Source organism: Thunnus albacares, chromosome 11, assembly GCF_914725855.1.
Source record: "Thunnus albacares chromosome 11, fThuAlb1.1, whole genome shotgun sequence".
NCBI lineage: Eukaryota > Metazoa > Chordata > Actinopteri > Scombriformes > Scombridae > Thunnus > Thunnus albacares.
In genome coordinates, this window is record NC_058116.1 from 29034696 (window position 1) to 29106784 (window position 72089).

Here is a 72089-nt window from a genome sequence, read left to right on the forward strand (position 1 = left end):
TACACTCAGGTTTCCAGACTTCCGTTTAATGGATTTGTGACCTTTTATTTCAAAAGTCGCGGGTGTCAGTGGGATGAGTGAATACCTCCCTATCCTCTTTTACTACCTTCTTAATTAGGTCCTTTCACTCATCTGACCACATATACTGCATGACTCCCCCCTCGTCCAATTTAGTCACAGCATGCCAGATCGTAGGTTAGAGATCCCCTACCCCTTCCGTAGGACCTTTAGTAGTCAATGTGCCCTCATTTTAGCCAGAGAGCCCTTTGGAGACACCTTTCACTGGGTAAAGCCCCCTCCTGGCAAGATGTGAAGCAGCGAGGGAGCTAAACTAATTACAGCTGGTCCTGTCTCCCTCTCTGTCTAAGCCAGGGGCTTATCCAGCACAATGGGGCCTTTAGCAGAGAGCCTATCCTCTTTTAGCTCCACGGTATGGAAGCACTGAGGCCTACAAAGGGACTTCCATTAGTGTAATTAGAGGCAAAATGAAGTGCAGTTTCGCTGTGTATCTGTACTAAGTTGTTTGGCATGTTTTTGCCTGCCTCTTTTTGTCTGATAGAGGGACCTCTGGATTCTTTTAGCTTTTGTCGAGCACTTTGGGTGATAATGAAACATACCCAAGGCTGTGGAGCCATATCTGATGAAGGCTCTTTTACTTGTTTGTTTATTTTCCTTTTGTATTGAGTCTGAAAGAAAATAAGGTAATCTTATTCCCATGGCAACCAGCCTCAGGGATAATTTGTGAGGGAAGATTATATCTTAAAAATGTCCTGTATCTTAACACCAGATTTTTTTTATTCTACAATCATAAAATTTAAACTGCTGGCTATTTCACATGAAGCCTCTTTACACACAGGGCTTAGCTTGGATATAATTGTGTGTATTTTACTAGAACCGTCTGAGCTCAGACAAAACACTTGTATCAGAGTAAATATTTGCTGACTGATTGAGCCATAAATCCATCATTTTTTTTTCCTAAAACAAAGAATTAATCAGCACAGCAACTGGTTTTCCCTTTTGGAGCTGTGCAAAGTGGTATGAAAACCACCAAGCATTTAAAATGTAAAATATATTTTTTTAATTTCTAGATTCAAGAATGGTAAATCCCATATTCAGATACAATACAAGACAGAGTCTACTTTCACTTTTCTTTTGTTTCAGAAAATAAAAAGCTTCTTTTTTAAAAAAAAAATGAAAAAAAAAATAAAAAGAGATGTCATAGCATATCATTGTAGATTTGCAGAGGGTCAAACAGTATTGGCAAATAAGGATCCCTAATGGTTATAGTGTGTGGCACATGTAGCACAGTAGACCTGTATCAACATGATCAACACTATGACAACAATCACAAGTGCCTCCAAGTGACTCAGATGTGAATTTTTCCCAGAAGTGTGAACAAACCAAATCTGTTTTTTTTTCATATCAGATCTGGGCCACTTGCATATGTGGTCCTAGATCAGATTCTGTCGTCATCATTTGGTGTTGGCACCTCACAGCCCACTAAAAATAAACATGGAGGAGAGCAACAACAATGACGAGGGTCGATGGAGAGACGAGGACGTTTCAGATTTGTTGGACATTTATGGAGAAGCTTCTATTTAAGCCAAACTGGAAGGAACTTATCTTAACTGAATGCGAGCACAGACATGTCGTCCATGTTTATGACTTGACTGTCGCACAAATTACGTCATTGTTGTTGTTCTTGTACTCATGCGGCTCGCATTTCAGTTAAATCAGCTCATGCGTGACAGTTTAGGACCTCAACGGTGTTCACACTGGAGCCAGATACATGAAAACAAAAAGATCTGATCTGACTAAAAAATTGGAATTGAGCATTAAAGCCTATAATGTGAATGTAGCTGCGGATTGTGTGTGTGTGTGTGTGTGGTGGAAGGATTTCACATTTGCTGTGATCCAATGGCTGTGATTCAGTGTGCTGATTGAGAGCAGGTGTGTCTGGGTGTGTCTCCATTCTGTAGTCTACTTATGCCACATGTTAGTGGCATAAGTATTTGTTTCTTTGTATGCAGGTCAGGGTCCACACCAGGTGCCGTTTCTAAAGGCAAGTTGGGCTCATTTAAGGCTGAAGACTGCTGTGAGCCCAGTCGGTGGTGGTGGGTCAGAGAGTACTGCTGATTGATATATAAAGTTGTCAACTGACTGTGAGGAAGCAAGCGACCTGCAACTGTTTCCCCTCCCTTTCTGCTATAGTTACATTGACTGTTCCTTTCCCTTTTAAATACTTAATAAATAAAGCGTATTTTATATGAAATAATAAACTAAGCTTTTAAACCTCTTGTCAATACTGGTTGGTCAATTGAGAACTCGCAGACCTTCAGTACGTCAAAGTATCGCAGTGGGTGATACACCCAAGCAGCAACCTCCAGGGCTGAAAAATGAAGCCAACGTGGAAGTGCCAAAAACCGCAGTTCCTCGAATGGCCACTTGAGGCTCCAAAAGTGAGTCAATCCCCAAAGACCTCCATGTTAAAAATGCCCAACTTTACAGCAGAAATAAACATGTTTACAGCCTGGTTCTATAGCTAATTTCCTCGTTCATGACAACAAAACGGGGGGTGAATTTTTATATAACTCACCTATTTAAATTTTATTAAAGCTTAAAGTTATGCTGTGACAGGCAAGTCGCTACCAGAGCAACAACGTTATTTCAGTATGTTTTCAGTTCATGAGAGTTAGGCCTAACTGTAGCGTTTTGGTCACCTAAAAAAAGTTCAGTGTTTGATTTTTCTAAAAGACCCTCTAAGGAGTCGGATGTTCAGTTTTTCAGGTAAGTACATTTTGTTTTGATGGTTTTAAGCCTGTTTTTCGCTAGCTAAAATTAGCATTAGCATTATCACAATTAACTATAGATTGTAAATGCACCGTGTTAACCAGGCTAGCAGCTAGCGTTAGGGTCGACTCCACCCTCTTATCCAAATATGGTCACTTCTGGCTCCAAAAAACCAAGATGGCGACGGTCAAAATGCCAAACTCGAGGTTTCAAAACAGGAGACCACAAACCAGTGGGTGATGTCATGGTGGTTATGTCCATTATTTTTTACAATCTATGGGTACACCACATATTATTACAGCAAGAATACCACAGTTGCTGTAAAATTATTATTATTTGGCATTTTTCTCCATTATTTTACAATGAAGAAGGACTGGAAATGAGAAAGGGCAGCAGGAGGACATGTAACAAATAATGGGTCCATGGCTATGATTAAACCACAGACATTGTGGTTACATCATGAGCATCTCAGGCCAAGGACACTGTCTCAATGTTTTTTTTTTTGTTTTTAAATGACAACCTTTTGTCACTGTGTGAATCATCCTTTGCCAGTAAATCCGCACCAAGCTGGTTATAGCACACACTAAGAGTTATTAGCAAATACTGCCCGGCACAGGTTTGTATCATAGCAACTGTCTAAAACTTCTACAATGAGCTCATCTCTCCCAACAGTAGGAAGGCAGGTGTTCAAAGCATTAGCCAAACTGGAGGAGTCTAACGTCCTTGGGGGGGAGGGGGTTGGTGAAACCAAGTATCCTAAGATATCCCATCCCAGGAGGCCTGACCTGGGCTGAGTGATGGCTTCCCCTACCCCCTCAGATCGTTGGCCTTGGCCTGGCAGAAGAAGAGTGGATGGATTGCGGCCATGGTGTTGGTGTTCATGGCCTGCAGGTGTGAAAAGGCAGTCTCCATAGAGGGATTTAGTGGCTTTGGGGGACGCTCCTTGTTGCTGGTATCATTTTACTGATGGGACGTGCTGCCGTCAAACATGTTTACATTCAGTCAAGACTCTGTGACTTGTTATTGCACTAAACAGCACTTAGCAGTCAGTTTAAAGGGGAGAAATGCAGTTCTCCAGCTGTGAGCGCTGTAGGTCTGTTTGAATAATTATTTAAAGGATTTCTCAGTAAAATAATAGATGAAGGAAAAAGAATCAAAGCTTCAGACACTATATGCAAAAGTTATGCAGAGCACATTGACTTTACTTAAATTGAGTGCTGACTCTATTTGCTCTTCTGAAGTTGATTTATGCTGATTTACTTCTTGCCTCTCTCTGTGTTTTGACATCGCAGAACATTTCTGCCTGTACGACACATGAATTCTGGAAGAAGATTAATCGGCTACGGGGCCTCAGGCAAGCTTTTACCAGATGGGCCCCTGTTCAGCTCCTGTCCCTTCTGCTTTCTGTACAATGTGTACTGTTTTTCCATGCTGGAATAATACCTTAAACCAGGTTTACAAAACACATTAATGAATTTAGGTATAAACAACACTGAGCACACAAGTGAAATGATGAAGGCCTTAAAACTAGATTTTTCCACTAGGACCCTCTTTGACACAGGGCCTAAATATTATGTAATGAAGCAGGACCTACCTTTAGGCCCTTATTAAATCTGTCTTAAAACAATCATCAGGTCCCTATATAAGCAATGAAACAGGCTTTGTTTGCCATAATCATTCCTCCTGGTCATACTAACCATCAGAAGATCAAATGTACTTACAATATAAGTGACGGGAGACAAAATCCACCTCGTTTTGTACAAAAATGTATTTAAAAGTTCTTCTGATGCTACTTTGATGCTTCAACAGTCCAAATTAGTCAAATTTAGTAGATATCTTCCACAGTTAGTGTTTTTAGTATAAAATTCCCTCGTTGTGTTTCCCCAGACAGTGTTTCTCTATTGATGATATAAAGACGGAATTTGGCATTTAAAAGACAGTAACTTTGAAAGATATCCACTTGATTTGACTATTTTAAGCCTCCGACATCGGGAGGGTGTGACTGGAGGGGGTTTCTGAAGCTATTCGACCATCCGAAAAACATGCCTGAGGGAGCGTACCAGCCCCTTCAACCCGCCTTGACTATTCCCTAACATGTATTACAAGGCAAAGGTATTAAGAAAGCCAGTCTCTTCAATAAGAATGTGTGTGTGTCCTTTTTATTACTGTAAATAAACTTTATGTGGCGAAAAGCAACCGGGCGCAGACAAATGGCCAATACAGAGCAAAACAACAGTGTCATCAACATCTTTTCATTGTAATTCTGTCTATGGTTTCATTGTAATTAGCATGGGGATCGGGGTCCATTTTGGACTGTCACGGTGATGATGACAGCCCCTGTTGCCCCCTTCAGCTGTGCTGCGTCTCACGCTAACCCTGTCGGCTTCAGGGTCCATCGTCCATCTGCTAACGGGCCCTTCCTCCCTCACGGTCAACCACCTGGATATCCGTCAGCGCCAGGGTCTGGGGCTTCAAGAGGTGCGGGGTCTCCATGAAGTTAGTTCCCAGAGGGGTCCGATTCAGAATGTGGCTCGGGGACCTTTGTCGTCATCTCCTCCCTCCTGGTTATCTCACTCATCGCTTGTTTCCCCAGCACCAAACCTAGTTTCATCGTAATGGTAACGATGAGAGGAGAGTCCAGGCATCGACAAATGGGAGCAGTAACAGGCGTCAAAGAATGTCTGGCGGACTGAATTCTTTTAACGAGGCTTGTATGACTGAAAGACTGACAGAGATCGACTGGTATGTGTTGTATGAGTGCCAGAGAGAGTAAGATGTATCACACAAGACCTTACAAGTTAAAAATTTAGTGAGAAAGCCAATGAAAATATATGTGTGATCAAACTAGGGTCACAAATTATAGGGGTTAAATGCTAAAAATTGTTTTGCACTGAGAAAATGTTTCAGTTTAAAATGAAGAGGGAATTGTCCTCAACATTCAGGAAAAAGTTCACTTTTTTGTTGTAATTGTTCTTTATGTAAATGACCAGGAAACACTATGTAGTTTATTCTAAATGTAATCTAAAAATCGAGCAGCTTTTGACCAGACATATGCAGCTTAAAGCAGCAGAAAGTAGCACAAAGCATTTACAACATGTAAAACTTGAGGCTTGTAAATGTAAAACTCACAAACCCCTTTTTATAAATTTTAGCAAAGATAGTTATGGTTCTCCTGTGGTCTCTGAGAAACAAAACAAGGGTTATTTCTGCATCAAACTATTAAAGGATAAGGCTGGTGTTGCATAGTGTTACCCAGAACATCAGGGTGGCTAATTTACAGAATGTGTGTTTTGCTTTGGATACAAAAACAGTAGTTGTTAGTAGGATCATTTAATCATTGCTCTTTTGGGGAGAATTTCTTGACAATAAGAAAATACAGAATATCATCAACTTTATCCTTTAACATTTTTACAAAACAAAAAAAAGTGTCAGAGAGATAAAAGATAAACTATCCATTTGGCGTCTTGTTTTGTTGCATAAAGCACCAAAACCCCCACCACTGCCCCTAACAAGCTATCAGTTTTTCCTCCTGGTGTAAAAGAAACATAAATCAAAAGAAGAAGAAAGTAAAAGATGTAAAGACATGTCATAGTCATGCATGTAACTTTAGGAGTAGGGACAATATTTCTATGTCAGATTGGAAGTTCATAGTTTTTTACTGTAGCATTGTTGGTAGGTTTAGATAGATACATTTATTTGACAACAATAAAAGTACATACCAGACTGCAGTCACCCAGTCCTGACATACAGTTTAATTAATTGAGGATAAAAAATAGATCTAAAAGCTTATTTCCACTGTGGTCCTCTTAGAGGAAAAGGGGTCACATGGCTGAAAGTGAGTTATACAAACAAGCAAAATGATGATTGACTTTTCATTAACCATTACTTACCAAAAGTTTAAAACCCTCTCAGTCTGCTGTTGCTTCTGAGAACCTGGAGAACTCTTCCAGAGAACTGCAGCAGTGTATGAAAATGTATTTTAGCCTATGGAATAACATTGGTTGAACTACACCTTGTTGTCAAGTAACCAGGGGCTGTAATCTTTACAGTTTTGTAAGTGAGACCAAATTTAGTTTGAATAATTCTTCTTCTACTGTAAGAAAATTGAGATTTTGGAGATGTGCCAGCTCTAGATGTGTGTAGGGAGAAAGGTTGGATATGATGTATAAGATGAAGGTTTATCTTAGCTCACTCCCCCCTAATGCTCTTGTTTTTCTTTTTTTCATTTTATATATCATCTCTGGCCATAGTGCAGGTTAGCAGAACAGTCACTGAGAAAAGGTTTTAGTTTCTGCACAAAAAGCATATTTCAATTTCAAAAGGCTGCCGCTACGTACATCACATCACACTGTGAAGCTGTAGACAGCTGCACTGATTAAAGTGCATCTACTGGTACTGATACTAAAGTGTATTTGTTTTATCAGATGTGTGTGAGATAGACAACCGGAAAAACATGGCTGATAACTGTATGTGGAACATTATAGCTGTCAACAAGCATCGGTCACAATGAAAATGTATCTGTACACTGCACCTAAGAAAAATACACATAATATTCAGTATCCAAGGGTAATATATAAGCCATGATAAAGTAAGTAAAGCATCATTATAAGAAATGATGAGTAATATGTTGTAGTATATGTATTTGGCTTGCATCACGGCTGTATTTCCTGTTGGAAGAGAAGAAACTGTTGCAGCAAGAACGCAGAGAAGTGAAACTATGTTACATTTGTAATTCACACAACCTGGAAAAAAAGCAGAATATTAGCTTTGTTCGCTGTATGTTTATAATGTTAAACATGCAAAGATAGTTGAAAAACATGCTTCCCTTAAGGGGAGGAAAGCTAGCTTACACATGCTCCTCGTGAATGCAGATACAGAAACGATAGGAAGGTGTAATTTACCGAGGGAGAAGATTGCAGCGCCGGGGCATCTGTTGATAATGTGCCCCAGTAAAACAACACAGCTTTATCTGGCAAACACTCAGTGAAAATTACCTGCCGTGATGTGGCCTGAAGGTGACTAGTCAAATTGTTCCTTTGTTGTGGCCTGCTCTCGCTGCGCTCCTTTTTCACATCAGTTATTGAAATCTGTGTAGGGCCTCCAGACAATCACAGAGGATAAAAATGTAAGGCTACGTCTACAAATACAGCCACGAGTTCATTCAGAATTTCATTGTGACAGAGGATGACGCTCACAGAATTTTAATGAAGCTGTTTGACAAGCAAGTCGTTCAAATTTATGTGCCTGTATCCTTCTTTCAAGACTTGTAGATGGCTTAGTAAACCCCCTTTTTCTGAATGTTAGCAAAGGTAGTTATAGTTTTTCTTAATACTGTTAAGATTTGTGGCCTCCGCCGGCTTCGGAGCGATGCTGTAGCCATTACTACTCAGTGAGAAATGAATAATGAAGAGTGTTCAGTGGCTTTGAGGGCAGAGTCGAGTGGTAGAATTAATGTCAGGGTTGAATTAATAGACGACTGTGCTCTTTCAACCTTAATGTATGAGGATGAAGGTCTGCTAATTAATGGCAAAAAAAAAAGAAAAGAAAAGATGATAAAAAACCTCATATTGAGGCTGTGTTCATGAGATGAAAGTCATAAATGCTGCTTGTAAAAAAAAAGAAAGGCAATCATAAGAAAGCTGTTATATTCCAATTTTCTTCTTCCTTCTACCTTTTTCAGCTTTTCTTAAAGAGAAACAAAGACCAAAGTTTTCTTAACTTCCTCCTCCTCCTCCTCCTCCTCCTCCTCCTCCTCCTCTTCCTCTGCTTGTAAGGGTTACAGAGACAGTTTGAAAATGGTCTTTGATGCTCTAACAGCCACTGTAATTTTCGCTCTGCCCAGGAAGTGTGCTCCAACAGCCGCTTGACTGACATTAGTTTGCTATCCATCGCCATGGAAACAGCATTGCACTCTAGTCCTCTGGTTTATTTACAGACAGACAATCCTAAACACGAAGCCTGCTGGATCCAAGTCTGGTTTCACAGACGAGGACCGACACCTGTTAACGGTAATCTATGGCGATCAGTCAAAGACAGAGACTGATGAAACCTCTTTAAAGGGAAAGTCCGTCCTTTAACACTTTCATTTCTTATTTCTGCAGATTATTTGCAAGTACAGATATGAGAAAGACCTGTAGACTGGCGACCAATGTGAGCAAGGACATGCTGCAAACCTTCACGACCCTTTACAGAACAGAAGATAATGGATGCTGTCGGTGTCCTCCTCTGGCAAAGTCAGTTTTATTAATATAGCGCCAAATTACAACAGAAGATATCTCAAGGCAACATTTCCCCATGAGCGGCGCTTGGCGACAGCGGCGAGGAAAAAAACTCCCCTTTAAACGGGAAGAGACCTCGAGCTGAACCGGGCTCTAGGTGGGCGGCCATCTGCCTTGACCGGTTGGCTTGAGAGAGGAAGATGGAGGGAGGGAGGGAGGGAGGTGGAGAGGAGTGAGAGACACACATAGAGAAGCACAGCAACAACAATATAACAATAAAAATAATAGAAATATGACTAATAATAATAATAATAGCAGGCGTAGGTATCAGGGGTCCGCAGCATCAGTCCATGGAAACCTGTGACCATGGAAACCAGGTGGTCCGAGACCATGATCCATAGAAACCTATGAGATGAAAAAGCAAAAAAAAACCTCAAGTTAATATAGGCAACCTTACATTTTGTATTGTTTAACAAATATTTGGTGAGAAATCCATCGTAGAGGAAGCAACTAGAGCTGCAACGATTAGTTTATAGACAGAAAATTAATCGTCAACTATTTTGATAATCAAATAATCATCATTTTTATTTATTTGCTGGTTCCAACTTCTCAAATGTGATGATTTTATTGTTTACTTTGTCCTCTGTGATGACAAACTGATGGCAACTTGAGCTGTGGGTAATTATAAAATGGGATTATTTGCTATTTTCTAACATTTTATAGATAAAACAACTTTTCAATCAATTAATAATCATCAAGTTGCAGCCCTAGAACCAAAGATACAGACGTCACCGCTAACAAAAGGCCCCAAATAAATCATATTGCAATGTGACTACAAGATTGCTTTGATTTTGAGTAATGGACATGACTCACTTCCTCTCAGCTTTCTCAACGGTTCTCAACAGGGGAGCCTGGTCACACAGCTGCTGGGCCAAAGTGATTCACCAGCCCGTGTTATTATGCTGAGTACATGAACTCCACTTTGTTCCTGAGGAGTTACAGCGTTGGTTTTATGACAAGCAATAGCTCATATTGTTATTTCAATGTCCTGTACTTTAATATGACATCAAGCCTTTCCAAATATTAAAAATAAATATGGTTAGGTTCCAGACAGGAGGATAATCATAATCAGTTTGCTTTAAATTATACTGTATGTGAATTGAAAAGCTAACTGGTAGTTTGTTAGCTTTGACGATTGATGTAATAAACCTCAATAAATTGTATGAATCAATCCAATCAATGGTTATGGATATTTCCCAACACTTATTTCAGACCTCTTTCAACCCCTATAATCTTTAAACATAATAAATGTCCATTAGCCGCAGTTCAAATTACAGCAACTTCAGATTAAAGTTCAGGATGTAGAGTGTGTGTGTGTGTGGAAATGAGTGTAATAAATAATAAAATGGGTTTTGATGTCCAAATTCAAAGGGAATTCGAGGAGAGAAAAAAAAAAGTTTAATATAATATCTGAGCAGGATCTCTGCTTATGTTAGTTTTACTCCTCCTCCTGCTCCTCAGGTGTCGCAAAACATCATTTTATTCATTTTATAACAATCAGCGTCTCATACTTTCACATCAACAGTCTTGTTGTTGCCTGTTCACAACACAGTATCCAGTGTACATCAAAGATTTAATTGAAAAATAACATTTAATATTTAATTGATGTTATTTAACAATTTGACAGCACCTGTGGGTGGTTACACCGAAAAGTCTTCTTAACAGAAATGAGGTGTTAAGTATAATGAGCGTCCTTGGAAGAAAAATGTCCAAAATTGCTTGAAATGAGCGGTACTCTGTTCTCTGTAGAACATGTCTCCTGTATTTATAAATGAATTTCTTTGATGGAAAAGGGCACCTTGATTATTATTTTTTTTCTCGTGTGCATGATGAGAGTGTGATTTAGATATGAGTAATGTAATTACTGATAAAACTAGTCAAGAAGTACGGGGCCCCGTGTCTATGTTAAAGTGCCTCAGCTTTTCCTTTGAACCTCCGCCAGAAGGACCTTTATAGTAAATGAAGTACATGCGTTTCTCTCTTTCTATTTAGGTGGGCACAGGCAGAAAATCTCTGTTTAGCTTTTCTCTCCATTCTGTTACCTCTCAAGTCAATGATTAAAATCTGGAATGCTCCAGATTTAATTAACTTACCGTTGTACTTTCTCTTCTTGTGCTTCCCGGCAAGGATATTAAAAATGACATTATTCTGAAGTATAAATGGATGCTAAGCATCACTAGAAATAATGTCTAATGGGCTTTGACAATAATGAAATTTCTACGCCACAGATGAAATAAATAAGTCTTGTTGCTTCACCAGGCTCCAGAAGTTCAGGAAAGATGGAAAGACAGCAGTTTAGCTCTATGTAATTTATCTCATAAAAAAATAAATATGAACTATAGTTTAATGTAGACAAAAAAATCACCAACACACAAGTGCAGGGAATAAGCAATTTATTTAGGGGAAAGTAACACTTTTCTGATCATTTTAGAAGATAACATTACAGACAGAAACTAATTTTGGTTGTGATCAATGACTCACATGTGTGGTTTATCTATACCAGCTGCTATTTTATACAAATGTGGAACCACTTCAGTATATTTGACTTTAAACGGAGTTTGCACATCGTCACTTTCAACCTTGTCAGTCGGGACGAAAGTATCGCACAGGTGGGTCAAAAATAACAGTGTTATAAACTTCAGTTGTTTATATTATTCTTGTTTCTATTAAAAATGTTTGACAATGTCCTTATTAATATGTAATTGCAAACATATTATGTACTTTATCTTAATTTAAAATATTAAATTTCAAAATTTCATTTTCAATTTCAATTTCATCATAGTTTTACAGCAGTATGAACAGAATAACTTTATGTTTAACAGAAAAATTGTAAAAATAACACATTTAATTTGCTGTATAACTAACATAAATCTGCTCTGTGCCCTCAGTAGCCTTCATTCCTCTGACCAGTACAGACAACAGAGACACTGCACTCACACTTTCCCAGGCGAGGATGAGCCGAATGTCTCCCCACATACAAGAAATTCCTCATCCTTGTCCTGGGAAACTGTAGAGCCCGCTGTAACACGCACAGTTTGACCGCATTAGCGGTGGGGCGAAAGAAGCAGCTGTTACAATCATCCCGGCAATGACTCCCGACAGTTAAACCTGACTTACTTCTATACTGAAAAACTTTGACATGCCAAACTTCAGGATGTGTTAAAGTACAACATAATCTGTCAAATGATCATAACTATGACACATGAAACAATAAACACAACTACCTGTTGAGTGAATTTACTTACCCTGGTCGAAAACAGCTTTTCAGGTAAAACTACAATAGAGTGATGTATCCACATGATTTTTCAAGGTTCTGTTAGGTGTTTTGTGCTGTTTGTGCTGATGCAGTTAGATATATCTAACTTGTATGGGCTCAGAGAAAATCACCTTGTTATTTTCATCCTGTGTTACTTTCATAATGGCTTTCCCTTACATTTGAAAAAGGTGGTAAAAGGGGGGGACAAACAGCAACATAAAGTGAAGTATGAGTAACAAACAACTCATTTCCTATGCACATATACCTGCAACTTTGTGGCATTTGTGTCAGTCTGAATCTGAAACTGAGTGTTGTGGCAGATGCTGCTAGATAAAAGAGACAAAAACGAGTCAAATCAAAGGCTAGAACCCGCACAATCATCATAAAAGTAGCCTCATTTTTACATATATTGATCCAATCACATCCGGTCTTCTGTTTTATAAGTATAATTAGGCAAACATAAAATGTATGATAGATCTAGACGTTGTATTTACAAGTTGGAAACTCCTAATGTCAGATAACGTTAGATTAATACCAGATTGGGCGGAAAACCTGCTTGTGGCACATCCTCTTAATGGCTTCTCCTTGATCTATAGTGGCTTGGACCATATTTCACTTGCACATTGCTTTGAGCTAAACCCCTGTTGGATCAATACATGTAATGTAAATGTAAGAGTGCAGCTAGGAGCTAAAACAACTGGCTCCTCGCTCCTAGCCAGTGACAATCCTGTCACTTTTTATTCAAAATTCAAGTGGGAAAAAACATAATATTTAAACTGTAATTATCAGTTTGACTACAAAACTCACAGAAAGTGCCTTTTACACCAGCAGGGAGCATTGACTGTGTTGCTGGCTCCAATCGACGCCCATTCATAAAGTGTTAACTTCTCTCCAGAAATATTAAGTTAATGTTTTTTTTTTTTAAATTATGGTCATTATGATCTCAATTGCTGAATTCAGGCTCTGTAAAAAGTGTGCTGGTGATCATTTTAGAAATAAGATTTGAAGACTTATAGTAGCTTTGATGTTGGCGTTGATTGACAGCTGTGATTGACAGTTGGCTCACTTGCCGCTCTCCCCGGCTCCAGGTCTCACACTGAGTTGGACTTTCAGAGCTTCTGTTTAAAGAATTAACAGTGATTTTTCTCCAGACACGCAGTTACACTAACAAGACACTCACAGGATGCTGTCACGCAATATTTTGGTAAGTTTAACGTTACTTGATTACAATTCCTGCCCTTTTAGCACAACTTAGCTATAGTAGCTAACATTAGCCCAAGTGTGCAGCGCTTGGTGTTCCCAGTGACTTTGGTCCGAGGTAGTGGGGTGTCTTTCCAGAGTGTGAACGGCAACAGCTCGCACACCTTATTTGGAAGCTCCTGGCTCCAAATGGAAAAGATGGCGCCAAATGTAAGCTGCAACTCTTGGCGTCAAATGGGCTCCAACGCAAACCACCTCACACTCTGGAGGCACTGTGACTGAACAGAACATGAATTGTGTAACGTAATCTGTGAATGGAATACATAGGTTGTGCTCAAATTAATTGAAACAAAATACATATTAGTTGTAATTAATTTGAACCTTTTCTGGTAACAATCCTAGCCAACAACACTCAATTATCAGCTATTGAAGCAATGCCATCAAATACATTTTCACAAGCACTTGCACTAATTTGTTGCACTAAACACATGAATATAGTGTTCGTTCATAAAATAATTTTAACAACAGCCAATTCACCAGGATAGATAAAGTGGCTTTAGCTCAAGATGACTCAGAAAGTCACTATTTCAAGGAGTTCACCACATTAAAAGTGCATCTGAGTCCAGTGAAAACTTCATTTTTAGGTTTCTATGCTCCAGTTAGCATCATTCTGGCATTTTGAAAGAGGCTGCAGCTTAGACAGAGTTATTCCCGGTCACAACTCTGCATTATGAAACTCTTTAACACACACACACACACACACACACACACGTGCAGAAACATAGATCATTGTGACTTCCTGACTATGGACTGTGAAAAGACATGAGGACAGGGTCTCAAGACGGGGTCAAGGGGAGGAGAGGTCGGCAACAGGACACAGATGAGCCATGGAGAGAGAGAGAGAGAGAGAGAGATTGCAGAGGGAGGAAGATGGATGAGAGGTTGGGTCTCGACCGTTAATCATTCCAACACCATGTAGGCTTATGTGTGTTTGTGTGTCTTTGACTGTGCTTAGACAAAAAGTGAAGTCTGATTTTTTTTTTTTTTTGTATATTTTCTCAAACATCTGAGCCAAAAAGGGGCTGGTATTCAATCATCTTAGAATAACCAGTTTGTAGATGGTTTGGAATATGATTCAACTCACTATCCAACACAGCTATTATGCAAATAAAACTCTCATTCATAACAAAAGATTTAAATCTACAGTGGTAAAAACATGAAATCTGTGTCTTCATTTGTTTTTTGGATAACGACTAATGATCACAGGCCTTTCCATTTACGCCTGATATCAACAAGTATCATCATTAACTTGTTTCTGCGAGCATAGTCCCAGGTCAAGAAAAGTAATGCATCCTTATGGGCCAACGAAGGGGCCGTGTAGTTCAATTTTCCTAATAATGTGGCCACACTGTACAGATTGGTGTATACCTGCTGAGATCTGATTACAGATTCAGATGTGGTCTGGCCAGTTCAATCACATTTTGATTGCCTTTTTCCAATGAGTTTTTTCCCTTATCTAGATAAGGTTATCTAGATAAGGGTTTTTTTCCCCTTCATGTCTGAATGCAACCCATTTTACATTTTATTTCACTGTTTTTATTCTATTTTGTGTATAAAGTTTTTATGTTTTTGTAACCTTAAAAAGTGCTATATACATAGATATAGAAGGATATTATTATTATGAAGAGCAGATGCCAACAAACATGGAGGACAACCAACAAACCAGAGCCTGGTCATAAATAAGCTTTGGATTCCGGGTTGGGTTTGGTCTCTGGGTTTAGCCATGTCGGGTCTTAAAGATGCAGATACAGGACCTGGTTTGGGGTTTCAGTTTAAGGCCTGTGCCAAAAATCAAGGCCTCATCTGGCTACATGTAAAACAAGATCTGGAGAAAGTAAATAAAATGTGTCTGGTGGATATGTACTAGTGATGTCCTGCGCCCTCTTCATGTGAACAGCAGTTTGTTTATTACAGATCAATTGTCTCAAAGTGGTTTTGGTGAAATGTCAAGTGTGGAGAAGAGTGGACTTCATGTAAACTCAACATCAACACCATTGCCGGGGATGTGTCTGTATGAAGGAAACATTAATATACTATATACTGTCTCTTATGTCTTTAAATGGATTTATATTTAGGTGAGATTTACTGTAGTAACCTGACACTGTGAAGAAAGCCAGATAATTAGGCTGTGCAGAAATATTCACTAATCCCATCAAAGAGTTTACAGCAACAGGTCTCCTCTTGTTTTTTAAGATGAATCAGTGCTTTGAAAGGAACCAACAGGTTGATAGCAGATTTGTTAGATAAAGAATAATCAACTCAGTTTACTGTAACCCAGACTTCTTTGCTTAAACCAACATTGTCTGCCTGACTATACAGTACATCAGTTGTTCCCAACCGTAGATATTTTCTATAGGGCATTGAAAAATTATATAATTCTACAGAAAAAGCTCAATAATGGTCATATAACTGTGCAGTAATGTCCTTGAAATCTTTGCATCTTTCTATCTTTCTGCATTGGTCTAACGTGTGTGTTATAATGTCCAAACCCTTAACCTACATAGAGCCTAACCTTTACCTGCCATAACCCTCCTGTTGGCTGGACCGCAATACAACTGTCAATCAAAAGTAGCCACTTTTTCAGCCTGCGGGTGGCAGTAGAACAGATTTTTTTTAAAAAGCTAAATCTGCAAACTTTCTAGTCCTACATGCGAGACTTATACATTTATTAGACATACTATACATTTAACATTAGTACAGTTTCAGGTAGATGGCACTGCAAGTCAATAAAACTTTCCTATAAGAACTGAACCATTGATTGTACACATAGTATGTAACTGTGCATGTATGTTGAACTTCTCCCCACCATATGTCCTCTGTAGAAACAGACACTGAATTGATGGACCCAGAGCATGCAGAGGTGGCTGCACAGCGTTGTGTTTGTCTCCCTGTGAACCAGTGCGTGACTCCACCTGGACATTGTCAGGACGGAGCCACTGGAACTTAACCTAGCTTCATTACACCCTCGTACTGTCCCTCAACTAGGGCTGCCAAGGCCCTCTGATCCCGCATCCAACGAGTCCCAGAGACCAAAGCACCATGTGTGGGGGGTGAACGAGCGGAGACCCTTGCCTCTACTTGCACCTGTGGCCTTCGGAGATTCCTAGGAGAGGCTATTACATGATCACGGCTGACAGAGCAGAACCCAGCCCTGCCTCTGGGTCCATTCATGATGTGAGGGTGAGTGAGTTTCAGTGTTCGTGCTGTCAGAAGGCCAGTTGTACCACATGTCTTTGAATGGGAGGTATGTACAGTGCAACCTTGTTTCCTTTATGTTCATATACTATTAAATAGTTTTCCCAATTACATTGTGTTGGCAAACAGCATTGTTGCCTGGATTATGTTCAACATTTTACACTTGTATATTAAAAGACATGTTACTGTATGGTTCAAGTCACTGCTGAATTTTTTCTGTATTAAACCAAGACTGTGATCTTTCCCTAAACTTAAACAAGTGCTGCTGGTTCCTGAACATAACCATAAAAAGTTTAATAATGCTGTGGTTACTACTAGAGGATATTGTACTACAAGATTGGATATTTTGGTGTTGTGTGTTTAACAGTTAGTTTATTCTGTTGTACTTTTATCTGATCCAGTGATAAGATAAACTATAGTTATGTAGATGTTTATGTGTTAATCTGATAAGCGTTTAGAGGATAGTGTGATTTGTCCTTAATTTAATATGATACTAATGTTATTTAGTGATGTTACTTGGTGCTTATGTACTGTCATATATGGTCGTGAAGAAAGACTGTTCCTAGGTTAGTTGAACTTTTGACTTTTGTTTCTATCTGAGGGTTGCTGACCTGTAAGGTTGGTAAACTGATGTCTTAAATTCTGTACAAGTAGTATTTAAGGGACTGGTTAACTTTTCAGACAAAGAAAAGATAGCTAGGCGGTTTGTATCTTTGTCTCCAGAACTATGATGCATTATACTTCTGATTGTATTATTTGATTACATTATTTCATAACTTGACAATGCTCTCTTTGTGTGTTTATTGAGTGATCAGCAATTTCCCATTACAGTTGTCACTAAACTCAACATTTCACTCATATGTTCAGTATTAGGGCTGCAACTAATGATTATTTTCAGTATCGACTGATCTGTTGATTATTTTCTCAATTAATTGATTAGTTGTTTGTTGTTTAAAGTGTCAGAAAATGGGGCAAAATATTGATCATTGTTTCCCAAAGCCCAAGACGCAACCTGAAATGTCTTGTTTTGTCTTGTCCAACAGTCCACAACCCAAAGATTTTCAGTTTACTGTCATAGAGGATAAAAGAAACCAGAAAATATTGATATTTGAGAAGCTTGATCAAGAGAAATTGGGCGCTTTTTCAAAAAATAATGACTAAAATCGATTATATCAACTAATTGTTGCAGCTCTATTCAGTATCAAGACTTTTACAACTTTCCAAACACATTAATAACAGTTTTTCAATATGTTGATAATTCAGCCAGCATTACGTTCCCTGCAAAACGTATCTGCAGTTGCAATGTAGTCATCATCGCTAGGAGACAGGGTTGTACAACGAGACTTAAGTCTGACAGACTGTGATGCTTGTAAGTCACGATGTGGATATATGATACGTTAAGAGCACCACACAGCAAAGCAAAGGCGTAAGAGATTCCATAGATATTAACTCAGTCGGACGTCTATCTCGATGAGCTGCTCTTATAAAAATTACCTCAACCATTTGATGATGTTGTGCCAACTGGTCTGGAACAAAATGAAGGTTTGAGAGAATAAAACATGAACGCAACTCATCTGTGACATCCACACGTGCATATTCCAGTAAATACAGAGTACTGATGTGTTGTTTTTGGCCGCATACATATTTTTTGTACCTTTAAATTGACTCTAACATACACAATATAATGTTGAGTTAACTTTTACTGAGTCACAGATTCCAAATGATTCTTTTCTGCACACCCATTTGCAATTTGAACACTGATTTGCAATGATGCTTTTAATTTCCATAACGAGCGCTGGAGTTCCACTCGCCAGTTTTTAAAGGCTTTACAGTACACAGACTTGAAGTGAGCTGTCAGAGAGGATTCATTGTCTGCTTTATGGTGAATCACCATGGCCTGGAAATAATTCATCACAGCAGTGAAACAGCTGTGAAGTGAGAAGTCTGCTGTGGTTGTTATCCCTAAGTGCTTCTCTTCTTTTGTGCGCACGGCTCAGCTCTCTTCGGATCACAAGGGCCTCTGCAGATAGAAGTCCAGATATATAAAGGTCAACCTTTTCTCTTAATTGTTCATAGCTGGATGTGGGCATGTTGAAGGTTGCTTCAAAAGAGCGCCAAGAATTTAAGATGAATATATAGGTGGAGAGAGGAAGGACATGACGTTGGGAGTTGCATGTGAAGTGTCCATATGTATATACTCTATACTCTGTGTGTGTGTGTGTGTGTGTGTGTGTGTGTGTGTGTGTTGTTTGAGTTCATGTGGTTGTTAAGACTCTCCTCTGTGCAAGCCCTGAAGGTTGGCCCAGACTTCACTGTCATTTCTCATCCTAATGGTTCCTGCCACACCTCCTGCCAACACACGGCTGGAGAACAACCAAGAGCCAGGAGGAGAAAAGAAAACTCAACAGACATTCAATCTGTCTCTTATTCTCTCTCAGAACAAAAGTCACTCAATGGTTTAGAAAAAAAAAAAAAAGACACAATAAAATTAGTCCTCTTTCCTCTCTAGAGATTAGTGTGAATATTGGACTTACTGTCTCGAGAGGCCAGAAACACAAATGAATGCTAATGTGGTTTTGCTTCTGCTGGATGTGTAAATCTGCAGCTGTTTCTAGCTGACAAATAAACCATATCAACTCTATAAGGTAATAATATGCCAGTGTTGTTCTTACAGCTTGTCTTATTGCCTGCAAGTGGCCAAGATTTCAGTCCTGGTTAATTTGGTGACACATGTGATTCCTGGTCATAATGGCACAGTTCTGTTCAAAATGAATCAACCATTGCAGGCGTGTTTGTGTGAACTGGTTTATTTGTTCACAACATACCCAACAAACTGAGAGAATGAATGTTGTCTGACATGTTAATAATGCATATATGAGCAAATGTTGTCCTATGTGTAATGTATGCATGCATCAGCTTTTGTCCTGCCGTCCATAAATAGTAACAAAAATAAGGTCTGATATAATGATAATCTTACTATAGTTTACCTTAAAGAATCAGAGAAGTTGGGTTTGTTTCATTAAATTGATTGAAGAGTTTACAGCCATGCTAGCAGCTCTGAGACTGGTCATAGACACAGTGGTGCTTTGAACCAAATGCTAACCTTTAGCACACTGACACACAATGACAATGCTAACATGCTGATAGCACCTCACACAAAGTATAACTAAGGCAGATATTTGGTTTGAACAATTAAAAGATTTAACCTGATGTTCTAATTACTAAAAGTATTACATTTCATCCTCTGGTTACCATGAATGTCTGTGCCAAATTCCACAGTTAGTTTGGCTTGAGAAACGGTCAGAAGATGACCAGTCATTAGGATTCATCCTCTGGGGAGCATGACTGTCTGTGGAGAATTGAACGGCGATCCATCCAGCAGTTGTTTAGATATTTCAGTCTGGACCATGTGGTGGACCGACAGACCAGCAGACGGACTGATACTGCCGTTCCCAGAGCCATGCTGCTAGTGTGGCCAAAAACAATTAGGGCAGAGACAGTCTGTCTGAATTTTATTCATTTGCAAAAATTCAGCTCAGATTGTTGATGTTGAACAGTACAGAGGTCGATCCAGAGGGAAAATAACTGATGGAACTTTCCTAATTATCATTACAGCCTGTACATGAATTGTTTAAGTTATCTGATACTTTGATTAGTTTGACTTTTAATGATGTGATTTTCATCTAGACTGACGGAGTATCAGTCGATGTTTGTATCTCTGTTTGCATATCTGTATGCTGTCAGTGTTTGTGTGATTTTATGTGGATCCCAGGAGGATTAGCAACCGCGGTAGCGGAAGCTAATGGGCATCCGAATAAAGAATAAAAGAATAATAAATCCTTTTCAGCTGTTCCATCATGTACATTAAGCAGATTAAATTAACTCAGCAGATCTGCAACATCCTCCTCACTCTTGCTTGTGTTGTGCCAGTTAGGAATTCAGGGCTGCACTCTGCAAATTTAGTGGCACCAACTGTCAGCAAGAGATAACTTAATTTTTGAAAGTTTAAAGGATTTAATTAGCTGCACTCATGTACTGTAGCATAAACTGCACACTTCCTGTACTTAAATCTTTCCCTGTTAATGGCTGCAGAGTAAAAAAAAAAAGAAAGAAGAAAGCTTCCCCAGCATGTAGTGTCATCTGCATCCATCTTTCTCTGGATGGACGGAGCATTCTCTTACTGCTGTTAGGGAAACTATTTTATATTTTGCTCCCAAGCTTTCATGCATCACTTTCTGCATGCAGAGAAATTTCCCTTCAACAATGATTCCTGGTTTCTGAAATTAGTTTTGGCAAAGACGATGAATCTGTTACATCTCAGTCGGGATTTATGAGATTCTTTTCTGCAGCGGCACTTATTTATTTGTGGTTTAGATTGTTAATGTGCAGCTTTTTTTCTACTGCTGCAATCATTTTTAGTTCCATTGAGGATCAGTTGAAGGCCTAAAATGTCAAATGCAAATTCAGCTGCTAAGGTATCCGGACTCTATCTGCTGTCTGTTTTTTATCCTCCTTTTATTCTGTCTATTAGTCGGACTCTGCGCCCCCTCCCAACCCTCCACATCTCTCTCCATACCTGTTTCTCCCAGGGGACATAATACTCTGGTGTCACTGTCTTCCATCACCTCTGCTGGGTTCTGTGTGTCACTGCTCACTCTTCCTCTCAAAAGCACCTGCAGCACAAAGACCACATTGTGTGTCTCACAATAAGGTGTTTAAATTTTGAATGGCTGCTTGAGACTCTGACTCACACTGCCATGTCACAATGCGAAAAAAAAAACTTCACCTAGAATAACTTGCAACACATATACAAGCTACTATATATTAAATATTTGGATTTATCAAATCAAAGCACATTATTTTACTTTCATCCTTTTCATATTATTTCTTGCAAAACCTCATTTCAGCTACAGCTCTTTTCCATTTTTCATGATAATCTTCTTAAGTGGTGCCAGAAATGTCTTGTTTTACACTAAAATATGTCAGGCAATTGCTTTTCAAGTGTGATCAATCAAGACTGTGGCCAAGAAGTAGATGCTGTGGTTCCATGAGGTTAAGTGCACTACTCTAAAAAATGGGTTATAATAGCGGTTAAAATGCACTACAATGAAAATCAACATAAAATGTCACTGTCGAAAAAAAAACCTACTTTCAGCCTTAGGAGAGCAATTTGATAGTTTTGGCATTAGTGGTATTCTTAATGATGTAGTGTTGTGGCAAAACAATACCAGCTCTAGGTTTGATTATTAGCTTTTTCTTTTAGAGCTTTCAGCCATATCACACAGTCTTCCTCAGTAGATGTAGTTTGCTCAGTTGTGATGAATTTTTTAGGACTTCTCATCTACACTGGCTTAAATGGTAAGCATCAAAGTTCATTATTTCATTCTTGACTTTGGAAATAGTTTGACAAAAAATAAGTACATAAAAATCCCAACTCAAGGCCCACTTACTAGGTTTTTCTTGGACATTCATCTATATCATACGGTCTTCGTCAGTGGATGAAGTTAAAGCATGACTCATAACAAATTGGACCTTATTTTCATAGGTTTTGTCATTGTTTTATCATTAATGAAGATGTGTTTATAGGCCTACAGGGCGAAAAACACAAGCAGTCAAACAGTCATTCAGGTTTTAAACAAACTCTCAGGTTAGAAAAATTTATTTAGGAGGGAAAACGAAAGGAAACAGGAAAATTATACCAAAACTGTCTGGTGTAAACATCCTGGTTCAACTTTCACCTGCTGTACTAAAAGGGATTATTACAGACATTTCAGATGCACTCACTTCCAGTTTTACCTTCAAAAATGGATTTAGATAAAAGTGGCCTCACGTTAGCCGACACACGACAGGTTTGTTTCAGTCAAACTCAACTTCTTTGGGCAAAAAAAATCCCTTCAGACTTGTGTTGTAATGTGCAGTACAAGTCCTTTGAATTCAGAGAACTGAAAGACCAGCTCATAAAAGACAAAATAGTCACAGGAATTCCAGATAATGGACTTAGAGAACGGCTACTGCATGAAAAAGACCTAACCTTGGACTGTGCACATGTGTAGGGAGGCAGAAACCACGCAAGCACGAGTTAAGGAGCTGCACAGGGAAGACACACGCTGTAAAAATGGAAGGACAGCATACAAAAGCAAAAATGCACAGAGAAAAAACCAAGCAGCGAATGCAGAAAACGTGGAAGTGTGCCAAATTCATGTCCAGCATATGGAAAGATTTGTAATAACTGCAGCAAAAAAAAACACTGTGCAAAAGTGCTGTAGAGCTGCTGAAGCCAAAAGGAGAAAGGTACACACAGTTGAGGAAGAGCTGGAATCATTTTTCTGTTGACAGTGTACAGAGAGGCACTATTGAGAAAGCTGAGTGGATAGTACAGTGACTGTGAATGATACAATTATACCATTCAAGCTTGATACTGGAGCCGGAGGTAAACCTGTTGGCTGTAGATGATTACAACACACTCACAGTGAAAAGCAAAATTCATCCCGTGAAAATCAAAGTGACTGGCTGCACCGGGGAGAATGTTTCAGTTAAAAGGGGGTGCTGTGTAGTGACTGTCAAAACTTGAGGGCCATTGCCTGAAACCTCAGCTACTGATTGTGGAACAGGATGTACAACTTATACCAGGTCTCACTGCATGTAAGAAGAGTCTCATTGAGAGTATGCTTAGACCCAAGAGATTTGAATAAGGCAATTAAAAGAGAGCATTTCAAGTTGCCCACCAGAGATGAGATCATGTCACAGTTCGCAGGCGCCAGGTGGTTCAGAAACTTGCTGCGTCATTGGCTTTTTGGCAAACGAAGCTTGACGAGACCAGTTCAAGACTGTGCACTTTTAATACTCCAGAGGGGCGATACTGCTTTCTTCTACCGCCGTAAGCTATCCGGTCTGCTCCGGAGGTCTAACATAAAACAATCCATATGATCTTCGACGCACATACCAGGAGTTGAAACCATGATGGATGACATCATTGTCTGGGGGTCCACTAAAGAGGAACATGACGCCCGGCTGAGACAAGTACTGGATATTTTGGAGTGAACAGATTGACCTTTGTCAGTGATGTCGTTTCCTCTGAGGGAGGGAGGCCAGACCCCAGAAAGACTTCCGCAATAGTGACCTTACCTAGCTAAGTTTATCCCAATGTTGTCCACCCAGTCAGCACCACTCAGATGGCTTCTGGAGCAGAAAAATGAGTGTGCAGGAGGAAAGTTTCCACGCCCTGAAAAGACCCAGCCCAGGGACGACAGCTAGGATTTCAGCTGATGTATCTCAGTATGGACTTGGAACAGCCAGCGGCATACACACCAAGAGCTTTATCTAGTGCAGAACGCAGGAGTTCCTTCTTAAATTGAGGAGCAACTCCTGGCCAGCACATAAGCCTGTGAACGGTTCCATCAGTGCATCTATGGACAAGCCTTTGAAGTGGAGACAGACCACAAGCCGTTTGGTCTCCATCATGTCCAAGTCAATGAATGAATCGCCCATAGTGGATACAGAGAATGTTGTTAACGTTGCAGAAATACGATGTGACAATGACATACATGCTGGGAAAGTATATGTTTGCGGCTGAAACCCTGTCATGTGCGAATGAAAACGCTGACAAAGAGAACAGTGCAGACATACAGGCCTACGTCTGATGATCGTAACCGCGCTTCCTGAGTCTGATGACAGGAAAGAGCAGATCAGACAAGAAACAGAATCAGATTAAACGATGAGAGAGCTCAAAAACACAATACTGAGAGATGGCCTGCACAGAAGAATGACTGTCCGAGACAAACTCAGGACTACTGGACGTGCAGAGCGGGACTGTCAGTTGTGAATAACGTTGCGTTCAAGGGAAACAAGTTTGTAATTCCAGTGTAGCTGCGCAAAGAGAGGTGAGGAAAAATGTAAACGCAGAGCTTGTCAAGTCATCTGCTGGCTGAGACTCAACCAAGACATCAGCCAGACTACAGCATCATGTGAAATGTGCCTTATCTACAAACCCAAGCAGTATGCAAAGCCACTGATGCCACATACCGCGCCTGACAAGCCATACTACAAGGTGGGTGTGGATTTGTTTGACTGTAACGGAAAGAGTAAGATTGTAGTGACAGATTACTTTTCAAACCACCTAGAGGTTGCTACACTGCAATCGACATCCAGCAAAGCAGTCATTGCTTTCCTGAAAGCTATCTGGTGTTCTGTGTGAAGTGATGTCAGACAACGGTTCCCAGTTTCAAGAGAATCTGAGGAGAAACCGTGTGGATCGTCGTCCACAGGGGCCAAATCAAGGCAGAAGGTACCCCTGAAGACACAGCAGGACATGCCAGTAATGAACAGGTTTGTTCTGGTTTACTGAAGCAAATGGATGCTGCAGGTCCTGAGGTGCAGCAGACCAAGAAGGTCTATTAAGAAACCTGACAGGCTAATTGAAAGCGTCTGAGTCGTGACTAGAAAAAAAAGTGATATAACCTGACAGAACAGAATGTTTATTGGTAAAAAATATTAGTTGATTGAAGTGTGTATATGTATAAACACATACAAAAAAAGAAAGATGGTAATTCGAGTTAGGATAGGCGATGATCTTGCAAGTTGTTTTTCCTGAAGAAGAAAAATTTACTAAAAGAAAGGAGGATGTGTTGTTATGTGCATTTATTAGGAACTGCATTACCCAGAATCCTGTGTGTCTGGTTGCAGGTGTACGATGTCATTGTACAATGTGAGTCGGTCAGTAAACAGTTGAACCTTCGCCTGGTTGTGATTCTTTCACCAAACCAAACATATCAAGACTAACATACTTAATAACTGCAAGATGTTTTTTTATCCAGTTTCTGTTAAGTTTTACTTTTCTGCTCGCTTCTCTCACTCTTTTGTGCTCTCACTCTTTCCCTACATTTATTTTCTGATGAGTTTGGAAGCCTTTTATTTGTGTTTTGGAAGGATAAAAAGAGGTCTATGGTCAGTAGTTTCTATCAAACAATCTTATAATGTGTGTCCAGCATAATTTGATTATAATTTGACTGTTGGCTTGTTTACAACCTGTTAGATGATCTGGTTACTTGTGTTTCTTGCTCTGTCGCATTATGTCTTAGAGGTGTCTCCATGTTCCCATATCTAAACAATCACTTTGAGTACAATGTCTTCATAATTTATAGAAATAGTGGCCAAAACTATGAAAATAGGAGCCGTTTAGTAATAAAGCTGAATTAATGAGTCGAATCATCCAATAAATCAAACTACAGTTCATAGAAACTTTATTATTATTATTATTATTATCTTTTATGTACTTCAGAAGATATATATTTCATCAGATGATATTTACAGTGTTTCTCAAACAGACAGTAATCTTTCAAGTCAAGTCAAGTCAGTTTTATTTATATAACACCAAATCACAACAGCAGTTATCTCAGAGCACTATTCACACAGAGCAGGTCTAGACTGTTCTCTTTATTTTACCCAACATTCCCCCCATGAGAAAGCACTTGGCGACAGCAGCATGGGAAAACTCTCCTTTATCTTGTACGATATAATATAGGCCAACTGTCAAAAGGACACATGCTCCATTTATAAGTGTGACATAAAGTCAATGATTATGTGATCATCTTTACAACATGTACATTTCATATCCCTGATCCGCCGTCGGCCAGGTTTTATCCCGTCCGTCCTTCTCTTGAAGTATGATTTCTCATAGAAATCGACAGACCCAACCAGTAGTGTCAACCTATACTTTAAAGGCATGAATGTGTCCTTCCTAATGCACCATAAAAAAAAGGAGTCTGCAGCAGACCATACAGGGTGTAACCTAATGATCAAGTTACTCTGGTTGCCTGCTGGCTTGGTAACGGTCTGGAACGTTTTATTCCTTCACATAAGTCACACAGACTTGTGCTGTATATCGAATGTATGCCAAGCAAATGAATAGCTACATCATGAATGTTGTACAATGGTAATGTTCCTCTGTAGGGAAAAAAAAAGATATGGATAAAAGATTATGATGCAAGTGTGGCGCAAAAAACAAGCATTTTTCTGCTTTTTTCTAAAGATCTTTAAAATCTCTAAGACTAAACATGGACATATGAAGTCTGCATAAGTCATAAACTCTAAACATCCATCTAAGGACACTCACTTGCATCTATGACAGCTTGAGTGTGTGTGTGTGTTTATGTTTGTGTGTACCCATCAGTGCATGCATGTACCATCAGTGTGTATGTGTAACATATATGCATGTGCTCACCCATTTGTATGCAGTCGTGTACCGTATACGCAAGTCGACATTTTCCAGACAGGCACATCTGTCGTCACTCTCCTTAAAGATGACATCGCCCTTTCGCACAGGCCGTCTACTCTCCTATGATAGTTAATGCCTCATTGAAAGCCATTTGCTACCCTGTCCTTAATTGTGGCTAATAATCCAATCACACTATCAGTATCAGTGTGCCAAGCACCATTAAGATAAAATGGGGACATCAAGGAAGGAAGAAAGGCAGACTAATGACATTCACAGAAAGTGAACGTTTGGTTCTAGCTGGAGGTCCAGAGTATGACTTTTGAGCTGATATCATTGAGATTTAACGACTATCCAATAGACACTAACACTTATTACTGATATAATGTGGACAACTTTCATTCTATGTCCTGAAAATAATTTTATTACCTCCTATATATCATCCTGTTTCAGACAGTTGACGCTCGGATATTAAACTGAAGGGTCTACATCTAGACGTCTACCACACATCGTCATTTAATTTCTTGGTGGTGAGGCGTTTTCCAATGTTTCTTTTGCATATTTTACATGAGAACACAACCCTTGCAGTGCCATGTTGGTAGACGTCTCTTTGAGTAATCTGATGTCATTATGCAGCTGCAGAAGCCTGAATAAAAGCTAAAAAGATGTAAAGAGAAAAGAGTTGGCCTTGGAGAGTTTGTTTTGGCCGGGCTTATTCAAATGGCGAACAAATATGAGACCATTACAAGGCTGCTCAGTATTTTTGTTGCTCCTAATGATTTCAGTTGATGTATGCACCCCTCTTTCCAAAGCAAACATAGCATTTTAATTAGGCCGGTGACAGTCGAGCGTGTTGCTATAGAGGAGACTTTGATGTTCGCCTTAAAACATGTACGGCCACTGTGTCAAAACAGTCTCAGACACCCCATAATATGCTTGACAACAGGGGTACAAATGTGCCTGGGAGAAATTGAAGGCTCATTCACCACATTTGTTTTTGAACATTTTTCTGAGGCACACTTAGGAAACTTGAATGCTCTCCAGTTGAATTAGTTTGTGTGCAATGCTTCACCCTCACAATAAGTGTAGTCAAAATGGAGCCGGCCCGAATACCAATTTGTGCCATCCACTGGTGAAGGCAACCAAGTAATGATAATTCTGAAGGTAGCAGTGTTTGAATACATGTTTTTTTGTTGTTGTTGTGACATGCAAGTCTTCCTCGGAGGGGAATATGTTTCCTGTTTGCTTGTCGGTCCTCGGTATGGAGTACAGCTCGTCTGAATAACTCATGAGGTGGATGAGCAGGAAGAAGGTGACCTGTTTCACCGTTCCAATTCTGTAGCCTCCAGTAGAGTCAGAGCCACTGTCACTCAATAAAAAGAGAGATAAGGCACTGTAAGATAATTATTTTGGTGGGGATTGGGGCTGAATTTAAATAAAAAAAAAAAACAAGGCTCTCCACAGCGTTATTAGCATTTTCTGTTTACATGACTTAGCAAATAAGTGCAACACACCTTCTCCCCAAATGTCTCAAAATAATAATACAGTGTTGGTTGTTTCAGCATGAATAACTAAAAGAGGGCAAAGCTTAATGCTTCGATCTTAATGGAACAATAATTTTCACAACAGGCACCAATATGCATATTAGAACAAATATGGTGTTGATAGATTTATGACAAGTATAATAAACTGGTAATAATTCAAGTCACTCACTTTTTTAAAGTAAAGAGCAGCTAATGCTAATGGATAACGGCTATTAATGGACAGACATTTTGGTAAATATGTGTATTAATTTTCTTGCCAAGAGTTAGATGAGAAGATTGATGCCACACTCAGACAGACAACTTGCAAAATGTTGAACTACTCCTTTCAGTGTGAGTATTTTTTTATAATAATAAATCTCAAAAGACAAGAAAACCTCAATCTGACAAAATTACAATACCTTCCCCCTTTTCTGACGCCCGCTGCTCCTAATCATTTTATCATTTTCATACAATCCCTAGCCCTCCTGTTGTCTTCCCGTTGACCGTCCACAGATGCTGTAAATTTTAATAAAACACCCAAAATTCAGTGATCATTACTTGTACTTGCAAAGTGTGTGGTATTGAACCATCCATGTGATTTTCAGGCAATTAGATGAAAGAAATCCATATTTGTGAAACATTTGAAAACGGGTCAAATTTGACCCGAGGACAACAGGAGGGCTGGAGACAGTGAGCGATGGTGCAGAGGAATGTAGTGAAGGAGCATCATTCTACATGGTGAGTTTTCCTTTCATTTACAGTGTAGTTTTGCACAGGCCAGCAGAAACACACCGGGCTAACACACTTGAACGTGACACAAATTAAATATAGATGAGCAGCCGATCATACAACACATGTATGTGCTCGACGGTACCTTCCAGCTGTGCTCGGAAGTCATTCTGACATCAGGCATTTCACCACGTAAGGCAGGCAACACGCTTTCAAAAAAGCCCCCCCAAAACCAGGACACATTATTAAATTATTCATCCCATTACATTATTCATCAACGGTAGGTTTTCTTGAATGGATACTGTTGTCTTGTTCTGTAACCGCTGCTGTTCTCAGGTGATTTTATGCTGCACATTAAGCTTTTAAGAGAGAAGCTAATGTCTCAGGTGGAACTTTTTTCTGAACTCTTTATCCGGGCAACAATCCCAGCTGGATCCCCATCGTCATGTCATCAGCATCTTTTTATGGTTACTTTCTTTAAAAGACATTGTCTTACATTACAGTCATCCATCATCCAGTTTTTATTCCTTCTCCATTAGGTTAAATGTTTAATTCGTCCTTGCCAATGTGAGTATCTAAGTGACTGTCATTGCGGGCACTCTCAACTCACAATATCTGTTTAAAGGGAAAGAGCCAATATGCTAACTTGTACTGTCAGTCACAATCATGAGAGAGTCTTCTGAAGAGCAGAAGTTGACTTTTTGGGAGTTTTGGCCCATTGTTTTTTATCTTATTCATCACCTCTCCATGTCTCTGTAGTGCTGCTCTGACTTTGTGCAAGCTAACATTTTAGTTTAACTCGCTGTATGTTAAGCAAGTACCCTAAATGTAGAGTACTTGCACTATATAAAGTTCAAAGTAATGCAGAGTTGATATATGTCTTAATTCAACAGCATGTAAATTGCTTAAAACAAGATCCCATTCTTCATCATAAGCATCTCTTCATCATAAGCAATGATGAATAAGTAGTTATGAGTGTTATGGAATTTTCCATCTTTAGGGGTTACACTGGGTTGAGCCTGGGCCTTGAGGTCACACTGTAATTCTTAAGCAGGAAGTAGACATATTCTCCTCTCCTTGAGACTAGCTGCCTGTGGTGTTTTGGGGAAAGCAGAAACCTCTCTGATAGAGGGTAAATCAGCATTGCCATGGTCACCAAGGTCAGAGGAGGCTTTCCTAGACAACACAGATAGGTGAAATGTGGAAGCAGAATGTGCTGACAGTGACCTGAAGTTCCATGCAACGTGACCTGAACTGACACGGGTAAAACGCAGTTCCTTGTTTAGAAACTAGTGAACCAATTAGACTAATTTTTCATATTGTAGGCTGATCTGCTTGGGTTAAAGACTCAGACCTTCAGAGGCAGAACGGAAAGAGACAGCATCCGTGTTGCAGATGACTTCGATGTTTGATGTTTCAGTTCTCCTTGATCAAGTGCTTCAATAAACTTTTTCAGCTTTAAGATATCAAAGGCTCGTGTCCACTTTTCTCCACTGAGGTGCCGACCATTGCTCAAAATATCCACAATAATGAGGTTCTTGTTCTTTACTTGAATATTTCCATATCATGCAACTGTATACTTCTACTCAACTTCTACAAGGAGTCCCTTCTATTTCAGAGGGAAACGTTGTGCTTGTTATTTTATGACATTTATCCGGCAGCTTGTTACTGGTTACTTTGTAGATTCAGATTTTACACACAAAATATATGATCAGCAAATAAAATGTGATACATTATTATAGATTAAACTATTCAGTTGTTTATAAAGTAGTTAAATTTGGCTCCACCTTGAAGAGACATTCAAGGACGGGTTCACAGTTTTTCAAGTTTGATTTTAAATCAACAGTCAGAAGCCCAAATGAACATTGAGACATGTTTTTCTTGCTGTAATCATTCCTCCTGTTCATACTGACCATTAGAAGATCCCTTCATAATGCACTTACAATGGAAGTGACAGGAGACGAAATCCACAACCCTTTTTCCGTGCAAAAGTGTATTTAAAGGTTTATTTGAAGCCGATATGAGGCTTCAGCTGTTCAAGTCAATATCTTTTAAAGTTACAGTCTTTTTAGTGCCAAATTCTCTCTTTTTGTTATGATCTTTTCACTGCAGCTGAACAAGAAAACAATGTCTGTTTTACTAAAAAGAATATAACTCTGGGATAAAACTTTAAATACATTTTTTGCAGGAGGAATGATTACAGCAAGAAAAACCTGTTTCAATGTCCATTTGTGAAGAAATTGTGATCATTTAAATAGATTTAGGTACATTTTATTGATGTAACATTTACTTAAGTGAAATATTAAATGCAAGAGTTCTACTTTTGACAGAGCATTTTTTACAGTGTGCTATTAACAGTGTTATTTAAATGAAATGATATAGTACTTCCTTTAACACTGCAACTACTAATACTCTCAGTTAGAGAAAGCGTGAAAATAAGGCACAACTGAGGCCGATGCCTGAGCCTCCAAATCACTAAATCCACCTCTATTTCCTCCTCAAATATGATGAGTCAAATCTTCAAAAAGGAACATTAATTTTATGGGTGAGCGTTACAAAAAAAAAAGAGGACATTAAAGTTAAACTTCACTGTATATTATAATCACTGTCTCCAGCAGTGAGGGATATACATGAACTTCAATTTTAACTACAGAAAAGATGATGATGAGTTTTGGAGTCCTGCTGTTTATGTTGAGCAAACCATCTCAGATATTGAAACTATCTAGAAAAGTGTGGTGCAATACTACTACTTTAAATGCATCAGTTTACTGACAAAAAATAGTTAGTTTTTTTTGAAATTCTTCACCAAACAGATGTAATATCTATATGTTACATGTATTACATATTTTTATTTCTCAAGATATTGCACAATTACCATAATTATGTATTAAAATACTTGTATTTTTACTCTTTGAATGCAAAGCTTGGTGCTAAATGTAAGCATATTTACAGGTGAACAACAAATACAGTGTTTTTAGTGGTCTTTCTCTGACATGACAGATAAGAGTATAATTATTTGGACAACGTGGCAGATAATAACAGCGTTTTTGTTCCTGGGTACAGACGGAGAATCTCTATCGATGCTTTTACATCTTGCTCTTCACGGCTATTCCCACAACCTCTGTTTATGTCCAGATTCCAACCTGTTTCTTTGTGAGTTTTAAATTACAGGTTGCCACTTGTAATGTATGGCAATTTCCTCCCACGTTATTGTAGACCGCCACCAGGTCGGTCAGTGGCACTTCCTGTGTTACCGCTCGCTATCTGTTCTTCTCTGGTTGGATTGCATTGTGAATGATGCCCTGACTAGTGCACACGGTTTAAAGAAAATATATTATCTGTTTGAACAATTTAACAGTAACAGATGCTGATGAATTAATCGAGATGCCGTATATTCCTTAGAGACTGGATGACATGTTTTGTTAACTGAATAAGACGTACAGTATTTGAGATAGCCATGATGATGCTGCTTATGTGGTTAAATTAGTCAGGATGTGTTGGCGGAGATGACTGAGGGTTTGGAGGGATGAGAGAGGGCGAGGCCTGGGAAGAAATGAGGGTAAATGAGAGGTTGAAGAGGAGGATCTAATAGAGATTGATGATGGGTGTAGACCACACTGTTGCTAGTGTTTCCTTCAGATATGATGAGTCAAATCTTTGTCAAAAAGGAAAGTTTAATTTTATGTGTATCAAAGGGGATATTGAAGCTAAAATCTCTCTTTTTTTCATTGATTTACTTCATATTGAGATCAATGATGGGTGTAGACTGAAAGCTGTTGATGGCAGGGAGTGAGATTTAAGGGCAATATACACAGGTGGTGTATGACATCAAAGCACCCACACCTGGTGTTTTCCATGTGAGCCCACTGTCCTGTTTCCCCAGCCTCGACACTCATCAACACCCCAGCAAATCATCAATTTTATTACATTTGCTCCCATATCTTCCGTAGCCTGAGTACTATATTGGGAATTATAATTCTGTGAAAAACACTTTCTTCTCTCCGTACGGCCCACTCGATGTGTGCTACAGACATCAAATGATGCTGTAATTGAGAGAGAGAGAGAGAGAGAGAGAGAAGCAGAGAACAGAAAACTGAGACAAATGGAAGAGGAAGAGGTTAGTATACCCGTATACTCTGGACTAATCCGAGGTAGGTGGAAGTAAACAAGCTGCCATTAGTGCTGAAGTTTTTTGAGTCACCACCTGCGCTGCTTAAATCAAGCCGAACATTATCACACAGTACTCAAGTGAGCTTTTAATACAGTTTCAAGAGGACAGAACATGCACATTTCCAGGTGTATATTTTTATTCTGTGGCTCTACTGGAATATCTTTGCATGATTTACAGTTAAAAAAAACAACTCCTTATTTATCTTATACTGGCTCTTTATGCAGCCCACTCTGTTCTGATTGATAGTAGTCGGATTTTGCTTCTTTTTCCTGTTCTTTACTTGGAATATAAAGTCCTCAAATACGTCCGTACATGTTCAAGCCTGTGGAACAACCTTAGCAACAAAGGCTACAGAATGGACAGCTGTTTGTGGGCATGTACGGACGATCTGACGTTAGTTCGATGGGGAAGTAGAGGTAACTTTACAAATGGAGCTTTTGACTGGAAAGCAGCATTTTACATCAGTTCACCTCAAGTTTTAGAACTTCGACCATGTTTAACATAGAAATCTGACATTATAACAGTATATAAATAACAGAGGCGCCCTGCTGGCCTAATGGTTAAGGCACATAACCATGTAACATCCACAGTTCAGTTGCCAGCCGGGGAACCCTTGTTGCATTTCACACCCCTCTCTCTCTCCCTGCTTCCCGTCTCGCTACAGTGACTCTCAAATAAAGGCTAAAAAAAAAAAGCCAAAATAAATAAATAAATGACAGAAAAATCACAAAAAGCACGTAATGTCCTCCTTAAAGCTGGAGGGCAGGACTTTTGTCTCCCTCTTCTGGCAGTGAGAGTAAAGGGGAGAACTCGGCTGTGATTGCCTGAGTACAAAGACGTTACTAGAATGAGGGGAGGACATTTCTCTTCGTCTGATAATGGTAAAAGTAAAGTTAGACTTTTCTGTCGGCTTCCCAACTCATTTTAAAATAAGTTAGAGAAAAAATAGAGAGAGAGAGATGATTGAGAGGTGATTGAGATGAAATGAATGGAGAGAGGGAGTGGTGGTAGCGAGATAACCGGTGAATCAGATTTTTTCACAGTGGTTACGTTCAAGAGCACAAACACGCCCACAAACCTTCGCTGTAGCTGTGCACTGCAACACTTGATTTGGTCTGAACTTGGCCTGACACACACATGCAGCACGCTTTCTTGTGCACACTCTGAATAATAGACACACAGAGAGGGTCAGTAAAAATGGGTTTGTTTTGACGGTCCACCAGCCCAAACATGTATTTTTTGACAGCCCATCGGGATTTGTCCCAGTATGCCCGATGGCGAGTACCTAAGGTAACCCACTGTTCTGAGTAATGACTGGTTTCATTATCAGAATTTGATCCATTGAATCCGATAACATTTGGAAAGTCTAGAAGAGCCACACAATTAACAGCCAAACGTCCAGCGCAGGAATGACAACAATGACAACATGAAAAACTAGTATACTGTGAAATACAGAGAGATTTATCTGGTGTTGATAGGCTTAATCAGCATCGTATGAACTTGTTTGGCAAAAGCTTGAATGTAACAGACATTCATTTATAAGTAAAAGGTCCGAACTGCAGGTTTAAAGTTGCAATTCTTTCATTTTTTATCACTGGGAACTAGTCTGGTAACATTTAAAAGACAGAGTGGGCAGGAGAAGGCAAGAGTTTTTGTTAATGTCAGACTTTAGAGTGCAAGTACATGGATACTTCCTAGATGCAGCACCAGTGCAGACCTAGTTCATATTGAACTCGGAAAAGAATCATCACTTGTGAATCGTTGGCTTATTTGTCATATATTATAAAATTACTTCAGTTTTAATAAACAGTAAACAGGCATCTTTCCACAGCGGTCTGCCTACACAGGGCTTGCAGTGTGCCGCAGATCTATTGTTGTCTTTGTGCTCTCAGTAAATGAAAATTCCACCTTTACAATTTCACGTTTCAGACTTTTATTAAATTATATGTAATATTCAATTTTATCAGAATGCAGACATTCTGCATTCTGGACTATTTACAGTATTTTACAATTTTACACTAGTGTTTCTGGACTGAGTAACTTTCACATAGGCTTCTTTCATCTGTCATCTCCATCCATACGTGTCCATACGTGCTTTCACTGTTGATGAAAGTGTGTTCACTTTGACTTGTAGTAAAGGTGATGTTGCTAGACAACACATAAATCAACCATGAGTGGATTAAAGGTAGACACAGGTTTTTTTTCCTGAACCTATAAGTTAGAATAACTTTCTGTAATATTGTATTCTTGATACTTATTCAGTGTGAGTGCCTTTTAACACCTACCAGTCAAAGAGCCAGGGCTTACTGGTATTTCCCAGGCCACTCATAACTACTATCAACAGATTATCAAGAATAAGGGTAGCATGTTAGTATTAACACAGCTTTATCCTGTGAGTTTGAGCCTTTATGTGGGGACACAAACCAGTCCCTCTTCACTTAATTTGTTGACAGGCTGGAATGGGGCTGCGTTTGATGAACTGGAATAAGCCTCTCCCATGACCTGTCAGGAATGGGGTCCAGTCCAACTGGGGCAAGACATAAGGGAGATCCTGTTTGAAGTGTCCGCCATAAGGGCAAGACGTCTGACGGCTCGGGCCAAAACTGGAACTCTTGTTGTTTGTGTTTGTCAGTTTTTGATTCCCCACCCAGGGAGAAATGACCCTGTGGGCGAGCTCAGGTTTCACAGCCAGAATTTAAACACTTCTGCCTTAGAGACTAGACACTCTCGCTGCAGTAGTGGCCAATTAGGATCAAGTGTCGGCCCGTTGACATGTGAAGGATGGAATGTGCGAGCGGTTGGTCAAACAAGGGTAGGGAGGTAGTGTTGGTGGTGACAGGCTTTGTCACAGACATGGAGGAAGGATTTAAAACACATGGTCACTTTGCCACCAGACGGAAACCTTCACTTCTGTGCAGGCTGATAGGATAATGTAGAAATGTCAGGCTTTCTCTATCTTCTTTTCTTTCTGTCTTTTTCTTTTTCCTTCCTCCCATCCTTGATTGATTTATTCACCAAGGTCACAGAGTTATGGGTTCTGCTTGTTGTTCTGTTTTGGTGTTGTTTTGTCTCACATGATCTTTGACGCAAGTAATTAACTTCGCATTGACCCTACACAAATACAGAATGAATGTTATCCAGACTGTACTACAAAAGGTAGCTTTGATGTATAGTCATACACTGTGGGGACAAAAAAAAGCAACCAAGGCCAGTCAATACACCGCAATAAGATCATAGATCACACATTTTTGGAGAGGGAAATATTCAGCTTGGCGAGAGAGGACAAATTAGAGTTTATTTCCCTTATTGTACACAAACAGTAGTGCTTGAAGGTTTGTGAACGCTTTAGAATTTTGCTACTTCTGCATAAATATGACTTAAAACATGATCAGAGGTCCTAAAACTAGATAAAGGGAACCCAGTTAAACAAATAAAACAAAAACATTAAACTTATTCATTTATTTATTGAGGCAAAATATCCAATCTTATATATCTGTGTGAATCAAAAGTATGTGAACCCTTGCTTTCAGATGTGACCCCCTTTTGCAGCAATAACTTTAACTAAATGTTTCCGGTAACTGTTTATCAGCCCTGCACACTTTCTTGGAGGAATTTTAGTCCGTTCCTTTTTACAGAACAGTCTCAATTCTGGGATGTTGGTGGGTTTCCTTGCATGAACTGCCCGCTTCGGGTCCTTCCACGGCATTTCTATAGGATTAAGGTCAGGACTTTGACTCAGCTATTCCAGAACATTAACTTTCTTCTGCTTTGATAGAACAACTTGTGTGTTTTGGGTTGTTGTCCTGCTGCATGACCCACTTTCTGTTGAGCTTCAGTTCATGGACGGATACCTTGACATTTTCCTGTAGAATTTGCTGCTTCGACTCAGAATTCGTTGTTCCATCAATGATTTCAGGCCGTCCTGGTCCAGAGGCAACAAAGCAGGCCCAAACCATGATACTGCCACCATGTTTCACAGATGGGATAAGGTTCTTATGCTGGGATGAAGTGTTTGCTCATCGCCAAACAAAACACTTCTCATTCAAGCCAAAAAGTTCTATTTCAGTCTCATCTGTCCACATAACATCTTTCCAACAGCCTTCTGGCTTATCAACATGGTCTTGAGCAAACCATAGATGGGCAGCAATGTTCTTTTTGGGGATTAGTGGCTTTTTTCCTTGCAACTCTGCCATGCACACCATTGATGTCCAATGTTCTCCTGATAGTGAACTCATGAACATCGACTGAAGCCACTGCAAGAGAGGCCTTTAATTTCCTAGACGTTACCCTGTGGTCCCTTGTGACCTCCTGGATTATTACATGCCTTGCTCTTTGTTGGTCGACCAATCCTTGGGAGGTTCACAATAATGTTGAATGTCCTCCATTTGTACATGATCTGCCTGACAGTCCAGTGGTGGAGTCCAAACTCTTTAGAAATGGTTTTGTAACTCTTTCCAGCCTGGTGAGCATCAACAACTCTTCTTCTAAGGTAAGTGACACATTTCCACCAACCTCTGTTGTGAAGTTCAGACTTTGATAGTGAAGACCCAGATTTCTCTTCTTTAATTAAGGCAGGGCCTCCCAGACTCATTCCTGATTGTCATCCCATTGATGGAAAAACCTAACTTCATTTTCCCCTTCAAATGAATTGATAATCCTAGAGGTTCACATACTTTTGCCTCACACAAATATGTAACATTGGATCATTTTCCTCAATAAATAAATGATCAAGTTTCAGACTTTTTTCTAAGCGTGCTCGCTCTCTTACCAGAATTAACGGAGGGTTGAGTTTTCATCCCGGTTTTTCTGGGATTGTCCCAGTTTCAAGCTGCGTATCCCAAGTACTGACAAATATCTGTAAAACACTAAAATGTCCCGGTTTTCAACATTCACTACCAAATTGTCCCAGTTTTCACCACAGTTAAAATAGTATCAGCACTTACATACACATTTATCATGTTCTGTCCCACTCATTATTACCTAACACAATAATATATACAATGCACCATGCGTCTGAATTCAACGCTGATTTGTCTGTATGTGTGTCAATCAATCAATGTGTCGTTGTCAAGGCTGTTGCTAGCCTGTGACGCTTGCATCATTCTTCTAAAGAGCTCCAGGAGGATTACTCCTTCCTTCGTAAAGTACCATACCTTCCCATCGTAAACGAGGACTTATTTTTGTTGATGAAGCAAGTTTTGTTTGGAAAGGCTCACTTTGTGCTGTGATACCTTCAGCGGAACTCAGCTGCACACAATATCAATACAAAATAGAGGATATTGTCTGACTCATTCCAATTGTCTTTCATTCTCATTTCAAGGTATGAGAATTTATGAAAACATTTATGATGATATATTGATGTCAAAATCTTCCTAGTAGCACCTTTAATGCAGAGAAATCACAGGAATCTGCAAAATTGCAAGCATCTGCAAATATTGTGGAGATTGATTGAATTTACATCAGATTTCCTGAAGGGATTGACATGATATGCAGTTCTGCCAATAGTGTCACACTATTTCACTGATCTACACTGCCTTATAAAGACAGACAGCAGTAACTGCAGTAACTGCAGAAACAGTTGAGAAAGTTGAGAAAAAAAGGTTGTGAAGTTTGACTATGTAACAGCTTAACAAGTTGTAAAACCTAAACCTCAAAAACGTCATAAAATCAGATACTGCACTCTATGTTTGGACAACCTAAGCTAGGCTAGCAAGCTTTTAGCCAGTTTATCCAATGTTTCTTTTTTATTTATTAGCATCAAAGTGGACTTTTCAATTACAGGAAAAAGTTCAGAAAAAAATAAGAATGAGAAAGGTATGAGTTGTCCAGCACTAACTGGTGCAACAAAGCAAACAGGAGAGACAAGGAGCTGTCAGTCATGTCAAGTGCAGTAAGAGCTGTATTTGTTTCCCAAACAGCTAGTTTGGCTGTCAAAATGACTTTTTTTTTTTACCTTTTGAGAGAGCCAGGCTAGCTGTCTTTTCCTATTTCCAGTATTCATATTTCACATCCACACAGAAACACATGGCAAGAATGTGAAGTTTTGTTTCAAAAGTTGGGTAGGAAATAAAGTCAGCCAACTTCATTTGAAGACCCCTGGGGGTGTTTAATGGAAATAAACAAACTGCTATTTCATGCATATCAATCTAGTTCACAGTCTTTTCACAATTATTCCCTAACATGTATAATGTGTTTAAAAAAGAAGCATTTAGACCCTTTTCAAGGCAGGTTCCATTTACTTGGACAATAAATTGAATGAAGCCATTGTTAATGTTATTATTTACACCTGCACTTTTCCTGCTTGAGCAAGTCAAGATTTCTGCTGTGAAAAGGGTCTATTGCTTTCGAGTGCACGGTAAGCGACCCATATCAGGATATCAGTACTTTTACCAACATTTTGAAAATTGATCTCCAGTGGAAATTACACCCTTGACAACAAAATAGTCCCCGTGGATACCCGTACACATCAGGCTCAGTCTGTTTACATCAAAACTTCAACATCCCACCATCTTGAGCAAAAACAACCCCTCAAGAATGAGCATGCCCATTCCGCGCATATTAATCTTGTGGTCGGTGCATTGTTAACACTGGTGTTTCATTATGTGAAGAACAACCTGCTGATGCTCTCTCTGGCCTCTCCTCTTTTGTCCCAACGTGTGCTTCCTCTCCGCTCACATTGGCTGTATCTTTTAATGAGATCAGACTTCATTAAAGAGGGCCCCCTCAGAACCTTCCCCAGGTCTTTTAACGCAAATGCTTCAATTAGCTACAGCGCATGGCAGCAGATAGGAGTTGTTAGAAAGAGAAGGAGAAAAAGAAGGGAGGAGGTGATCCTAATGAATCCAGAGGGATATGAAATGTATGTGTTGAATAAATCCTGTATTTGCACGTGTGAAACTGTCAGCTACAGTAGGTGTGCATGATAGTGTTAGTGCATCAGTGTGCATATGCATGTATGTGTGTAATGCTATATTTACCATACAGATATTTTATTTACAGTACAGTAAAACTCTGTCATAGAGTCTGTAGTCCACGGGAGGGTTTTTGTCTCTTTTGGAAATAAATGTTCTGTGTCTGAAAGGTTGTCATGGCAACAACATGAGGAAACCGTCTGCCATGTCACTATGGTGATGGATTCCATGAAGCCTCTACCATGTTAAGTACAGACACATCTGTGCAGAATGAATACTGTATGAAGCTCATGTACACAAATGTGTTTATCATTTTTGTACATTTTTATCTTCCTGTTAATCACCTCCAGATCATCAAGCGGTGCATTCACTAAACGCTCCAAATTAATGTTTTTTTTTTTTTCTCTGATGCTCTGATGATTGAATCTTTACCTTGATATTTAGCTCAGTCCCTGCATCAGACATCAGAGCAGCTCAGTTGAAGTTTGATTGTGTCTGGCTGTGGTTTCAAGTACAGTATGACAAACACAGCCTCAAGGTGCTGCATTTTGAGTCAGATCAACAACAAAGCGCAGTAGCTTGGAGATGAGTCTGAGAAAATCTAAAGCCTGTGTTGCTCGTTTGAAAGAGGAGAGACAGCAGTGCTGATTTTGGCCCAGGGGACACTGTCCAAACACTGTCAGAACAGGGTTGTCCATTTGAAGCTTTGCTGTTTGGACAAAACTGTGTTCTGCTTTTAATCCTCTTAATCTTTTCAAAGCTGTGGCTCTCTAAAACGACTTGGCAGGTTTTCCCTATTACAGTAAGGCCGACTACAACATTACATCACCAGTGTAACTTAAAGGTAAACACTGCTGAAGTTCAGCATTCACAACATCTAATATATTGCATTTGTCTCATCCATCATAGATAACCACAACACTTTATAAAGTATGTGTGCATTATAACCAGAGATACAGAGTGTGAGACAGAATGTACGCTGCCAACACTGCCACGTTGCTATTACAGTAATATGTTTATATGTTTATATCCTTTTAAGGTCTTAATGGGGATAATCTCTTTTAATGCATAATCAGATTGTGATAAATATCAGTTTTTACATGATTTACCTGAATTTTTCCAAGATTATCCTGGACAGATATTAAGCATTCTGCTATTGGCATGACCTGGAGAACTGTGGTCTAATCTGTCAACGTCTGTGTCATATTCTATCTAGGTATTATTATTTAATGTACATTTTTTGTTCACTACAATATTTTATTGTTTTTACTGAAACAAAGCACTTCTGTACATGTTTGACACCACTACTTATTGTACTTTATTTTCTTTTAACTGTTTTTATTGTATCTGTTCTTATCTTGCACATTCTACACATCCCTGTATATCGAACATTGACGATAAATTCTACCTTGAACCTTAAACATTTGGGATGGTTGTGCATAAAAAGCAAATATCAACCAAAGTCATCTTTCCTTAATCTTAACCAAGAGCTAAACATAATCATGAAAACATTTTTCAATCCCACTTTGGTTTCCAGGAGCAGATCGTGTTGCCAAATTAAACATGTTGTCAGATCATGTTTTGCAAGTGTATTCATAATTAACATTTTGACTAAAGTTGGGGTTACCTGAAAAAATATGATCACTTACAAATTGGATTTTAATCATTTAATAGGTAATCACATTACTTATTATTACTAATTCCTCATCAGCAAAATTAACTCATTATTTCTTACTACTTTTCATCACTCAGCCGTCAGATCCTTTAACTACTTGAAAGCTTCACATGTTCCATCTTCTGTGTTTAACGTGTAGAAAAAGAAAATGAGATGTTGTGCTTCAACAAGCAGCCAGCTGACAGTTTGGAGGCATTTACTGACTATCAACAGCTAGCTTCATTATTCTCATATCAAGAATGTATCGAAGAACAACTGGATTCCACATTCAAATATGGCAACACATTCATTTCTATGAAAGTTGCTCAGTGGCGCATTAAGCCAAAATATGTCTGCTATAGAGCATCTTCCTCCCCCAGCGGTGTTCTCTTTGGTTCCCTGCTCACATGAATGATGTAAAATAATTTAATTTCATTGCACTTCTAGACTTTCCAAACGTTATTGGACCAAATGGATCAAATTCTGATAATAGAGAGAGTCATTCCGCTTGGTTTGTAATGCTCAGACGAAAGTATTGACCGTTTTACAGCCGTTCCTTTTCCAGTAAGTTATAATTACCTGGTTTGGCCACTACGCCAAAGAGCTTCACAGCCCAGTGCTGTTCCTGGAGGCTCCCACTCTGAGCTAAACCAGCTAATTCCTGAATGGTGCATTAATAGTGGCTAACATTAGCAAAACAGTGAAGATAAGAAGCCAAATTATGCAAAAAAAAAAAAAAAAAAAGTTGCCTGAAGTCGCATTTTTCTTTTTTTTGGTGGCGGTTAACCGTGTCCCCACACCTCCAGGCCTTGCATCAAGTAGCGGACCAGTCTGTCCACTGAACAAACTGATATCAAACCTCCATCAAACTACTGGTGAGACAGCAAACAAGTCGATCCACAAACTGTGGAAGTAACAGAGCACCAGTGTGATTTGTAACTGTAATTTACTGAATTTCAAATTGTAATGCCTTACTCTACAGACACACTATATAGCCATGATGCCAATACTCACACTACCGGGTCACACTACTCTGTTGCATTTTTTTAAATTATAAATTCTCTTTGTCTCTCTCTCCTCTCCCTCCCTCCTTCTCTCTCAAACCCAACCAGTCAAGGCAGATGGCCGCCCACCTAGAGTCCAGTATAGCTTGAGGCTTCTTCCCATTAAAGGGGAGTTTTTCCTTGCTGTTGTCGCCAAGTGCTGCTCGCTCGAGGGGGAATGTTGTATCTCTGGATATTAAAGAGTAAGGTCTTTTCACTATTTTCTGACATTTTATAGACAAAATGATTACAAAACCACTGGCAGATTAATCACTTATGAAAACAATCGTTAGTTGCAACTTATAGTAGTTACAGCTAGCTTTAAAGTGATTACAGCTGACAGTGTAAGGCCATTACATGATAGCATTTAGTTTTTTCTTACTATTATGTCTCTATTATGTATTTTAATATCTGCAAGGACCAGAAACTCCCTCAACAACACATTGATCTGTTTTTTTTTTTTTTTTGGTCTCCAGAGTGCGCACAATCTTCAAAACACTCGGCTACTGTACACCTTTCCATTTCACTGACACAAACAAGCTTAATTCACACAAATTAAATCAATATTGGTTGTAGGGCCTCCACCACCCGGATCAATATTAGATGTTGTTTATCTTGTGTAGCACATTATCTTGATGATGAGGTAAAACTGTTCATGCTGGGACATTAAGGCTTGTACCACCTCTATAAATGTGGATGCAAGAAACACAGACTGCAATCATTTTGCATATTTCTTCCTGCCGCCTGGGTGCTTGATTGCCTGTATGCATATTGTTTTTATCAATAATTTACAGCTTGTATGAGGAGAGGTAGAAATCTTTCTTCTCCAAAACTTTGCTTAGCTTGAACAGAGCTAGTAAAAGACAGAGGTCTTATCAATGATTTGGGAAAGTAGCGCTTAAGAAAAATACCTGTCCTCTCTTCTCTAACTGCCCATTTTCAGTCAGAAAGCTAAATGCCTTTCTACAATTTCTCCAGCAGTGAACCACGTATGTCCACTTATGAAAAGCTTCTGGCCAAGAGTTCAGCACTCAAAGCATATTCCAAACATCACCAAGTCCAATTTATGCTCGAGTGTGATCAGGAGGAGAGCATTCCTACTACTGCACGTGTGGAGTCCGTCCCTTTTTCCTACTGGTCCCTATCAAATATTAATATTTCTGTGAGTGCAGAGTAAATGTGGATTATAAAAAGAAAGGGCAGCGGGACATAGGAAATGTGCTTGAGAGGAGAGCTCAGAGAAATGCACACACTAATCGAAAGACCTCCAGGTCAGCGCAAATATCTAGGAGAAAATGAGAATTTCATTTTGGCTGTTTTTATGAAGCCCTACTCCCCCAAACTATATATATATATATAAAAAACACACATCTTTCTCAAAGCATCACGGGAAATGTGCAGTAGGAATCTCCTGTTTTGAGGGGAGGAGGGCAGTTGTGAGTCAAAGTCAGTAGCAGAAGCAAAGATCAGCACTCAAGCTGAACTTCACTTCTTCTTGTTTGTCTTTATTGGTTTCTTGTTGTCATTACTATTTCATCTTCTTTAATGGGAAGGTTGCGAGTGGTCAGTGAACATATCTAACAATTGGAAAGAAAGCACAAAGTCACATTCATAAAACTTTTAAGTGTCCCATATTCAGTTTGCAATGGAACTAAAATGTGCAAGTGCAGAGGGCCATCAGTCTCCGGTCCCCTTCGCAAAAACAAACAACTCATCTCTAAATTTTTGGGAAATGAGGGAGAGAGAGAGATGAAAACACCGGGCAAACAGACAGGGAGTGTCAACGAAGCGCACAAAAACATCCCAGAGTGATGGATGACAACGGTCAAGACGGAACAACAGACATTTATGCTGCTCACTGGTGCTCGTATATACAGTATCGACTGAATAAACGACTGCAGAAGCGGATGTCTTCATAATAACCATGAAAAAATTTTTAAAAAATACAGTAACAACATCCAAATTACTCATACCTTTCTGTATGCTTTTGATTCACAATTACAACCAACCTTGATGCCTTCCCCGCGGGCTGCAGTGTTCATTTGCCCCACGTCCACTTTGTGCGCGAGTAGATAAGCGCAGCCCACTCTTTTAAAAACACAGCTCGAGCTGTTTACATGTTGCTATCTGTGAGGCAGGTGTGCGGGGAAGCTTTGACTTTGTAAGCCATATTCAAACACAGAGGGGATTACATCTATTCTTCCGGCGCCAGAGAAGCGTCCCGCTGAGCCTCGGGGCTTATTTAACACAGGTTCGACACCGCTAACACATCTGTACGCAGCAGAATGGACAGAGATAAGAGGTGGGAAATACTGAGCCCATCAGATATGGAAATGTGGGGGGATATGATGAAGCTGTACGGTGAAGAGATGAAGCTTCGTCGTGATTGACGGGACGGTGGGAAGACAGAGAGGAAGAGAACGACAGGCAGATAAAAAGGCGGGAAGGGAGAGTGAAGAGACAGCGGAGAAATAAATTGCTTTTGTTATGTAGTCAGATGTATTCGTCTTCATTAACAAAGTAGCCATTTTCATCTGGCAGTGGCCGGTTTTTAGCTCGACACCCAAATATAATTGAAGTAAATTACAGGGAGATGTTACTCACTTAACTGGCAGCTTTTTAGTTGCTACAGACATATTCCTGTCCTTACAAAAAAAGTATTAATTAACCTACTGCCAGCATAAAATGGTCATACTTCCCGAACCTTAACTAAGTATTTAAGTTGCCTGAACGTAGCAACACGTGGAAGGCAGCACACAAACCCTGGTCTCCTGCATCAAAGTCCTGTGTTGTGTCAGCAAACATGATCCTCTAAAACTTAAAGGCCAAAGTGAACATTCTTGGACTCTATGGATAAGAGACACTTATCCAAATACAATAAGTCTCTATGTCCCCATCACCAGGCCAATCAAAATTCAAAATAAGAGCGTGAATAACACCCATATAACAATGAGTCAGTAGACGCTGATCCTGTTCTAAAAGTTCTGAGCTGCAACTTTACCGATTTTGATGCAAAAGAAATGAAGCACAACGATTCAAAACATCCATTTTATTCATAGCAATACTTGGCGGATTCTACATTTTATCCATTTGGAGAGCTGCCAAATAGTTTCAACACAGACCCGAACTAACAAGGAGATGAGGTGAAGGGAGCTGATCGGCTGGGGGAAACACAGACACACTTAATCACAACCCAGCGTAAATTAAACTGTCTCAGAATTACATAAACTTAAATAAACAACACTACAAGCTAACTAATAATTCAAGACAACTCAGTTCAGCCTTCTCCAACTCAGTCCAGTCTTGACATACCAGGGCAAAAGGCTGAGGTCACTGGTGGAACAGAGGAACACAGAGCCAGACTGCCAGAAAACTTAATAACCATAAAGAAGAATTAACAGACACACAGAGTGAACACAGGAACCCAAAAGAGCAAAAACACAAAGAGTCCAAACACAACAGAAAGTCCTGGAAGGATGTCAGTTTATTTTCTTAACAAGAGCATTAGCACCCACAGTAGCTACTAGCATGGAGACTTTTCAATACAGAATAACAATTCTTATCCACCCAAAGCTAAAGAAATTAATTTTGTTTTCATTTATTTAACATTATTTTATCGTCTATTTGTATTATTAGCTGCTAGCATGGCTGTAGACTCCTGCTTGTTTTGATCTCTACAGAGGAATAAACTTCATGTCAAATAAGGAAGGTCGTCTTTTCAAGCGATTAAAAAGCTAATAATGAAATGCAGTTTACTGTATAAACACATGCCAACCTGACGTTTTATGATCCGGTCTTGTATGTTAACTCTGAGCTCTTAATGCATTACAACTACTAAACCGACTAATGAACTCTGACCTTTTCATTCACAAGTCTCTCAGTTCACTTTCACGGTGGTGATTTACAGTGCCTTCATATTTTCAAAGTGTGTAGAGGAGCAGATACGGCAGCTTAGAGTGTGTATCTGTGTGTACATTCATGAATAAGTGTTTAACACAAACTGAGAGAGGAAAAAAAAACAGAAAAAACCCAACAACTCCCAGCCAACGAACGGGGGCACCCAGAGGCATGAATCATTCCAGCTGACAAGGAGACAAAGGTCTGAAACATGTAATAACTCAACTCTTACTGTGAATCTGTCACTGTGGTTTGAATGTTGAATTTCACACAAGTGTGTGTGTGTGTGTGTGTGTGTGTGTGTGTGTGTGTGTGTGTAGAGCAGGAGATGCTAAATTCTCCCACTTACATGAAGGGCACCTCTGTGGGAAGAGGGATGGGTAGATTTGGCCCCCGTGGGATGAAGGGCTATTTGTCAGCGATGACGTTCTGGTCAAAATAATTCTGAGCTGATACCGCTGGAGGAGACGTGAGAGAGAGAGAGAGAGAGAGAGAGGGAGAGAGAGGGAGGGAGAGAGAGAGAGAGGGAGAGGCAGGGTGAGAAAGAGAACGAAAGACAAAGACAACAAGAGGGAGAGAGGAAGGAACAAAATCAAGCAAGGAAAGAAAAAAAAGACGAATTTACTACTCATCATGAGGCTGTAACGCTGCATAGGTGTCCTGTAGTATCAGAGAATAGCCTGTGTGTGTGTGTGTGTTTGTGTGTGTGTGTGAGAGAGAGAGTGTATGTGTGTGTGTGTGTGTTCCTTGCCTCCAAATGTGCATAAGGTTCAACTAGAATTCCCTAGAGGGTAAATGAATGTCGCCTAATCTCTATATGGATTCATACACTAGTGCATGTGCTGGAGGGCGTCCTTGCACATGTCAGCATAAACTCTTAGTATGTTAACACACACACACACACACACACACACACACACATACATGCACACACACATGCATGCATACAACCCTTGACTCCGCTGGAAGAAATATCCCCAAGGCCTGCAGACAGAAAAGAGAGAGAGAATTCCTGATTCTGTCACTGATACAACACACTGTGACCTTGAGAGCAGAGAGCAACACTCGTGTAGACGGCTCAGATTTTCAGACCTGATTTGAGTCTACGTGCATGTGTGTGTGTGTGTGTGTGTGCGTGTGTGTGTGTGTGTGTGTGTGTGTGTGTGTGTGTGCGTGTGTGTCATAACACATCAGGCTCCTTCACTCTCACCAATCCATCAAATCAGAGGCTTTGAAAGTGTTTTTGTACTGGGCTAGGAGGGCAAGGTATTTTATTTACACCTCAGAGTTCACTGCTTTCTAAGGTCCAGGTGTACATAAAAAAAAAAGAAGCAAAAGGAGGGTTTTCATTCAAGGATGAAGATGGATTCATTCATTTATTCACTTTTTAAAAAAATTTAATAATAATAAACACATATATTGTTTTAGTGAAGCTGCAGGCCTCTTTTCATTGCATATATGCCGCCTAAATGTGTCATGACAATAAAGTTTAATTGAATCCCTTTTCTGATGCTTCTCCGTGTCCAGGCTACAGAGGTACCAGGGTTAAGCAAAAGCAGCCCAGGCACCGTTCCCCCGAGCTACTTCCTCCAGCTCCTCCTGGGGGATTTCAAGGTTTTCCAGGGCCAGATAGGATATACTGTATAATCCCTCTGGCGTGTTCGGGGTCTGCCCCAGGGTCTCCTCCCAGTTGGACGGACCTGGAATATGAGTAAAGTAGAAAAAGGGAAAGACTTTAACAAAGGCTAAAGGCATTTTTTCTTTAAAAAAGATGCAATAAAAAACGTTTGACAGATGAAAGGAAAAAAACAAGAATAATTTTGGGTCATTATAGTACAATAAAGTGCAAGACACACCGGCTTCTCGTAGATAAATGTCTATAGCACACACCTAGCCACAATAATTAGTCGATTAATTGATTAGTAACAACTATTTTGATAATTGATTAACTGTGTATGTAATGTTCCAAGTTAAAATACCAAACATATGATGGTTCCAGCTTCTTGAATTAATTAATTAGTCATTTTTTTAAGCAAAACTGCTGAATTTTTCAACTTTTCATCTTTTCAGCATCTCAGATGTGTTGATTTAATGCTTTTCTTTATTATACATGACAATTAACTGAATATCTTTGAGTTTTGGACTGTTAATCACACCAAACAAAACAACTGGAGATTGCAAGAGTAATTTTTTACTATTTTCTGACATTTTATAGGCCAAACAATTAATCGATATATCAAGAAAATAATAAGCAGGTTTATTGAGTAGTCCATCCTCTTGTGCCTTTTCCAAACTACATACTATTTCTAAGCAGGTATTGATAGTGTTCACACAGAAATGACAAAAACAGTACAAGTGTCAGATTGCATACAGTACTTGTGAATGTGCTTTTGATGTACTCTGTCGTCCCACAATTGGACGACAGAGTACATCAGAGTGCATTGTACAAAGGAAAGGGAGGAACTGCTCATAGCTGCGCCAAAATAAAGCTAATTGTGATTAGCTTCTCAATACAGCTCAATGCAATCTCTCATTCAGCATTTCTTTCCTTCTTGGGGTTTAGTTTCCATATTATAGGACAAATCGGCATCCACTAACTATCAGTAGCTGAAACCTTTGTGACTTTAACAAAGTAAAAGCACACAGAAAACTACAGCACTCATGAAAATTTACCGGTGTAGGCACTGGTGTCATCATAACTAAATATAAAATTCATCTAAACTCTCTTCTGATGTCACTTTTTCAACTTTTTAGCTGTAATCTGTGCTGTCTATAGACATGTACACTGTTCAGTCTTCTCTTCTTCCTGCTGTTATTACAGACATGACTGGAACATACTGTCTTTGTCCACTTTGTGTGGTGTTGAACATTCATTCGCTTTCACTCCACTTCTTCAACAAATGATAAAAGTGCGAGTGTATGTCTGTGAAAAGCAGAGGACACAAAGACGTGTCAGGCCGATTTCAGATATTTTATATTCATCACCCAGACAGCAACTGTCTCCCTCACAGCAGGCTTTTCAGACGGTCAAGGAAACAGAATGGAAGTAGCTTGGCGGAAAGCTTCAGATCTGCTACTGATGGTCCAACGGGTGATAAAAGAACAGAAGAGAGAATAAAAAAAAAAAAAAAAAAAGCAGGGAGCGTCTCTTCTTCTCAGACGCTACAGTGAGTTACCGCATCTGCAAAGAAAATGGACTTTTAATAGGTAGACAGACATGCCGACTCATGCATATGCGAGCATTCAAGTGTGAGAACATACATGCACACGCACACACACAAAATCATGTCTCTGTGTCTCCGCATGTAGAGAAATACGCCAGCGCTGCCACTTCTGCTGTCATAAGCGATTTAAATTCCATAACCGCTAAACCAAATCTAAACTGAAGCTTGCCAAAAGTGGAGTGAAGCCCCAATTTATTTTATGGTAAATGATACGTGTCCAGCGATTACTGTTTGTGATAAATGTTTAGCTGTTCAGCCAAAGGCCTCCTGAGCTCAGGTTGCATTTAATAATTTCATTCTGTCTGTCAGCAGTGCGGCATCATCTTTTTTTTCCCCTGACACACACAAGAACAGGCATCATAAATATTCCGTGTTTACGACAACAAACTAAATGGCTTCTTTTCTGTACAGGTGCTTTTATCTGCCAATAAAACCGCAACCATTTCTCATGAGGATAATCATAGATACAGAAGATAGTGAGATTTTTTTTTTTTTTTTATTATTGAAGCTGTGGTTATCTATCTAATAGACGCCAAGCGATGAATTGCTTCACATCTATCCCAGAAAAACAAATAAGTAACCACTCGTGCAAAAGAGGGGAACAAGGTCAAGAGGTACATCTGTTTAAGATTTTCACCTTCTCTGATATCAGTCATTGTCAGGGGATTCAAACAATGATACCACTGTCAATGTGAGAGAGACAGAGAGGATGACAGACAGACAGGCTGTCGGAGAGAGGCAGCGAGGAAAAAGACTGATAGTGAGAGAGAGAGAGAGAGAGAGAGACTTAAATTAGTAACAAGCAGTCTCATTCTTGACACTGAAACATCCCTCGCGGATGTTTATCTGCCGCTGTTTACACAGAGAATTAGGTTGCACAGAAACACCTCCGACATGTTTCTCATCTATCTCAAGGTGAGTCATTGTGATTCTGTTAAGGTTCAGAGCAGCACACACAGAAATCTACAAACATTCAACCCACAGTCAAGTTACAAACGACGGTTGGAAATGGAAGTTACGGGATTTATAAATGTTTCCCGGGTTAAAGAAGCATTGCACTTTTCTTGGACTTTCTTGGTCAGATTCGAGGAGAAATGCGCTCGGCTACCGTTAAGCTTCAGAAATTCACATAAAGACCCTTGAAAACCATATTTTTCAGCTGAGGTTATCTCAAATAACAGATTTCTGTTTGTTTTTTTTTCTCTTCTCACTGGTTTGAAGTGTCTGGAGCTCAGTTGGAAAACAATGTGTCACAATCAGGATAAAGCAACATTTGAATCTGACCACAGTTGTTGAGCTGTTTGGTCATTGTCTGGAAAATCTGATCAAACACAGACTTCATTTTTTTACTGTTAAACCCTTAATAAATAACTTTAATTGCTGCTTATTTAGTCATAAATATCTAATGTCATGAAGAAACAAACTGTCTGTTTGTAAGACTGTATATTCAGTAGTGTTCACTGGATCCAGACCAAGGAAAACATGATACATTACTGCCGTCGTAACTCAGCCAAATCCAAACACACAGACACGAAACACACATTGATATCATTCAGTGTGAGTTACACTTCCCAAGGATATCATTATCTCCGATGTCCATCGCCAATAAACTGCCATAAATCCACTCAGAGATCCGAGAAAAAAAAGAGACCTCAGACCTTCAGAGCTTGAGAATCATCACATTGTCAAGGTTTCTTCAGTGTCGAAGTAATGCAGTGATAGTTGTCTGTACATCTGTGGGTACATTGCAAATAGGAGCTGCTAACAGCTAGCTCGGCATAGTTTTAATGGTGCCAATTTAGAAAATGTAAACAATTAAAGGCTCAAACATGAATACCACCTGTAGCTGATAGTACAATTGTCCATTTGATGAGTTTTTTATGGTTTCATTTGTCTCTCTGTCACCATATTGGTTCCCAGATAGGCTTATCAACTGGTTTTAGCATGTTTCCATCTATTAGATACACTTTAAAATACAAGGATGTTGCTCCGGACAAGGTTTAAATTACAGGAAGAGCAGCAAGTTCACCAAAAAACACCCCGCCTCCCCTTAAATTTAATCTATATTCAATCTGAATGGGGTTTAAGACATTTAGAAATTTCCCTTAAAGTTACACTGACCAGACTTAAAGAAGTCCAAATGTCAGGAAAGAAATAAAGTTGCGAAAGAAATAGACAGAAATAAAGTAGGTGAGGAGATATATTGATTACATATTGATGGCTGAAGAGCAAAACCTCCTATCTGAAAAATGCACTTTTTTGAAAAAACTTGTTTTCTTGCAGGATGCTATTTGTTAAGGACACCCAATACATAATACACTGTTTTTGGACTATATTACTCTATTATGTGGTATTGTTTATGGTATGTTTGCATGGTTATTATGGTATTGTTAACACATAATATAGTAATATAGTCCAAAAACAGTGTATTATGTATTGGGTATCCTTAACAAATTGCATTCTGCAAAAAAAAAACCCCGTTTTTTTAAGTTTTCTCAAAAAAGTGCAATTTTCAGATAAGAGATTTTGCTCTTCAGACATTGATATAGATCTATATACTCCTGTGATCTATTTTTGGATCCAGACCCACAGTTTAACAAACATGGAGGTAGTGGATGGTGTATGTCATCTCCTATGACTGCAAGCATTACTGTTTTAGTTGAGCTAATTTGACAAAGTCCTTGCGTTTTTTTTTTAAAAAAAAAAAGGTTTATGGGTATCTGCGCTTTAATTTTTAAATTCTTCACCCCAAACCTCTTGGGCGTTTATATATTAGCTTCTGTGAATGTGATTGTAATAATATACTGTAGCTGAACTGCATTCACCTGGTGGAGTTGTGGTGTAAATAATAAAGGTCAAAGGAAAAACCTGGCATCCAAAAAAAAGCAGCAGCGTGCCATGAACTCATTAAAAAAAGGGGTCACAATGTCTTAAAGTTCATATCATACTGTAGGCAAAGTCAACATTTTGGACATCCAAGTAATACAACCACACAGTCCTCCTCTGTCTGCAGGATGCACACAGTAGTTGTGGAATAAAGTTGTGGCTTATTGGTGTTGTTGCCGAATTACATTTGAAATTGCCTTCGTTCTTCGTTTTGTTTTTCCGCTGTAATGGAAGGGGGAGTGGCGGCGATGGTGAAAAGTGAGGATGTAGAAGACGTTTAGCTGATGGAAGAGTTGGTTCTTTTTGTTGTTTTACCCTCCCTCTGCTCTTTCTACAGAGCTTCTGTCTGCAGTATCACTTCAGATCTCAGTAGGGGTTTCCAAAAAAAGCAATCTTTTCTTTCCCAGTGACGCAAAGTCAATTCAGACACTACAGCACCACTGACATCATATATCTGTTTTTATGTGTGTTTGTGAAAGTTCACACATTAACATTTCACTTTTTTTTAGGGCGTTTAGCTTCTATCGAGCGCAGCAATATATTATATTTTCAGTTTCTCGATGACCATTATGATACGTAACCATTAAGAATCCGTAGAGCTGAAATTCTTGTGATAATTTAACTTCTTAATTGCACCTGGTCCACTGGCTGTCATTAATATAACGGCATACTGAGCAGTCAAGCACTGTTCAGATCATTAATTTGAATTCTAGTCATTATGCTGCGGCCCCTAAGGGAACCTGGACACAAGTTTTTAAAAAGAAACCATAAAGTTGCCTCGTACCTCTCCGCCTGCACACAGCTATCAGCTTTTCTTGGCCTTGTAGCGAGATTAGCCAGCTGCTATCTTTGGGCTAAACTCAAGTTTTCTATTATCACAAAGCTGACTCACTTTTAACAAGGACTGATCACCTTGGTATCCTATGATTCATGTCCAACATGCGCTTCTCTGTGTCTCCTGATCACACAGAACCAATTGATACTCTCTTTTTTTTTGGAGATGTATTTTAGATATCGGTGCCTGGATGTCACCAACCTTTCAGCTCAACCAGGATAAAAGTGAGATCTAAGGCTCAGAGAGAGAAACCGATCACAAAATGAAATTCTCTAGGATTTACCCCGATCCAGCAGGCCAGATACTTCGGTGACATCTTTGACTCAGAACTGAACTTTAAGGCTCATGTGGGGTTTGTCACCAGATCTGCTTTTTATCATCTCAAAGATTTTGCTGAAGCACGACTCGGCCATTTCTCCCATATATACGTACATAAATCTGTTTTATTACTTTTTTATTTCTTGTGTGCATTAGTCTCAAGTTGTTTTACTGTTTACATTCGTTCTGTCTTATTATAAGCTCGTCAGTTGTCTGTAAAGCACTACGAAAGCTGCTATACAAGTACAGTTTGATTCATAACAAGCATGTGAAGCACAATCAGCTCACTGGAAACATTGAGTCATTATTCCATCAGGATCCCGACATCAACAAAAGTACTGGGTTTACAATAAAGGGACAAGTTATAAAGAAGAGTAGAAACAAGTTTACAGATCAGCTTAAGAGATAGAAAAAAGAAATTCTCTTTATATACGACAACATGTGCTGAACATGGGAGCATAATGTCAGGACTTTGACTCCAGTGATTGAGGTTTGTGTTCCTGCCTGTGGATCAGTTTAGGCAACAAACTGGTCAATGTTACAGAAAATGTACAGTTTTGGTTAAATGTTAATAAAATAAACACGTTGTCTTGTGTTTCAAGTCACTTTCAACTTTTTAAATATTGAACACGATCTTTCCAGTATCTTAACAAAGCGCTTCAAGTGCCCACAAATAACCATGAAGAAGCTTTCATCATGCTTGATCATGCTTTAGTTGCTACAAGCGGACATTTTGGGGAAACAAATGAAAGGACGTTTTACGAATTTGCATGAGTCTCAAAAACCACAGTATGAAAGTAAAAGTTTTGTAGAGATTAAACGAACGCAACTTAAGATCCTGACTTAAACATATAAAAAGACACTGCTTTGAATAATAATTTGTGTCTGTTGAGTGTCTTCCATTTAAAAAAAAATCAATTACATTGTTAGGAATTATTAAAATGACATGTACTCCCTCTAACTCATTGCATGCATGAATGCATGAATATGCAAATATTTTTCATTTCAAAAATTTAACCACTGGACACAAGATGCCTCCTACTAAAGTGACGAGTCCATTCTCAGTGTTTGTGCTCTGGAAGTTTCAGATTTCCACACTACACTTGACCATGATTGGCTCAAAACTAGTTGTGATGTCACAAATCATGCTCGTAGGTACCCGATTTTAAACTCAGATTTCCGGTGGATAAGGAAGAGAACTTTCCACTTTCAGCAGATGAATGAGAACACAAACTCTGCACATACATCATTCTGCACAGTGAAGCAAACATTCAAGTTAAGCAACAATAAGAAAAAACACATTTTTGAGTGGAGGGAGACTTTAAAAACATGATGTATACCACATTAGCACAATGTTCACATCATAGCCCACACTCTACCCTTATTTCCTGTCTCTCCACACTTTTGACTGTCAAATAAAGATGAAAAATGCCAAAAAATAATCTTAAAAAAACTCCAAACACACAAATAAGCCTTAAATGAGATATGATGTGTTAGTAAATGAGCTTTAGACGTGCTGGTAGGTGGATTTCTTTACCTTTAGACAGAGCCAGGCTAGCTATTTTCCCCTGCTTCTATAGTCTTTATGCTAAGCTAAATTAGCCAACTCCTGGTTGTAGCTTCACATTTAGCATACGGATATACAGTAAGAGTAATGTAGGTCTTCTCATCTGCAGTAAACTCTCATAGGAATAGTTTTAGGGAAGTATGCTTTCTTGATAACGCTAAATTTGTCAAACACATGACCATTTCAGAACAACACCTGCTGCTATCCTTGCTAGCAGTCAGAACAAGAATGTAGCCTCAGAGCGCTAGCTTAGCTGTCAGGTATTTGAGAGGTTGACGCTTGATAAGTGCTGTTTACTTGCATTAGCGTTTGCATCTTGACATGTGTTCCTTTGGTCATGTTTTCATGTTATGTCATCATCACACTTAAAGATCCCATGTGGTGCTTCATCCTCTATGCATATGCAAGGTACATACTCTTCATCAACCCTGCGTTCACCTTACATACATAACAAGGTGAGCATGTTCCAATGCGCCGTTTTTCAATTTCATCAGTGTGAAGAAAATTACTTCACACATACCAGCTTATAAGCAGCCTATTTGTTCTATGATAATGTCTTTTTGATTCCGGGCTCCTCGGGGTGTAAATGCAGCAACGTATGTCACATTTTCTTCAGACTTCATCTTCGTCAGAAGTAATCAGTGCTGTGAAGCAGCAACTAATCATCTTCAGTTTCCTCCTTCAGCCTCCACACTCAAGATTTCATTACGAACATAATATTCTGTTTTGATCATGGAAGTTAATTCTTGACTAGTATGTGTGACAAAATAATGTCGACTCAAAGGTCCTTTATTTGACTTTTTAGCTGCATCTCATGGTATTCATCAGCCATCTAGACCCATTTACTTTACTGCTATTTCCTTTTTTAAGTGGTCCACATTCTTTTGTTTGTTTGTTATTAACCTTGTTGTTTCTTATCTGTGACAAAGTGTTTATTCATAATTATTTTCTTCATTATAATCTGTGAGTTAGTGTTCATTTATTGAGTTCAGGAAGCTGGATGTGCTGTAGAAATGTGTGATTGAAGCTTGTACTTACTTCACTTGTCTGAGTGTGTGCTTGTTTTGATCCTGTCTTGTTTTTATCATGTATCCATTTATAATAAAGGCTTTTTAAATTTTGTACCTCGATTAAGCAATGCGCTTTGATTCATTCCACCTTTTTTTATGGACGTCGAATGCCTACACTTGCATGAAGAGCACCTGTTTTATGTCACATCACTGTCAGATCCGATAATTGCTCCCTCATTTAGTTTTGTTTTTCAGTCAAATACAATTATCAAATTATTTTACTAACCTGATGTGTTAACTTCATCATGACTATGTGAAACTATTCACACTAATTTGCACACTCAGGAGATAAAGCATGTAAATTTTCTCTCTGTTCAAATTCATTTTTTCCCCCACATTGCATCAGAATCAGCTGATTCATAAAAGGTTGTGTCTACAAAGCATCCATAAGACAAAAACCCTCTTTATCATCTCCTGTTTTAAGATATGAAACTCTTTTAGATGAATCCTGTTGGGAAAATTCCCATGAGATGCTCTTAATCCAAGAAGAAGATCGTCCTCATCCTTGAAGCATTTTCTCTCATATCAGTGAAACCCCCGAAAAAATACTTCATCAACATGTAAATCCTACATTTGTGTAGCTTGTCTATCAATAATATACTCACAGTCTCATGTCAGACTCTTGGCAGCGATCAGGAGGATTTTATTTCTGGCTGTTTGTGTTTATCGCTGTCTCTTTGTCTTTTAGAGCTCCTCATCATGACACTCTTCATGGCTCCTTGACACATGATTTGATCCACAGTCTGTTTCTGCAGTAAAAACAGTTTAGACTCTTTTTCACCAATCAGGAATTTATTTCCTCCAAAACATGTTACACAAGCAACCATCTGAAGCTCCTGTAGGTGACACTTTAAACACTTAGTGTTGATTAACTCTAATAGACACACTGTGAATGGACTTAGCTTAGCAACATTAAGGCTACAAACAGCCCAGCTTGTCCTCAAATATAACACAACTCCACTTTTTCAAATGTAATTTCCAGAAAAAAATATGATCTTACATTCGAAGTTTTACATAGTGAATGGTGTTTATTGAACAGCATGATAATGAATGTAAAAGTCTTTGGCGATTAGACTCCATCGTGATGTGGCCGAATATGGAGGGGGCGATGAATGCATGAATAGGATAACCCCCCTCCCGATGGAGTCTAGACACTGGTGATGACACTGGCGATGGAGAGGCGTGGATCGAGTTGGTGTGGTATCAGCTCCTGGAGACTTGGGGCCTCGCCAGAACGTGAGGTTGGGCGGACGAATGATGATCTGGCGTGGCGTGTATGTGTCAGGCGTGGATCGACCTCCGGTGTTGCGGCTGTGGAGGTGGATGGGGTGGGGGTGGACGCGATTATTGCCTGAAATGACAGCTGACAGCGACAGAGAGGGAAAACAGTTTTAAAGTTTGACAGCTAGGCCGTGATTGGCTGTTTAGGGATCGTGGAGGAATCTGATTTGTCAACTAGAAGTGAAGCGACTAACAGCTGATGTGAAAGAGGGAGGAGCCGAGAGAGAAGAGTGAAATTATCAATGAATGAATGATAAAGAGTCTTCCTGCCTGAATTTAAGCTTCATTTCCTGTGTGGGATGTGGTGTGTTTACTGTATTAAGGCTGCAATTAACCATTATTTTTATTATCAATTAATCTGTTTATTGTTCTCTTGATTCATTGATTAGTCATTTGGTCTATAAAATGTTAGAAAATTATGAAAAATATTTCCCAAATCCCGATATGTAACCTCAAATATTATGTTTTTTCAGTCCAGAACCCAAAAATGTTCAGTTTATTGTCATAAAGGTCTAAAGAAAACAGAAAATATTCACATTTAAGAAGCTTGAACCAGAATATTTCTAGCATCTTTTTTAAAAAAATGACTCAAAACGATTCATCTACTATCAAAATAGCTATTGATTAATTTTCTGTCCATTGACTAATTGATTTATTGACCAATCATTGCAGCTCTAGTGTGTATTCTGTTATTACGACCAGCTCTGATCACATGACTGACGTTCTGTATTCTGTCTATTAAAAAAAATCGCTGAGATTATTTTACTACACATGATACTTTCCTGCACATTTCTAACATAATGTGAAAGATAAATCGATTATCCCACATCCTATAAACCGTAACAACCAAAACAAACACTTAATATTCATTTAAAAAAAAAAAAACCTATTTCAACTAAGTCTGGCTGATTCTTTATTCTTAAGTACAAAGACTGATTCAACACTAACCACACCATCTCCCCGTCTGGTCTGACTGTATAATGCTTGAATGCGCATCGACTGTGCCATTGATGTGTGTGTTATTGATGCACAAATGACATCCCACAGAGAGCAAGATTGTGACAGCTTCCTCAGAAACACTCAGGCACAATTAGACAGATGGATGATGGATAGATAACAATCCTGCTGCACGTTAAAGGAAAGACGGGGGGGAAGGAACTGGGAAAATAACTAAATTATAATTGCTGTTTCTTTGTGTGTTTTGGGGGTGTTTATCTTAATTTGTCAAGAAGTATTTATATGTGTGTGTGTGTGTGTGAGAGTATATTTTCATCAGGCGGACATAAAAACGGACACTTTCAAAGAATAATTTCCACGCTGAACCTTTTCTTTTTGTGTGTGTGTGTGTGTGTGTGTGCGTGTGTGTGTGTGAAACCTTGTGGATTTGTATTATTACTTGAAAAGCTTAACTTTCATGATTTCAGAGTCTTGCCATTTTGTTATGTTGTCTGTTAGACGAAATCTCTGGTTCACAGTGTGCTTATCAATGAAACTGGCGAATGAGGATTTACATAATAATATGTTTACTAAATCTGTCACAGCCAAAATAATCGAGATGCAGCAGAAATATGCAATTCTATTGAATATGACGTGACTGTATGGAGGACGGTTTTATTCACAATGACGAACCCTGCCTATTTACAGTAGTTTGACTCTATATATATTATTTTTTTTGTATATTTTTCTGAATTTTCAGGCACTAAATTGAAGCGCAGATGATGAAGTTATGTAGGATACTTGTAGGGCTGAAAGGCCAATAAGAGCCACTTCTGTGTGAGTGAAGCATCTTTAGTGAATTCAAGTGTGTTTAAAAAGTGTAAATGATAAGGACAAGACAAGTGAATTCATCTGAAAACAGAGCAGTGACATGCATCATCCATAGAGCAAGGGTGAGCTGGGGTGGCATTCATTTTTGCTCCAGTTGTTCGTCTCTTTGATAGAATTTATGCTGCAAATAAAAAATAAAAAAAACTGTACATCAATGACATTCAAAGTTGTTGAATATGAACACGAACCAGATTGCATTTCATGTAACACATCAAAGTGATAAGTTGAAACTGTAATTTACTGATAATAGCAGAGTTGTCACATTTAATAATTTATTCTAAACCAGATCTAAAAAACATTTTGTGGCAAACTTCAAAAACGAATGAACTCTAAGTGTTTGTATGTTGTGATGAAATAAGATACCTGTCTGTCTGTCTGTCTGTCTGTCTGTCTGGTATCCTCTCCAGGTATCCTTCACATGATGAACGGGGGCGTTCTGGGTGTCTGCACTGATAAAAAGTTGTTTCAATCAGTTGAATGTTATCTCAATAAGTTCAGACCCCGTGATAAAGACAAATGTGGGTTACAAGTAGACGATGTACCCGTGTTCCTCTGCATCCTGCATAGGTTGTCCTTGTTTCTTCTTCACACTCTGTTTCTCTGCTGTGGAACCCAAAGATTTGTCATCTTTGTTTTTCTGTTTGACATTTAAATCCACTGTTGTCCTCATCCTGTCTGGGCTTTTGCATAAATATTAAAAGTTGTCTGGATTTCTTGAATCTGAACACCTACAGTGATAATTAACCTTCTGCTAACGGATGGATTTTCAGCCTCCTATTTTGTTCTAAATCAGTGTTTTTCTTCAAGTAGAGACTCAAACTTTGATTCTGGTGGACTCACCATCAATGTCCATGGAGATTCCTCCGAATGGTCGTGATTATCCATTTATTGTAAAGGTTAGGATCCTCTGTGGGAATTTTCCAATCAAGAACGATGAGTCTGGTCGTGGCCTCGGTGACCTCTGTCTTTCTTCTTGTCTTTATAACACTACAAGAGAGAATATTTGGATGCATGTTTAGATCATCTTAAAAATCACCCCAAAATACATGTGAAAGCTAAACATTTGCAATAAATATAGAATATTATTTTTATATGATAATCAGGAACTTATGTGTACGCTGGCATTAATAGTAATTTACTCCCACTGATTTCAAATGAAGTGGCATGTTCCTTATTTAAGTCATATTCCTGCTTGTCAAGCAACTTAAATACCATCATACATTATTTCATTTTTCAGCAGACTATAACTGACTCAGTTATACTGATATATATCTGCTTGCTTGTGTGTGTTTATCTCTGTAAGTCTGTTTCCCTGCTGAGATCAACAGGTCAGTGGGCTCGACATTAGATGTTAGAACTTAACCTTTAAACGATCAGAGCGAGCATTAAAAAATGTTTCATATTTACATCGTGACCAGCTGTTTAGGATTACCTACCTTCGAGAAGAGACTTGGGATTTGATGAATTAATACATTTAATCTATTTAGCATGCAGTAGGCTGATGTCTGCTGCAAATGTCATTAGCATATGAAGTAAGTATCAACGTGGACCCTGCTGCTCCAGAACAATCTGTCTGGCATCTCATTGGCTTTGCTGTCGCAGGCTTTTCAGATATTGACAATAATGACCTTCTCTACCGCACAAAAAATGTATTTGGACTTTTAATGAGTACACACAACATACAATACAACATTTTGTTCTAATGTGATGTGTAAAGCTGTTCCACTAGCTTCTGTAGCTTTTGGTCTTTCTGAGAAAAATGAAGCATGTTCCTGGGATTTAGCAGGTAAAGCAGTTGCTATCAGAAATTTAAACCTTTATTATTCTAACAAAGTTAAACAACATGCTCACAGAAAAACTACAGCCCCCATTAAAAGAACTACAAATGTGGCGGCGGGTACTTCCATCATCGTAAAGTGGTTTCATCCATAACCATAAAACTCACCAACTTCCTAGTTGTAATCTCAGTGATGTTATTACACTCGCCCATGGACTCGTCTCCTCTGTTGAGCCGATGCATTTAGCCTGTAGACATCTAGGATTTATGGGATGTTTATTAGATATTGAATAAATGATGTTACACAGTTTTTCAGAAAACCCCTGTCCTCCTGTCCTAAACATATATAGCGAGCCACATGACATACTGGTGAGAAAGGCTCTGTTCCTGGATTTTTAGTTAAGCATTTAGCAAAATCACAAATGTCAATGAGGTTTTTAATTATGTTTTCCTCCTTCTGGAACAGAATCTGGAAGTTCTGGTTTGACTTCAGCTCTCTGCATCTGCATCATTTCACTCAGACAGTTAGATTGTGTGGCAGTGATATGACAAGTTGGTATTTTCTTGTTCTTATATGCACAAAACCAGCAGGTACACTGAGAGAATTATACATGACTTGGTAATGATGATGAAATATACTGGAAAATATTGTTGCACAATAACAAGGGCTTGTAAACCAAAGTCATTATACACAGTATATCAGTGCAACAGTTTGTCTTTAATAGAATACCTTTAAAATAATAAAATATATAAAAATAAATATAAAATTCTAATGCAAACATGTGTGACTGTAGTGTTTTATTGGATCTTATTATCGCTGCTTTCCTGCTTTTTGTCCTGCTTTTTTGTCTGAGCACCTGCGGGTGTCACGCTCTGCCGACCGGCCTCAGCTGCTCTCTGTTTGGTCGTGTCAAAGGTCAGACGAAGCTGCAGTCGCGGTTCAGAGATGATACGTTCTTCTGTGGATGGAGAGCCCGTTTATTATTATTATTTCTGCACAGCAGGCAGTTCCAGAAAACACACACATACATAAAGCTTGCACATCGTTCGAGTTTGATTTTTAATTTTTCTCCTCTGTTCTAACATCAGTTTTGCCAAAAATACTCAGACTTGCTCCAACTCATCACTAAACCTCTTGCATCATTTTGATTTTCCCTACATCAGAGAAACAACAGAGAAAGAAGCTGCAGATGCAAAATGATTAAAAACAACAATGCTTGGCACAAATACCCCAGATTTCTGCATTGGTATGGAAACAAAGAAACGATGGCTCTCGCTCTGTCTTACCTAACCAAATACAGCGGCAGCATAATTAGTTTTTAGGCTCCCTGAGGATCGGACTAAATTGTTGAAAGGCCTATCTGATGTTTCAGCATTCCTGTTACAGTCACATCTTATTTGTGAGAAATTAAGTTAGTGTATTGTCTGCATAAGCAGACTGCAGATAATTTATTAAAAGGTCACACATCACAAGGTGCATTTCCATCCACCTGTTTTTATTCACATTTTCGATTTGTGCCTTAAGAAGCATTAAAGTTCAGAAAAAATCCTGAAACATCACAAAAGTTTTTATGCAAACCTCAGATCTGTGCTTTCTGATGAGGAGACTGTAACATTCCTCAAACTAATACATGAAATAATCATAAATAACATATTTCCATCATGTTTTCACTGTTTGAGGTTTGACTGACGCTCTTAATGACGTCATCTTGTTGTGTCCTCTTCTTCTGCGATGGTTTAACAGCAGCGACTGGATAATTAGCACCATCAGCTGTTTACCTCGATGACTCATCTCCAAATATTTGCATAACAGCTGTGGATGGAAACAAGCATTAATTTGAATTTTCTTTTTGAGGATTTTCCGGAAAAACAATTAAAATGTCCATCACATTTGGATGGAGATCTAGCTACAGACTGTCTTATGATGATGACTTAAGTGGAGTTCTGTCATGTTAAGAGAGGTTTGTTTGGATTTTTTCTCTTCGACATTGTAAGAATCATTGGCCATAGTTATTGGTTGTAATCCTGGCCATACTGGCGGTGAAGTGATCCCTTCATGGTGCCAACACCACTGAAAGAGATGGTGTTAAAATGCATCCTAAAGGTCTGAAGCTAATAAGAAGCTATTGCAGTCTGAATTAGTCAAATCAAGTAGGTCTCAAGTTTTGCTGACATTGTCTTTACTCCCTAATTGTTAGTGTCCCCCAGATCCTATAACTGTATCTGTGTTTTTCCTTTGTAACGTTCCTCTTTGCCACAAACTGGCCTTCCATATTTGAGAAGTACATACATACATAAATGACCAAAAATCACAATGACTACACAGGGAAATGTTTCAAAGGATATTCTTGAATAAATAGAACCACGAGAGGTCTAACTCTGCTACTGACAAACTAACAAACTAAAATAACAGAAATCTAAAAAAGACTACTGATCTGTACACAAACTTCTCCAACAGGCAAACTCTCTGTTCTCTCTATTTGCAAATGTGTGAAGACTCTCTTGGGGAAAAGGGGGACAGGCACTTCTATGTATTTTTCTGTCACAGACTTTGGATTCGTGTGATCAATTCAAGTTCATGTTTTGAGCAGTTTTCCTACAATTAGGGAAAAGTCATGCAGCATTTTGCTGATGAAACAATGCTGAATGTGTTTTAGAAATAAAAAGAGTGTACATCAAACAGTCAGTGTGCAAGCGATACTTGTTTTATCAGTGTTTGTTTTTGAGCTGTTAAAGAAGGCCCAGAGTCTCCAGGACCCCCTAAAAGAACACAAGGGTCCATAAAAAGTGACCATAAAAGCATGATTCATGTTTTGAGCACACAAATGAATATGGAACAAGACAAAGAGTCTACAGCCATTCTAGAGGCCATTCTATGATGCTGTTCTTAGGCACAGAGGTGCTAAATGCTAACATTAGCATGCTGACAATGACAATGCTAACATGCTAACGAACATGCTGACATCTGCCAATTAGAACTACACACAGTACAGCTCAGGCTGCAGGTATTTGGTCATAAACCAAACTATTGGACACATTGAAATGTTGACCTGATGATGGTGCTATAATGAAAAGTAAAGAAATCGCCAAGGTAGTTACAGTTCATCCTGAGGGGGACATGAATATCTGAACCAAATTTCAGGCCAATCCATCTAATAGTTGTTGATGTTTCACTCAAAACCTTAAATGTGAACCTCATGGTGGTGCTAAAGGGAAAGTCACAGGATCACTAAAGTCGGTGGAATTCATCCTCAGGGCATCGTTTACATCTGCACCAATTTTCATCCCAATCCATCCAGTAGATGTTGAGACATTTAAGTCTGGACTGAAGTGGTGGACTGACAGACCGGCATGCTGCTAGCAGGGATAAGATCCAGGTCTTTTGGACACATATCAGTGTGTGTGACTTTGAGTTTGGCTTTTCAACAATTGTTTGGGAGGTTTTAGATCATTGAGCAGCTAATTGACCGTTAGATTAGGACAGTGGTAAGCATTGCTGTGTGATTATCAGTTGCAAAAAAGACACATAACAGAAACAATGGAAGAAGGCAGCTGGAGACGTGTAGATGACATGAAGCAAACAGACAAAACTTGCACTTAGTCTATTAGCATAACTTTTTTTTTTCTTTTTAAATGGTAGATTTCCTAAGATTGCATCAGCTGAGATTTCAGCTTGTCTGGTTGCTTTATGGCTGTTAACATCTCAAGGTCAATAGCTCAATCAGGATGAGTGACAAGTAGCGAGTGTGAATAATAATAGTGTTAAAAGCACAAAAATGCATATTGACGCTTTACATCAAAGCCTCATTAAGTCACTTGCCAATTCATTCCTGAAAGCCTTGATTTGAGACATTGTTTGGTTCCTGTGATCACAACCACTACACATTGTTGATGATAATTGTGATAATAATCGCTTTCATTGACAGCTCGACATCTGATATCCTCATCGCAACATCTTCCTAATGCATATGCTTGCTAAGAGCCTCATACTGTAATGGCCTTTATTAAAATTCATTAGGAGTGTAAGTATAGCATACCCAGTTATTTCAGAGCTTGTAATTCTCTCTTCCCATTAGTGTGTGCTCTTAATGTGCTCTTGTTCACATATTCACTTAATCCTATTGCAGAAGAATTTTAATAGCCGGGATATGTAGACATACTTGTTAACAAGTAAATTAAATTAGACTAAAGCCCGAAGAAACCGAGCATGAAACAGCTAATAGGAAGGGGAGACCTATGCATGTATGGAAGTCATAAAACTTACAGGAAAGTAAAATAATAAAGTCCACTTAATAACCATTCACGGTGCTTTTTCGTGGGTGTCGGAGATGAACAGCAACCTATTCTTTAACCCATATCATAGACAGCAACTTCACAAAAACCTTCAAAACATGAATCTGTATCTTTAAAGGAGAAGTTCACAATTTCTCAAGTCTGTTTTAAAACAATAGTCAGAAGCCCACATGAATATTGACACATTTTGCTCGGTGTAATCAATCCTCCTCTTCATACTGACCATTAGAGTATCCCCTCCAAATGTGCTTACAACGTGATGGGGGTTAAAAATGTTTTTTAAAGTTTATCTAAATATAAATTGAGGCTTCAGCTGCCTGAGTTAATCCAATAAAGTGGGTAACTTCCACAGTTACTGGTGTTTTTTAGTAAAAAAAAACAGTGGAAGGATTGTGTCAAAAAGAAGGAATCTGGCATAAAAAAAGACAAGCTTTGACTTGATTAGACTCATTTGGACAACCGAAGCTTCATGTTAGTTTCAGATAAACAATTTAAGTACATTCTTGCACTGAAGGACTGTGGAGTTTGTCTTCCATCACTTACATATAATGTGCATTATGAAGGGATCTTCTGAGGAGTGATAACAGCAAGAAAAACATGTGTCAGTCTTCATATGGACACCTGACTGTTGTGCACCTTGTACTTGGTCTTCTACTTTTTAAGTACGCGTCTTTGCCCTAAACCTCAAATATAATTTCAGTTGCATGCAGTGATGGGCTGCGATTTTTTATCACAAGTTTAATCTATGAAATACCTTAGTAGTTTTATCGATCGTATTGATTCTGAGCCGTCTTTCAACCACACATACCAGAAGCTCTTAATATTTCCAAACTTTGTATTTCTTTAATGTCAGAGAAAAACTTCTCACCCACCTGCTGCTACGTATCTATTTAAGATAACTTTACCCAGTCTCATGTTTTAGCTGTGAGTGTTATTTATAACATCTTGTACAAAATTATTGTGAAATTTCACACATGTTGATGTTTTATGTGTGAGGATCTTATTTAGCTGACTTTAAATACCAGATGGAACTTCTGGTTGGTTCATATTCATTTTTAAATGTATTAATTGTTACATAATTTGTTTAAACAATTCATACAACTGTATACTTCAGTGTATTCATTTAGACACTCTGATCATTGCTGCCTCTTTGCTCCTTTAGTCTCCACAGAAACACTTGGACAACAACTGAACCTCATCCATTAAAACTGTAACCTCGGGGATTATTCAGAAGTAGCATTTTTTCATGTTTGAATTTGGGTTTCTCTTGTCTTTAAAGCAGCACAAGTCATTATTTTATATTAACTGTTAATCAAATGACTGTGTGTAATGTGGAATGGGTCACCTCTGAGGCTCTAGTGAACCTTTAGCCTCCTTTTAGCACATTATTTTGGTGTTTTGTTGGTTCTGTTTCAGTAGAAAAGAAACAACAAACCTCTGATAAACCCACAGTACACTACTTGACCAGCACTAAACAACAGACAGTGGAGCAAAGAGATAAAAGAAGAATGAATATTGGACGAACATTCATCTAATGGAAACAAATGCAACTCCAAATCAATACTAATGTTGCTCTGTGTCTTCTGGACACAAGCAAATATACGCAAACAGATGAACCATAATGTACAATTCTGCTTAATTTAATGCAACTTTAATAGATAATTTTATACCTACAAATTGTCTATTTCTATTATTATTATTTGTCATTATTTTACTTTATTTTTTAGTTCTGTATTTTTTAGTTCTGTATTTTTTGTAAGCACCAACTCCAGTACAGAAAAATTTGTCAAATGTAATGAATTCTTCTTTTATTTGCTCAAATAAAACTAATGAGTGAGCCATGACTCAGCTCATAAAAGCTTTTATATCTGCTGTTTTTAACATCTTCGAGCGAACTCTCTGAGGACAAAAAGTTTCTTTTTTTGTAGAACATTGTCTCCTCATCTTTTAGTCGATATGAATGTGGGAGTTAGCCTTTTACCTGGCAACCTCTGAATATTTAACCCTGGTGATATTAATACAAACTTTTGTAACAAACAAACATCAAACATAGAGTTATTTTTGATTACTTCACATTAGTGTAGTTTTTTTGGTAAAATTGTTCTGACCAGTGTTGTGTGAGAAGTAGCTTCAAAACACAAATGGAACTTTTAATCACAAGCCATCTGTGCTTTGATTTATATATAGAAAAATCTGACTCTGAGCCAGGACATTTCTCAAGCTCAGATTTACCATTTAATGAGTCACGTCTCTCCTGATTTCCATTAAACCGTTTAACAACATGCGACGAGGACAAATCTTTGCAAGTGGCATTTCTGAAAAAAAGTTTATAATTGAATGACTTCCTTCTGCTCTGAAAACGCTTCCTTCTGTCTTTCCTGTTTTTCATACACAAACGCGAGTGATGCACGCAGGCATGCACACCTCACTTCCTCTGCTCTTATTATCCATGCATGTGAGTCAAACTACCGGTTAAGCCTCCTTGTTAAAAAGATACAAATCAGCATAATTGAGAGCAGATGGTGTGGAAGTATGTGTGCGTGTGTGCAGAGAGGGGAGGGAAGGGGGGGGGGGGCACATTACAGGACATTTGTACCTGAATGAGGCCTGTGTTACGAGGTGAAGTGGGCACTCCATGGAGCCAGCTGGCGGCAGATAAGGCAGCCTGAACTGTTTCTAGCTGTGTTTTCAATTTAACAGCCTTTGCATCGGGGGCACAGGTGGGGAAGAAGCCTGAGAGCTTCTGCGAAGGCCCCAAAATAATGTTGAGCGACACCACAGCCTACAGAAAGCTGCACTGACGCTGAGCCTCGCCAGCGAAACAACACGTTGACCGTGTTAAACAGGAAGTGCCCTGAATGCTGACTGTATTCGGCTGCCATTATGAATCACCGAGGCGTCCATAACCATTACCGTAAGCTGTGAGCCATGGACAAAGCTGAAAGTCAAATGAGGCGAACTAGTTGTAATGTGCTTTGCAATTTATATGCTCGTTCTGCATACGCTGCCCTCTGACATCCTAGTCCCACAGGCCTCTCTGAGTGTGAAATAGCCTACTAACGGATACACTTCTGAGCGTTTAGCAATTAAAACTCCTGATTCATTTGGACATGCACTCTTACCTGCAGCCTCGAGTAACACCTCAGCCTGTGTCGGAGGGGGGAATTCATGAGGCAATCAAAGAAAAAGATCATTATATTTACTTTCAACTGAACCCCCATTTCAAATAGTTTCCTTTGCAATTGTGATGATCCGAATGTCCAACGACTGATTATTATTTTCCTTCTCTTCTCCTCCTCCAGTTGGGTAAAAGGAAAGACTTATTTAGCCGGAGATGAAAGGATGAGGTAAGACCAGGGATACTTCAGAGGGCTCACCGTGTGATGTGCTGTTTGAAGCGAATGCATACGGACCATTTCAAAGACATCTGGAGACCGAATGGCCAGTGGCACTGTGTTGCCATGGCAGCCACACGCTGCACTATACAGCACTCTACTCTTTATCCAAGCAACCTCTGGTTAGAAAATAATGTAATAAGAAAGCTAAAGTACATCTCATATTAGATAGGGAGCCAGAGGGTGAAATTATGGTTTGTTACCACCTACGGTTCCTGTCTCTCTACCAACTGGACTCAAACATCATTACATGGCAGGTATTTAAAAGAAGTTTGTTGCCATAAAATTATAATAAAACCAAACTAACTTGTCAAATCCCTGAGTTGATTTGATTCTGATGAGACCTGGTCATGCCAGAAAGCGTCAAAGCGAAATTCATTTCTGTGTCTTGCTTGGAGGGATAGTTTGTAACTTTCACTAGTTTATTCAAAAAACTTCTTTGTACTGCCGACTCCTGTCTCATAACTGCCTGCATTGCAGTTTTGGAACCTTTCTGGTTATTTTTACTTTACTTTTTACTTGGTTTCTATCTTAACAGTTTTGTTTTTGTATTACTATGTATTTTGTATTACTTTTTGTATTTACTTATTTTCTGATCTTTATGTTTGACTTGTTTTGCTTTTTCTTGCTTCATCAATCGATGTGATTTTATTTTATTTTGTTTGTTTGTTTGTTTTTTGCTGTATTTGTGTGGACGGCAGGAAGACTAACAGCCACTAATGACTAACAAATGGAAAAGAATAAATCACTCCTCTTTTGTGGAGCAGTTCACACACCAACAGAGGAGGTTAAATAAAAGTCAATAGTGTAACACGGCTAAAAAGCTACCATAGGGTGAACATGGTAAACATAACAGCTAATGCTAAACATAAGCATGTTAGCATTTAACTCAAAGCACTGCTGCATCTAAGTACAGCCTGACGGAGCTGCTAGCGAGTCTTGTTTTGAATTGAGGAGGATGCCAAAGGACGTTTCCCAACTGTATTAGCAGCAGCATATATCAAAATGGATTAATGCATTTCTATTAAATGGCTTAACATTGAGCTCATTAAAAAAAACAAAACAAAACATTTTGGTATTGATGTGAAGCTGCAGTTCCCACCATTAGTTGATTAAAGTTTTTATACTTACTGTATCTATACAAGAGGTTGAGATTTATCCTCAATACTTGATACTGAATCCTCCCGATGTGCTTGAAGGGTCAAGAAATCAATTTACCACAAAGTCAAACTCTGACAGTTTCACCAGAATACTTGCAGAGCCAGACACAGAAAAACTGTTGTATGACAGACAGAAACAATATTAACAAACACTCGTATTACAGATGCATGCAAAACACATACATGCAAATGCAAAATATACGCACTTGCAGACATGCATGTGCACACCTGCACTCACGCATTAACACACTTTTTTCTGTTACTGAGGAAAACCTGTTGTCAATTTGTACTCTGTCAGCATCCTGAGACACATATGTCTTGGCATGAAATCACAGGCATCCCTTCTGAAGCAGTTATTTATGTTGTCTTTGTTGTCTTCTGCTTAAGAACGCATACACGCTCAAATTGATATTTTCCTGATGTGAAACAAAAGCATCACGGCTGCTGAAGAAAGTCGTCATTTGGGGGGGGGGGGGGGGGGGGGGGGATGGGAGCGAAACTATGCAGGAAAACATATTTCCTTTACTTCAAGTGATGACTTTGTTTCAAGGAGACTCTGCTCTTGATATTATAATTAACTTGGGACTCCAAACTTGTGAATATTGCTCAGGTATTTCCTCATACGCTCAATAAAAGGAAGCACACCGGTGCCTCTAGCTGGGGAAGACATACACTAATGTAATAATGTAAAATGTATTCTATAGCAGAGGATGATGTATGGCAGAAAAAGCCATCAGATGTTTAAAAAATGATGCATCTTTATCAAGGACACCTTTACTGGAAGGAAAGACTTTCCTTTTCCTCTAGATGTATAACAAGATAAATAAGAATAGAAGGTATAAAAGTATAAAGATAAGACAGGTGAAAGAAACCCCGAGGAACTGAGGGATCAAGAATTGGACCAAAATTGGATCAAGCCATGGGTTGCTCTTCACTGGGCGGTGCCCCGTGTAGACAGAGAAAGGTAGATGGGGAGAGATCAATAGAAGGGTAAATAAAGTTAAATAAAAGCTGAGAAAACACACAAAGACAAAGTAAAGCGCCTGAAGCTGAAAACAATCTCATGAGCTCTGTTCCATCGAGGACCACATATAAGGCCAAAGCTTTCAATCTGTCCTTTCATTTTGGATGGAAAAAAAAATGGACCTCCTACTATGACTGTTTGCCTCTGGAAATATTAGTTCTTGCCATGTGTGATTTTTTTCCCCCCTTTTTCTCTTGAGAAGACAGACACATCTTGGCTGCAAACTAAGACACAGGAAAGCAAAAACAACAAACGTCAAAAGTTGCTGAGAGCAACAAACACACCGGCAATCAGTCAGAGAAACAAACAAATGCACTTGACATGAGCAGGAAGGCTTTGTCCCTTTTTCTCAGCCTCGAGTCTTTGCTTCTTTGACAGTTTTCCTCCTTGAGATCCAAAGTAGTCGACAACACAAAGCTGAAAGACTTAATGCATACGACAGTAAAGCAGCTGTTATGATGGAATAGTTTTCTCTTAGGGTCCAGTTGGGTAAGTGTCTCACTAACAGACTCAAT

The 72089-nt window shown here is 39.0% G+C and overlaps 2 long non-coding RNA genes across 2 annotated transcripts; one reads left to right on the plus strand and one right to left on the minus strand.

Annotated features, from left to right (window-relative positions):
* Positions 1–4088: 4088 nt before the first annotated feature.
* On the minus strand, positions 4089–9199 carry LOC122992361. Its single transcript, XR_006406032.1, has 3 exons — positions 7785–9199; positions 6681–6744; positions 4089–5391 (listed from the first exon to the last, which is right to left on the minus strand). It is a non-coding gene; the product is annotated as an uncharacterized LOC122992361 (long non-coding RNA).
* A 13111-nt stretch (positions 9200–22310) lies between these two features.
* Positions 22311–25384, plus strand: LOC122992340. Its single transcript, XR_006406025.1, has 2 exons — positions 22311–24826; positions 24900–25384. It is a non-coding gene; the product is annotated as an uncharacterized LOC122992340 (long non-coding RNA).
* Positions 25385–72089: the final 46705 nt, after the last annotated feature.